The sequence below is a fragment of the Chiloscyllium punctatum genome, chromosome 2 (assembly GCF_047496795.1).
Source record: "Chiloscyllium punctatum isolate Juve2018m chromosome 2, sChiPun1.3, whole genome shotgun sequence".
In the NCBI taxonomy this organism is placed as follows: Eukaryota; Metazoa; Chordata; class Chondrichthyes; order Orectolobiformes; family Hemiscylliidae; genus Chiloscyllium; species Chiloscyllium punctatum.
The window spans coordinates 32758939-32831027 of record NC_092740.1 but is presented as its reverse complement, the minus strand read 5'-3'; the positions used below and the strand labels follow the sequence as shown (position 1 = coordinate 32831027).

The 72089-nt window shown below is 41.6% G+C and overlaps 1 protein-coding gene across 2 annotated transcripts; it reads left to right on the top strand.

Moving 5' to 3' along the window:
* The first annotated feature begins 23454 nt into the window (after positions 1 to 23454).
* Positions 23455 to 69374, top strand: enpp6 (ectonucleotide pyrophosphatase/phosphodiesterase 6). 2 transcript variants are annotated; one of them, XM_072594978.1, is made up of 8 exons: positions 23456 to 24044; positions 37708 to 37887; positions 39277 to 39388; positions 53835 to 53976; positions 55777 to 55956; positions 58939 to 59076; positions 63680 to 63803; positions 64703 to 69374. In XM_072594978.1, the coding sequence occupies exons 1-8, from the start codon at positions 23804 to 23806 to the stop codon at positions 64906 to 64908; spliced, it is 1323 nt and encodes a 440-aa protein (XP_072451079.1). In that variant the 5' UTR covers positions 23456 to 23803; the 3' UTR covers positions 64909 to 69374. The 2 variants fall into 2 exon arrangements, with proteins under 2 accessions (XP_072451088.1, XP_072451079.1); XM_072594987.1 differs by lacking the exon at positions 58939 to 59076 and having other exon boundaries at positions 23455 to 24044.
* Positions 69375 to 72089: the final 2715 nt, after the last annotated feature.

The following is a 72089-nucleotide window of genomic DNA, read 5'->3' as shown; positions in this document are numbered from 1 at the left end:
GAAGTATGTCTACTTCAACGCCAAGAGTATCCGGAATAAGGTCGGTGAGCTTGCAGCATGGATAGGTACCTGGGACTTCAATGTTGTGGCCAATTCGGAGACATGGATAGAGCAGGGTCGGGAATGGATGTTGCTGGTCCCAGGGTTTAGGTCTTTTATTAAGAATAGGCAAGGTGGTAAAAGAGGGGGAAGTGTGGCCTTGTTAGTCAAGGATAGTATAATGGTGGCTGAAATAACTCATCTACTGAGGTAGTATGGGCTGAGTTTCGAAATTGGAGAGGAGAGGTCATACTGCTGGGAGTTTTTTATAGGCCTCCGCAGAGTTCCAGGGATGTGGAGGAGAAGAAAAACAATTCTAGGTAGGAGTGAAAGGAATGGTGGGGGTGGCAGGGGTGGTCATTATGAGGGACTTTAACTTCCCCAACATTGACTGGAAATACTACTCTAGCACATCAGATGGATCAGTTGTCCAATGTACGCAGGAGGGTTTCCTGACACAGTATATTGAAGGGCCGACAAGAGGGGAGGCCACACGTGATCTGGTGCATCGTAATGAACCAGCCAAGGTTTGATGTAGTGGTAGGTGAGCACTTTGGAGAGAGTGACCTTAATTCAGTTATGTTTAGTTTAGCGATGGAAAGGGATAGGTACATGCCACAGGGCAAGAGTTATTGATGGGGCAAGGGTAACTATAATACGATCAGGCAAGATCTAGGATGCATAGAATGGGGAAGCAAAATGCAGAGGATGGGGATAACCAAAATGTGGAGCTGGTTTAAGGCACAGATATTGCGTGTCCTCCATAGGTATGTCCCTGTCAGGCAGGGAGGAAGTGATAAGGTAGGGGAACCTTGGTTTACTACAGAAATTGCATCTCGTGTTACGTGGAAGAAGGAGGCTTATGTGATGATGAGACGAGATGGTTTAGATGATGCGATGGAGTGTTACAGCTAGGAAGGAGTTAAGAAGAGAGTTAAGAAGAGCAAAGAGAGGACATGGGCAGTCTTTAGCAGGTAGAATAAAGGAGAAACCTAAAGCTTTCTACAGATATGTGGGGAATAAAAGGAAGGCTAGGATAGGAATAGGGCCAGTCAAAGACAGAAGTGGGAAGTTGTGTGTGGACCCTGTGGAGATCAGAGAGGTGCTAAACAAACATTTCTCATCGGTTTTCACTCAGGAAAAGGAGAATAGTGTAGAGGAGAAGAATGAGATACGAGATATTAGACTAGAAAGGATTGAGATTAGTAAGGAAGAGGTGTTATCAATTCTAGAAAGAGTGAAAGTAGTTACATCCCCTGGGCCGGATGGGATTTATCCAAGGATTCTCCGGGAAGCAAGGGAGGAGGTGTTGGAGCCTTTGGCTTTGATCTTTGAGTCGTCATTGTCTACAGGTTCAGTACCAGAGGACTGGAGGATTACAAATGTTGTGCCCTTGTTCGAGAAGGGCAGTAGAGATGACCCAGTCAATTATAGACCAGTGAGCCTTATGCCTGTTGTAGGAAAAGTTTTAGAAAGAATTATAAGAGATAAGATTTATAATAATCTAGGAAGCAACATTTTGATTGCAGATAGTCAACATGATTTCATCAAGGGCAAGTCATGCCCCACAAACCTCACTGAGTTTTTTGAGAAGGTGACAAAGCATCTAGATGAGGGTAGGGCAGTGGACATGGACTTCAGTAAAGCCTTTGATGAGGTTCCACATCGTAGGCTGTTGGAGAAAATGCAGAGGCATGGAATTGAGGGTTATTTGGTGGTTTGGATTAGAAACTGGCTTTCTGTAAGAAGGCAACGAGTGGTGGTTGATGGAAAATATTCAGCCTGGAGTCCAGTTATTAGTGGTGCGCCACCAGGATCTGTTTTGGGACTACTGATGTTTGTCATTTTTATAAATACCTTAGACGCAGGCATAGGTGGATCAGTTAGCAAGTTTGCAGATGACACTGAAATCGGTGGAGTAGTTGAGAGTGTGGATGAATGTTACAGGTTGCAGGGGGACTTGGATAAACTGCAGAATTGGGCTGAGCAGTGGCAAATGGAGTTCAATGCAGATAAATGTGAGGTGATTCACTTTGGGAAGAATAACAGGAAGGCAGAGTTCTGGGTCAATGGAAAGATTCTTGGTAGTGTGGATGTGCAGAGGGATCTTGGAATCCATGCACATAGATCCCTGAAAGTTGCCACCCAGGTGGATAGTACCATTTAGAAGGCATACAGTGTGTTAGGTTTCTATTGTAGACGGATTGAGTTCTGGAGCCGTGATGTCATGCTGCAACTGTACAAAACGCTAGTGCAGCCACACTTGGAATATTGTGTACAGTTCTGGTCACCCTATTACAGGAAGGATTGGAAAAGGTACAGAGGAGATTTACCAGGATGTTGCCTGGTCTGGAGGGAAGGTCTCATGAGGAAAGGCTGAGAGACTTGGGTCGGTTCTCATTGGAAAGAAGAAGGCTAAGAGAGCACTTGATAGAGACATAAAAGATGATCACAGCATTAGATAGGATAGATAGTGAAAATCGTTTTCCTAGGATGATGACATCAGCTTGTATAAGGAGGCATAGCTATAAATTGAGGGGTGGTAGGTTTAGGACAGATCTCAGAGGCAGGGTCTTTACTCAGAGAGTGGTAAGGGTATAGAATGCCCTGCCTGCTAATGTAGTTAACTCAACCACATTAGGGAGATTTAAACAATCCTTGGATAAGCACATGGATGATGATGGAATAGTGTAGGGGGATGGGCTTAGATTAATTCACAGGTCGGCGCAACATCCAGGGCCAAAGGGCCTGTTCTGCGCTGTATTGTTCTATGTTCTATAGTATACACTGCAGCTACTGAGTGTCAGTGGTGGAGGGAATGGAGGCTTGTAGATCTGCTCCCAGTCGAGCAGGCTGCTTTGCACTGGTTTCAGCTGGTCTGGGTGATTAATCCACGTTCAGACTTTCAGCTTCCCCAGCACCTTCTGCTCAATTATGACCACACACTCACCTCTGCCTCCGACTCTCTTGAAGTTTTGGTATGCCCTTGGTGCCTTCCATTGTGAAAACTGATGAAAAGTACCTATTCAGTTCCTCCACTATTTCTTTGTTCCCCATTACGACTTCCCCAGCCTCATTTTCCAGCTATTCAATGATGACTCTTGCCTCTCTCTCTCTCACCTTTCATATTAAAAAAAATTCTTGCAACATTCTTTTATGTTACTAGCTAGCTTACCCTCATATTTCATACTCTCCTACCTTATTACATTTGTAGTTATCCTCTGCTTGTTTTACAAGGCTTCCTTATCCATTGGCTTCCCACTAACCTTCACAGCATTGTATACTTAGACTTTTGCATTTGTGCTATCCCCAACTTCCCTTGTCAGACAGCGTTGCCTTATCCTCCCCTTAGCATGTTTCTTCTTCTTTGAGATACAGTTCAGCTGTGCCTCCTGAGTTACCCACAGAACCTCCTGCATTTGCTGCTCCACCACCTTCACTGTCAGGGTTCCCTTCTAATCAACTCTGGCCAGCTCCTCTCTCGTCTTTGTATTACTTTTACTCAACGGTAATATCATTACAGCCAATTGCAGCATCTCCCTCACAAATGTCAGGGTGAAATCGATCATGTAATTGTCACTGCCCTGCCCATCACTCCCCTCCCCCCACCACCTCCAAGGCTTCAGTTCACCTTAAGCTCCCTCATCAAGTCTCCCTCATTACAAATCACCAAATCCAGAATTGTCTGTTCCTCAGTGGGCCCTACCACAATCTGCTTCAAAAAACCATCTCGTAGACATTCCACAAATTCCTTTTGCCTATTGAAGTCCTTGCTTATTGCCCCCCATGAGTATTGTAATAGAGTCTTTATAACATGCCGTTTCCATCTCCTCATTTATTTTCTTCCCCACATGCTGACTACTGATAGGAGGCCTCTACACTTACTCCCATCAGGGTCTTTTTCACTTTGCAGTTTTTCAACTCTCGCCACACAGATTCAATACCTTCCGACCCTATATCACTTCTGGCTATTGATTTAATTTCATTTTTTACTAGCAAGGCGGCACTTGCCCCTGTCCATCTGCCTCTAATTTCGATAGGACGTGTGTCCTTAGACATTTAGTTCCCAGCCTTGATCCTCTTGTAGCCATGTCTCTGTGATGCACACAACATTCAGTCTGTGCTACAAACTCATTTACCTTTGTTCCGTATCCTGTGATTTAAGTACAACACCCTCAGTCTTGCATGGATTGCCTGACATACTCATAGTTGTTTCCCCAGTACTGTGTCTGGAGTTAGTTTCCTGAGGCTTTTCATGTTCTCTATCCTTTTACTTGCTTTAGAAACTTTAATAACCTTTGCTGAGCCCTCCTGGCTTTAACTGTTCTCATCATTTTCCATGCAACTGATCTACTCTCCCCCCACCCCCCACCAACTGTTTAGTTTAAAACCCTATCCACAGGCCTCGGTAGGTGATTCACCAGGCCTCTGGTCCCAGCATGATTCAGGTGGAACCTGTCCCATCAGAACACTGGGCGGCGCGGTGGCACAGTGGTTAGCACTGCTGCCTCACAGCGCCAGGGACCCGGGTTCAATTCCCGCCTCGGGCGACTGACTGTGTGAAGTTTGCACGTTCTCCCCGTGTCTGCGTGGGTTTGCTCCGGTTTCCTCCCACAGTCCAAAGATGTGCAGGTCAGGTGAATTGGCCGTGCTAAATTGCCCGTAGTGTTAGGTAAGGGGTAAATGTAGGGGTATGGGTGGGTTGTGCTTCGGCGGGGCGGTGTGGACTTATTGGGCCGAAGGGCCTGTTTCCACATTGTACGTAATCTAATTCTGGATTAGTGGTGCTGGAAGAGCGCAGCATCCAAGGAGCTTCGAAATCAACGTTTTTACCATCAGAACAATTCCCTCCTTCTCCGGAACTGGTGCCAATGTCCCATGAATTTGAAACCATTTCTTCCACACCAATTTTTGAACTATTTGTTTACCTCCTTAATCTTGTTGAGCCTATGCCGATTAGATTGCAGCTCAGGTAATAATCTCTGGATTATTACCTTTTGGGTTCTGCTTTCTAATTTAGTCCCTAGCTGATCATATTCCCTTAGCAGAACATCTTTTCTCTTTCTACATATATTGTTTGTACCTCGGTGGACCATGACAAATGGATCTTTCCCTTCTCACTCCAAGTTCCTCCATAGCCCAAATAAGATATTCTGAATCAAGGCATCAGGCAGACAGCACAGCCTTCAGGACTCAACTACATTTCTCTTTTCTCCCCCCGCTTGAATGGCTCCCATACTATGGTGCCTATCATCAGTTTAGTCACTCTCCCTACAGCCTCCCACTCCCATCCACACTGGGAGCAAGAATCTCAAACCTATTAGACAAACTCAAGGGCTGAGGCTTTTTCAGCACTACCTTGTAAATCCTTCTCGCTGCCTCATTCATAGTCACACCCTCCTGTTCCTCCTGAACAAATTTGAGGTGGCTAATCTAAGTGGTGTGACTGCGTCCTGAAATACAATGTCCGGATAATTCTCCCCCTCCCTGATGTGTCACAGTATTCGAAGCTCAGATGCCAGCTCATCAACTCTGAGCTGGGGCTCCTTGAACAATCAGCACTTGCTACAGATTTGGTCACCATGAACCGCAAGGGGAATTACCAGCTCCCACATCATGTAGTTACCACATTACCTAGCCAATTTACTTAGTTCGTAATTTGATCTTTAAAGACTTCCTTTTGGTCTTTTATTTGTAGCCTGTAAAAAGTATTTCCCCTATTTACCTTCAATCTGGACGTAGCCTATAATATATAGTCAAATGAATAGCTATTACCAAACAATGTATTTATGGTCTTCCAGAGATATCACTCTTTCTTTTGTGCAGGGCCTCCAACCATGGGCATCAATTTATCTCGGGCGGTGTCTCACTCTGGATGTGATCTCTCCTTCCTGCCTTTGCTTAATGTACTGGTCTAAGTCTATTCTCGTTGAAGGGTAGCCTAAGAATTAAGGCCAATCTATGCAGGAGGGATGTCAGAAAGTACATCTACACACAAGAAGTATACCAGAGGTTTGAAAATCTCTACCTCAAATGATGCTAATTCAATTGTTAAATTTATACCTGAGATAGACAATTCTTTTCAGCAAGGGTATCAAGGGATTATGGGTGCAAGGCATCCATTTGGAGTTAGACCACAGATCAGCCATGGTGTTATTGAATGGTGGAGTAGAGGCTAAATGACCTGTACCTGTTGCAGCACTTTCAAGTACAACATAAGGATCTTTAACTTAAACCAAGCCAATTGCATAAGTGTGCTGGGAGATCTAGTCAGATAAATAGATTAAAAGGTACAAATGTAAATAAATAACAGGAAAACCTTACTGAAATGTTTCAAATATTCAGTAGAAATATGCTTGAAAAGACAAAAGCTAAATGAGAAAGATCCATCCATGGTTAAAACAGGAAGTTAAGGGTAGTATTAGATTAAAAGGAGAGACTTAAGATGTTAAGAAACGAGTAACCGTGGGACTCTTGTGGTGCAGTGGTAGTGCCTCAACCAAAATAGCAGCACAGAGGCTGGTACCTCGTCACTAAACCATCCTTTATTTATACACGGAGAGTTCTTGACTTTGATCCAGCTCCCTCAGAGCCAGCTCTCAGAGTGAACAGAAACTCTGACTCTCCTGTTTATATCTGTCAGCCTGGGCTCCCTGATTGGCCCAGATTAACATCCCCAATCTGGGAACACATATTCTATGGGGGCCACCTGACTTACCTCATTATAATCATTATGTCCCTCCCCTTCTGAGTTTGAGGACTTAGGCTTTTTTTTGTAGCTCTTCCTGGGGTGCTTTAGCACGGGCTCAGATTCCTGCAACTCTGCCTCTGATAGGGGCAGCATATAGCTCATCTCCTGCGCTCAGCGCATCTCAAAAGAAATTCATTCTCTTCTTCAGGTGGCAAAGGTGTTGAGGCAGTGACATCCATCTTAGATTACAAGGTATCTTCAATGCTTGACGGACAGGGAAAACAGGGAAAAAGGCAGTTGAGGAGCTGGGCATGTTTTGCTTCTGCACCGTTTGTGAATTTGCAGCTTTCATATTGTCCACGTGCTTGTTCCAGACCATCGCCCATACTTTATATATCGTTGGACCTGACCTTATATCGACAATGCCTCTTACACATGCAGGGCCATTCCCATGTTTTCGGTGCCAAACCTTGTGTCCTGAAGGAAACTGTCTCTCTCACTTAGCAGAGTTTTATGCCCAGCACTGGCATTCTTGATATCACTTCAATTCCTACTCCCAGATCCAGGAAGATCAGATTTAAGCTGGTGTGGAGTCTTCCCCCCATTAGCAACTCTGCTGGAGCTATCCCTGTAGTTGAATGAAAGGTAGACCCTTAATTAAATAGGATCTGGGAGAGTTTGGTATCTAGTGAAGCTGTAGGCTGTTTCTTTAAGCCTGCTTTGAAAGTTTGGACTGCTCTCTCTGCCAGAAGGATGGATAGTATGGAGCTGTCCTTGTATGACAAATTACATTTGATTGAGAAATACTCAAACTCTCTGCTGGTAAATGATTGCTTGTTGTCTGTGACCAACACTTCCAGGAGTCCGTGTATTGCAAAAGATGTGCACAGTTTTTCTATCATCATCCCTATGTTTGACAAATGAACACTACGAACATCCAGCCACCTTGAGTGGGCATCCACAATGACCAAGAACATCGAGCCCATGAAAGGACCTACATAGTTGACATGTAGCCATGCCCAGCCTTTACCTGGCCATTCTTAACAATGTGAAGGAGCTGCTGGTGGCAATTTACATCCTTGTTGGCACTCTGGGTACTGCCCTACTGATGTGGCTATGCCTGCATCCAATCCTGGCCACCAGACATCACTTCTCACCAACATCTTCACTTTGGAGACCCCTGGATGACCTAGGTGGAATGCAGCCAGTATTTGGTGGTGACCTTTGCTCGGGACAATCACTCTTGCTCCCCTTAATAATATGCCATCCTGTACTGCGATCTGACTTCACTCAGACGAAAAAGGTTTCATTTCTGGTTATGATAGCCCTTTGGATTCTGCCATCACCATAAACTGTTTCAGTTTTGCCAGGATTGGATCTTTCTGTGTCCAAAATCTTGTATTGTCAGCTGTGACAAGAGGTGTGTCCAGAAAATTAAAAACTGTTATAGACTCTTTCAGTGATGGTACTACCAGCAGTGTATCTGGAAAAGGGAGACAGCTCAATGCATCCACATTTGCCTCTCGGCCTCCTGAACTGTGTTCCAACTTGTAATTACTCGCACAGCTACATTGACAAGATGCACTTTGGTATTTTTTTCATTGCTGAGTGCCAATCGGTCTTTGACATTCATCGTCCAGCCCAGTACTGGTGAATCTTTTGCTCCTGCTATGAGAACATCATTGTTCTATTGTTTTAGGCTACAGAACAAAAGTCTTGCTGCAAATTACTGAAGTAGGGTTCCTTGCATTCAAATGGTCCTATTACAAAATGCAACCAAGATATAATTAAGCCAAGCTGTTTTATTGTTTGTAAAGTAGTTATAAGGTTAAATGATGTTAAATGATGTTAAAAAGCCAATAATAAACTAGAATGTTAGATTACATTACAGTGTGGAAACAGGCCCTTCGGCCCAACAAGTCCACACCGACCTGCCACCCACCCATACCCCTAACCTAACACTACAGGCAATTTAGCATGGCCAACTCACCTGACCTACACATCTTTGGACCGTGGGAGGAAACCGGAGCAAACCCACGCAGACATGGGGAGAACATGCAAACTCCACACAGTCAGTCACCTGAGGCAGGAATTGAACCTGGGTCTCAGGTGCTGTGAGGCAGCAGTGCTGACTACTGTGCTACCATGCCACCCGTGTTCTTCTTGAAATCTGCACAATATCTCAGCTGATGTGTTGACCTGAATGATTTGCTGTTATGGAATGGCTCCTCTACAATAGCAGAATAGCACACCATAACTTTTTTAATAGCAGAAACAATTTCCATAGTTTAGCATTTTTGGCAAAGAAATATTTCTGAATTTCTTAACAGAAATGTAATCAACAAAATCAGCAAAGCTGCTTCTGTGGATCCTTGCCTTCTGTTACAGTGCCTTATAAGGATGTGTCTCACGAAATGGAAGATAGATGAGAAAGGTAATATTTCCAAGCTGAACACTGATGATTGGGTAATTCTCCCAGGAAGTCACTGTTATATTTTACAAGGATTGGTTTTATGCAATTAATTTGTCTGGAACTATCTTCCATTTTTTGCATTTTTCATGCTCTCTTCATTGAATGTGGGGTTTGCCGACTAAGCCAGCATTTGTTTCCCAGATTGCCCTCAAGGAGATGGTGGGGATTCGCCTTCTTGAACCTCTGCATGCTGTGTGGTCTTGGTGTACACACAGTGCGGTTAGAAAGGCTGCTCCAGGATATTGATTCAGCAGCAGTGAAGTAACAGAGATATAATTCCATTCAAGATGGTCTGCAGCTTGGTGGGGAATTTGCAGAGTTGTTCTCATGAATCTGCTGTCCTCGTTGTTCTTAGCAGTAGAGCATGTACATCTGAAAATGTTTTTGAAGAAGTCTTGATGGTTTGCTGCAGTAAACCATCAAGTACACACAGCTACCACTGTGCATCAGTGATGGAGGCAGTCAATATTGAATATGGGAGTAATGTACTAACAAAATGGGCTGGTTTGTCCAGATGCTGTTGAGATTCTTGGTCACAGTTTGAGCTGCACTCATTCAGGCAAGAGGGGTTACACTCCAGGCATGTGCCTTGGACAGGCATTGGTGAGTCATAATCATAGAGTCATACAGCATGGAAATAGACGCTTTGGTCCAAACAGTTCATGCCAAACATAATCCTAAACTAAGCTAGTTCCACCTGCCTGCTGCTGGCCCATGTCACTCCAAACCTTTCCTGGTCATGTACTTATCAAAGTGTCTTTTAAATGCTGTAACTCTGCCTGTATCCAGTACTTCCTCAGGAACCTCACTGCAGGATTGCTAACTCTGTTCTGTCCCTTTAGCCACTTTATTTATATTTCTGCTTAATGGTAACTCCCAGGATGTTGAAAGTGGGAGATTCAACAATGGCAATTCCATTGAATGTCAAACAGAGGTCAGTAAACTCTCGCTTCATGTCAGCTTCATCCTGGATACTATCCAGGTCTTGATGCACTTGGGCGGTATCAAAAGAGTCACAAATAGTACTGAACATTGCATAATAATCAGCAAATATCCTCACTTCTGACCTCTGCTGGAAAACTGATACTGCTTTAATCAGGGGCTGTATAAAATGACAGCGCTATTTCTGGAATGGAAACAAGTAAGTCCTTTACTTAGTCAGACATACTGCTCAGCAGCTAACATGTCGGTGTTAATAGGCAATCTGAACAATCATTAATCTTTGCTAAGGGTGTTCCAGTAAGTCAGAACCTAAATGTTTTGCGTGATCTGGATCTAACCATTTAAAACAAAAGAGTCCTAGATTTGACATCTGGCATGTGTTGAGTTTATAGATCTCATTTTTCTGTCCTCACTATACTAGATTTCAACTTAGCATTCCCAGGGCTGGGAAAGAAGCAAATGAATCACAATTTTGGTGGAATGCTAGCTGTATATCATTGCCCAAGAATAAGAATAGCTAATTCCACCCGATATAAGATTTTGCTGTTGTATTAAGTCACTCGCTCCTTTTAGCAAGTAGAGACAGAGCTAGAAATATTGAAGATGTGGAATGTGGAACAAAAAGATATAGTTGCTTTGTTTAATCACAGGCAGAAACATTAGGCAGCATTATATTCGTTTTGGGCACCAGGCAGCTGATTAAGTCTTCAAAGTGTTGCAAAGATTCCATATGTCATGGTGTGGCATTGCAGGAACTTGATTGGAAGGTTTCAGAGATGGAAAATATAGGCACAAATTTGGAAGGCAACAAGAAGTTATAGAGTCATAGAGTCATAGAGAGGTACAACATGGAAACAAACCTGTTGGTCCAACTTGTCCATGCCGACCAGATTCCAAAATAAGTCTATTTCCATTTGCCAACATTTGGCCCATATCCCTCTAAATCCTTCCTATTCAGATGCCTCTTAAATGTTGTAATTGTACCAGTGATGGAAGGTATAAACAGGAGGGGAAGTTGCATTAAGAAAGAAGGTATCAACGCAGACATGTCACAATTATTAGCCACATTAAACTTAAGGATAGAAATGGTCTTGTTCATATCTAATTGGACATTCTGGAGATTGAAACATATATGGTTCATGAAGCTGATCTGCTGGGATAGGCTAAGGATAAACACTTGAAGGTATGAATGAGTTAGAAAGAAAATCCTGTTCCTTGGATGCTGCCTGACCTGCTGAGCTTTTCCAGCAACACATTTTCAGCTCTGATCTCCAGCATCTGCAGTCCTCACTTTCTCCAGAAAGAAAATTGGGCCATTTGTTGTCAGTGTTCATTGAATCATAATTATTTGACCCAGGGACAGTTTGTGCTGACTATCTGCAAGAGCACTTCACCTAGTGCCAATTCCCTGTCTTTTCCTCAAAATCTTGCAAATACTTCATCTTCAGGGAATGATTCAATTTTATTTCTGAAACCTCAATTGACCTTTCTTTCACGACCCTGCCACAGAGTGTATTCCAGATCATAACCACCTACAAATATACGTACAAACATACAAATTAAAAACAGAGGGAGATCACTCAGCCCCATCAATGCACTCTATCATTCAATAAAATCATAGCTGACTGATTGCTCCACATTTCTGCCTACCTGTGGTAACCTTTCAGCCCCTTAACTAGATAGAATCTCTCTTTCTCTGCCCGAAAAATATTTAAAGACTGTGGTTCCACCACCTTATGCGGAAGAAAGTTTCAAAACCTCATGACCCTCAATGAGAAAAAAAACATTCTTATCTCTACCTTAAGTGGATTATTCCTTACTTTTAATCAGTGATTTGATTTGATTTATTGTTGTTACTTGTAAAAAGTGGTGTTCTGCGTGCTGTACAGGCAGATCGTACCATACAAAGTGCTTCGGATGGCAGGACAGAGTGCAAAATACAGGGTTACAACTGCACAGAAGGTGCAGAGAGAGAGAGAGAGAGAGAGATCAACATTAGCATTTGCGAGGTCCGTTTAAAATCTGATAACAGCGAGGAAGAAGCTGTTCTTGAATCTGTTCGTATGTGTGTGCAAACTTCCATATCTCCTGCGGGATTGAAGAGGGTGGAAGAGAGTGTAACCAAAGTGGGAGGGTTCTCCCAAAACAGGAAACATTCTTGCTGCATCCACCCATTAACACACTACAGGATAGGTTTGTCAAGTCTTCTCTCACTCTTCTAAAGCACAGCATATCCGACCTTTCCTTATAAGACAACATCCCCATACCAGATATTAGGTTAGGAAACTTTCTCTGATCTGCTTGCAAATCATTTTCAGCTTTCTGTAAATAAGGAGACCAACAAACTATACAATTTTCCACATGCAGTCTTACCAGTGTATTGTATAACTGAAACACAACCTCCCTACTTTGGTATTCAATTATAATAAAAGATAACAGAGTCATAGAGATGTACAGCATGAAAACAGAACCCTTCGGTCCAACCCGTCCATGCCGACCAGATATCCCAACCCAACCTAGTCCCACTGCCAGCACCTGGCCCATGTCCCTCCAAACCCTCCCTATACATATACCCATCCAAATGCCTTTTAAATGTTGCAATTGTACCAGCTCCACCACTTCCTCTGGCAGCTTATTCCACACACGTACCACCCTCTGTATGAAAAGTTGCCCCTTAGGTCCCTTTTATATCTTTCCCCTCTCACCCTAAACCTATGCCCTCTAGTTCTGGACTCCCCCATCCTAGGGAAAAGACTTTGTCTATTTGTCTTATTTATGCCCCTCATAATTTTGTAAACATCGATATGGTCACCCCTCAGCCTCCGACGCTCCAGGGAAAACAGCCCCAGCCTGTTCAGCCTCTCCCTGTAGCTCAAATCCTCCAACCCTGGCAACATCCTTGTAAATCTTTTCTGAACCCTTTCAAGTTTCACAACTTCTTTCCGATAGGAAGGAGACCAGAATTGCACACAACATTCCAACAGTGGCCTAACCAATGTCCTGTACAGCTGCAACATGACCTCCCAACTCCTGTACTCAATATTCTGACCAATAAAAAAAAGCATACCAAACGCATTCTTCACCATCCTATCTACCTGTGACTCCACTTTCAAGAAGCTATGAACCTGCACTCCAAGGTCTCTTTGTTTCAGCAACACTCTCGAGGACCTTACCATTAAGTGTATAAGTTCTGCTAAGATTTGCTTTCCCAAATTGCAGCACCACGCAATTATCCGAATTAAACTCCATCTGCCACTTCTCGGCCCATTGGCCCATCTGATCAAGATCCTGTTGTAATCTGAGGTAACCTTCTTCGCTGTCCACTACACCTCCAATTTTGGTGTCACCTGCAAATTTACTAACTATACCTCTTATGCTCGCATCCAAATCATTTATGTAAATGACAAAAAGTAGAAGACCCAGCACCGATCCTTGTGGCACTCCACTGGATTCAGGCTTCCAGTCTGAAAAACAACCTTCCACCACCACCTAGTTCTCCCTTCATTCTGTGAGATCTAACCTTGCTAACCAGTCTCCCATGGGGAACCTTGTCGAACACCTTACTGAAGTCCATATAGATCACATCTACCGCTCTGCCCTCATCAATCCTCTTTGTTAGTTATTCAAAAAACTCAATCAAGTTTGTAAGACATGATTTCCCATGCACAAAGCCATGTTGACTATCCCTAAACAGTCCTGGCCCTTCCAAATACATGTATATCCTGTCCCTCAGGATTCCCTCCAATAACTTGCCTACCACTGACCCCGATGTCAGGCTCACTGGTCTATAGTTCCCTGGTTTGTCCTTACTATCCTTCTTAAAGTGTGGCACCATGTTAGCCAACCTCCAGCTTTCCGGCACCTCACCTGTGACTATTGATGATACAAATATCTCAGCAAGAGGCCCAGTAATCACTTTCCTAGCTTCCAACAGTATTCTAGGGTACACCTGATCAGGTCCTGGGGATTTATCCACCTTTTATGCGTTTCAAGACATCCAGCACTTCCTCCTCTGAAATATGGACATTTTGCAAGGTGTCCCCTTCTATTTCACTACTTTCTATATCTTCCATATCCTTTTCCACAGTAATACTAAAAGCTTTTCCAATTGCTTTCAGCAACCTGCATTTGAACATTTGTGATGCATGTAGTAGGACACCCAGATCCCTTAGAATTTCAAAGCTCTGTAATCTCTTCTCATCTAGATATATTCTTCCTCCTAAAATGGACGGTTTCACTGGCTTTAGTTTCTGTTTTCTGCCTCTCTTTTTTTTAAATAAAAGAGTTACATCTGCTATTTTCAAATCTAATGGAACTTTTCCCAAGTCTTGGGAATTTTGGAAAATTAAAAGCTATCACATTGACAATGATAGTAAACATTTCTTTTAAGAAGTTGCCATTCCAACAATTTGCTAAGAAATTTTATATCATCTGTCTGATTTATACATATTTTTAATATGATTTAAGTTTGGACTTTTAAGTTTGATTAGTAATATATGAGCTTTCTGTTTTTGAAGTTAATTATTAACTTATAAGCATTTTTGTAGCCATGATGATTACTTTTAGACTGTTTGTGGGAGTGACTTTGGCAGCATTTGGGTTTTCTTTATCTAGGGATGTTTTTATGATTTCATGAGGTACATTGTGCTTTAAGACATAATAGAAATTTCTAGACTTAGTTTTTTTAAAAGCTCAACTAATTTTTAAACCCATAGATTAGAGGGAGAGATTTACTTTTCAATTTTACTTTGTTTCTGCGACAGTTCTATGAACATCTTGGATGGAGATGGTTGTGTGGACAGTAGTCCTGAGAAAGGAAGACTATGAGTACAACTAGATAACTAGAAAATGAGAGTAAGGAATTAATAATAGTGCAAAAGCATAAATGTTGTGATAAAGCCCTTAAATGGTTACTGAAGCTGAGTGCATTTAAACTCAGGTGTATAATAACTCCAGGAAGAAACTATCAGTGAGTTTTGAGAAGACTTGTAGCTCAGGTTGAGGTTTTGGATGTAGGTTTGCTCGCTGAGCTGAAAGGTTCATTTCCAGACATTTTATTTCCTTACTAGGTAACATCTTCAGTGGACCTCATGCGAAGTAATGCTGAAAATTCCTGCTTTCTATTTATATGTTTGGATTTCTTTAGGTTGGTGATGTCATTTCCTGTGGTGATGTTATTTCCTGTGGTGAAGTCATCATTGAGTTAGACTCCATCGACCACCCCCTGAGAAAAGGGACAGGAAGTGACTTCACCACAGGAAACAACATCACCACAGGAAATGACATCACCAACTCAAAGAAACCTAAACATATAAATAGAAAGCAGGAATTTTCAGCATTGCTTTGCGTGAGGTCCACTGAAGATGTTACCTAGTAAGGTAACGAAATGTCTAGAAATGAACCTTTCAGCTCAGTGAGCAAACCTACATCCAGAAACTTTCAGTGTTTCCAGTTTAGGAGATAAAGTCAAGGTTACCTTAAGCCTATTCAGATGTTAGGAAAGGATTTTTTCCCTAGGTGCTTGTAATGTATATAGAATTATTTTGGGTATTTGCAAGGGATCTTGTTTGTTTTTGGAATTTATAAAGAAGTATCTTGTGATTAATGGGATTACACTTTTACTGTTTATTTAATACTCTTTGAATTTGTTTTTTAATTAAACAGTTGGTTTATTCATTTTATGCTCATTTATTTTGGTCAATAAATTACAATTTTGTTGTTTAAAAAAACTGCATCTTAATGTGCTTTCACTGAGTGATTACTTCATTAATACAAACCCCAATAAAATATGATCTCTCAAGCCATATTTGAGTCTAGGATGTGATATATCCAGTAATAACATCAGCTGGGATCTCAACTGTATGACTTCCCATAGTGATTGTAACAATCTTGAATTCCCTCCTCTCTTCCATTTCCTGATGTACAGCTATACTTCCATCCTGACACAAAATACGAGTTCAACTTATCTGCCATTTCTCATGTTCCATTCTAAATTCTCAGACTCACTTTCTATAGGACAAATGCTGTCTTTGATAACATTTTATTCTTAAATATCTCAAGAAACTATCAGATTTTATAACATTTATAGTTAACATTTTCACGCAACATAATTTTTCCTCCAAGCTAATCTTTTAGTCATTCTTTGCTACATTTTATATTTTCACCCTGCCTTCTATATCACACAACCACCTGATGAAGGAGCAGTGCTCCAAAGGCTAGTACTTCCAAATAAACCCATTGCACCTTAACCTGGTGTTGTGTGATTTTTAACTTTGCACAATTATATGCTTTTCCTTAAGTTTGACACAATCTTTAACTTTTTAAATTAAGCACAGATGATGGGTCATTCCTTGGACAGTTTCTTTTTTGTTGGAATGTATTATTCTGTATGTTCTGAAATACCCCCTTAAAAGTGTATCACTTAATATCTATTGACTTACGTTTTAAAGTAATTTGCCAGTTCACTTTAGTTAGCTTTGCTTTCGTGACTCAGCAATTGTCCTTATTTGAGCTTGAAGTACTTGTCTTAGAACCACTTTTCTCTCTCTCAAACTAAATGTAAAATTCAATCATATTATGATCGCTGCTACATAGGGTCACCTTCACTATGAATTTATCAATTAAGCCTGTCTTGTGGCAGAAAGCTAAGTATTTTATAGCCACTCTCTGACTTCTTATCTAGGCTATCTTTTCCCGTCTACATACATGCAGATTAAAATCCTCCATGATCTTTGCTGTGTCTTGCTGTATTATTTCTGCCTGTATTCTCTACCCTACGATGTGGTTACAGTTAGGTGCCTATACACCACTCCCCGAAGTATCCTCTTTACTGTAGCATTTCTCATCTCTATCCAAGTATCTTGTAGATCCTGATTTCCTGAACTCTCCCTCTCCTTCTCTGTTTGTCAATAGCATCATCGATGAACAAAGCCTCTCCTCTACCTTTTCTTGTCGTTCCTAAATGCGTTGATTCCTTCAATATTTAAGTCCAATCTATGTCATCTTACAGCCATGTCTCTATGACAGCTATCATATCGTACTTATTTGTATTGGTGTTAGCTATCTGCAATCACATACAGTTTTGTTATCCTTAGTTTTGTTTTTCAAATTATTTTTAAGCTCTTACCTGATCTGTTGAATTACTCTATAATTTGTATTCTCTGTTATTTCCTATCACCATATTCCTATCACTTTCCAAGCAAGTATTCTTCTCTCTTGCCTTGTCTCTACTGTTTGATTGACTACATTTGTAGAAATTTGATCCTTTGCCCCTAGTATTTCCTTTAAAACCTACTTAATTTCCCTGGTTATGTGGCCCTCCAGAACATTGGCTACATCACAGTTCATGTTTAGACATTCCTAATGGTGCAGCTCTCATTTTACCCAGTACTGATGTCAGTGTCCCAAGAACAAGAACCCATTTCTCAAAAGCCAGACTTTAAGTTGTGCATTCACTTGTCTAATCTTATTTGCCCAATGCCAACTTTCATGTGGTTCTGGTAATCATGCACGGATTCTCCCTTAACAAATCCAAGTTGGCCTTCCCTAATTAACCTGTATTTGTCCAAGTGACTGTCAATTCTGTTCCACATTATTGTTTTGAAAAGCTTCCCCGGTATTGTGATTAAACCGGCAGGTCTATAGTTGCTGGCCTTGTCCTTACACAGTTTATTGAGCAAATGTAGAACTTTTGTAAATCTCCAATCCTTTGGCACTACCCTCATATATGAGAAGATTGTAAAATTATGGCCTCCCTACAGAAACATTACAGAATGTCATGCAGAAACCCCAGAGATCTTAAGAAAACCTGGAGCCTTGCTTGACAAGCAGGACTGTAATGTTGAACATTATTTCATATTTTTCTGCTTTTATATTTCTCTGTCAATTAAACAGAAGATGAAGCTCTACTGAAACAATTTCTTTCCATTCATTTTGTAATCCAAAATGGTGCCAGATTGTAGCGACAATACACTTTTCACTGTACTTTCCCAACTAAATGTCACCATAAAATTATTCATTGATTTCACCATTTTCAGCCTTAGTTTGGTCAGTATTGTCAGATGCATCAGATTCAGACCTAATGACTTATCAGTTTTAAATATAGCCAAGTTTTCCAACACGACTTCTTTATCAATTTTTAAGTACATTAAGACTCAATTTTCTCCTTTTCCGTCACAATTTTGCCAGTATCTTCTTCCTTGGTAAAGACAAATACAAGCTACTCATTTAGTACATCAACAATGTGCCCATACATGAATTTCTTTTGAAGTATTTGGATGATGAAGGAGATAGTGAGTACGATAAAACAGAAAACGAGTACATATGACAGATGTCAGGTAGATAATATCATTGAGAATCAGATTCAATATACTCAGGGAGAAGTTGAAAAGCTAGGTAGGAAAAGCAATGACAGCATTTGGCCCCACTCCTCCTTTTATCAACCTTCTGCTATTTATATGTTTATAGAAGATTTTTGCCTTTGTTTTTATGTTAGTTGTGAGTCTCTTCTCAAACACTCTTCCACTGTACCCAGCTGCCACCAATCTTACCCAAGTACCTAATACATCCTTGCCCCACGGGAGTGGGGATGGAGATACACAGGGTCCTGGCCTCCCATTGGAGGACATCAACTAAAGCCAGACAAAGTGAATGAGCTACCGAGCTGGAGGGACAACAATGAAGCCATGTGGATGCGGCTGGAGTGCTCAAGAGCCAAACACTCCTGTTTTTGCTGCCACCATCTTGGAGAGTAATTAAGACAGAGATAGGTAGGTTCTTGATTAGTAAGAACAAAGAAAATTACAGCACAGGAACAGGCCCTTCGGCCCTCCAAGCCTGTGCCGATCCAGATCCTCTATCTAAACCTACTGCCTATTTCTAAGGATCCGTATTCCTTTGCTCCCTGCCCGTTTATGTATCTGTCTGGATACATCTTAAATGACACTATTGTTCCTGCCTCTACCACCTCCGCTGGCAACGCGTTCCAGGCACCCACCACCCTCTGCAGAAAGAACTTTCCCACATTTCCCCCCTAAACCTTTCCCCTCTCACTTTGAATTCGTGACCCCTGGTAATTCAGTTCTACGCTCTTGCTATACCTCTCATGATTTTGTAGACCTATATAAGGTCCCCCTCTCAACCTCTGTCTTTCTAACGAAAATAATCCTAATCTATTCAACCTCTCTTCATAGCTAGTGCCCTCCATACTAGGCAACATCCTGGTGAACCTCCTCTGCACCCTCTCCAAAGCATCCACATCCTTTTGGTAATGTGGAGACCAGAACTATATGCAGTATTCCAAATCCGGCCAAACCAAAGTTGTATACAACTGTAACATGGCCTGCCAATTCTCGTACTCAATACCCCGTCCAACAAAGGAAAGCAAGCTGTATGTCTTCTTGACTACTTTACTAACCTGTGTTGCCACCTTTAGGGAACAATAGGCCTGTAGATCTCTCTGTACATCAGATTTCCCCAGGACTTTTCTAATTACTGTATAGTTTGCTCTTGAATTGGATCTTCCAAAATACATCATCTCACGTTTGCCAGGATTGAACACCATTTCTCTGCTCATCTCTCCAATCTATCTATATTCTTCTGTATCCTCTGACACCCCCCTTCACTATCTTAGTGCCATCTACAAGTTTGCTAATTAGGCAACTGATACCTTCCTCCAAATCATTTATATATATCGCAAATAACAGTCGTCCCAGAATGGATCCCTGTGGAACACCACTGGTTACAGGTCTCCATTTTGAGAAACTCCCTTCCACTACTACTCTCTGTCTCCTGTTGCCCAGCCAGTTCTCTATCCATCTAGCTAGTACATCCTGGACCATATACGACTTCATCTTCCCCTTCAGTCTACTATGGGGAACCATATCAAATGCCTTATTAAAGTCCATGTACATGACATCTACAGCCCTTCCCCCATCAATCAACTTTGTCACCTCCTCAAAGAATTCAATTAGGTTTGTAAGACATGACATTCCCTGCACAAAAATATGCTGCCCATTACTGATAAGCCCATTTTCTTCCAAATGGGAACAGATCTTATCCCTCACTATCTTCTCCAGCAGCTTCCCTACCACTGATGTCAGGCTCACTGAGAATGACCTGGAGTATCCCTGCTACCCTTCTTAAACAAGGGGCCACCATTAGCAATTCTGCAGTCCTCCGGGACCTCACCTGTATTCAAGGATTCTGCAAAGATATCTGTTAAGGCTCCAGCTATTTCCTCTCTCACTTCCCTTCGTAACCTGGGAAAGATCCCATCCGGACCTGGGAACTTGTCTACCTTAATGGCCTTTAGACTACCCAAAATGTCTTCCCTCCTTATGCCAACTTGACCTAGAGTACGCAAACATCTATCCCTAACCTCAACATCCGTCATGTCCCTCTCCTCAGTGAATACCGATGCAAAGTACTCATTAAGAATCGCATCCATTTTCTCTGACTCCACGCATAACTTCCCTCCTTTGTCCTTGAGTCGGCCAACACTTTCTCGAGTTACCCTCTTGCTCCTTATATATGAAAATAAGGCTTTGGGATTTTCCTTAATCCTGTTTGCTAAAGATATACCCCTATTAGCCCTCTTAATTTCTCATTTCAAATTGGTCCTACATTCCCGATATTCTTCCAAAGCTTTGTATGTCTTCAGTTGCCTGGACCTTATATATGCATTCTTTTTCCTCTTAGCTCCTCTCACAATTTCACCGATTATCCATGGTTTCCTTACCTTGCCATTTCGATCCCCATTTTCACAGGAACATACCTCTCCTGAACTCTAATCAACCTCTCTTCAAAAGCATCCCACATATCGAATGTGGATTTACCTTCAAGCAGCTGCTCCCAATCTGCATTCCCCACCTCCTGCCAAAGTTTGGTATAGTTGGCCTTCCTCCAGTTTAGCACTCTTCCTTTCAGATCATTTTTGTTTTTGTCCATGAATATTCTAAAACTTATGAAATTGTGATCACTATTCCCAAAGTAATCTCCTAGTGAAACATCAACCACCTGAGTGGGCTCATTTCCCAATACCAGGTTCAGTAAGGCCCCTTCCTCGGTTGGACTATTTACATACTGTTCTAGTCAACCCTCCTGGATGCTCCTCACAAATTCTGCTCCATCCAGACCTTTAACACACTGTGAATCCCAGTCAATGTTAGGAAACTTAAAATCTCCTGCCATCACCACCCTGTTGTTCAGATATCTTTCCATGATCTGTTTACATATTTATACCTCTGCCTGCTGTTCGCTATTGGGAGGCCTGTAGTACAGCCCCAACATTGTTACTGCACCTTTCCTATTTCTGAGCTCTGCCCTTATTGCCTCACTGCTCGAGTTCCTCCATAGTGCCCTCCTTCAGCACAGCTGTGATATCCTCTCTGACCAGTAATACTGACTTCATTATCTAGTTTCTTACAGGCTTTAGTTACTGCTTCCTTACTGTCCTTTAACCTCATTTGGTTCCCATCCCCCTGCCACACTAGTTTAAACCCTCCCCAACAGTGGTAGCAAAAGCGGCCTCAAGGACATTGGTTCCAGTTTGGCCCAGGTGGAGACCGTCCAATTTGTAATAGCCCCACTCTCCCCCAGAACTCGTCCCAATGTCCCAAAGATCTGAACCCCTCCCTCCTGCACCATCTCTGAAGCCACGCATTTATCCTGCCTATTCTATTATCCCTACTCTGACTAGTGTGTGGCACTGGTAACAATCCTGAGATTACTATCTCTGAAGTCCTACTTTTCAACTTGGCTCCTAACTTCCTAAATTCTGCTTGTAGGACCTCATTCCATGTTTTACCTGTATTGTTTGTGCCTATATGCATCACGACAATTGGCTGTTCACCCTCTCCCTTGAGAATGTTCCACAGCCAATCTGAGACATCCCTGACCCCTGCAACATACCATTCGTGAGTCTTGTTTTTGACCACAGAACAGCCTATCTACTGTCCTTGCAATAGAATCCCCAATGACTAACCCCTTCCACTCTGTTTCCTACCCTTCTGAACAGCAGAGCCAGCCATGGTACCATGAATCTGGCTACTGCTGCCTTCCCCTGGTGAGCCATTTCCCCCAACAGTATCCAAAACGGTAAACCTGTTTTGGAGGCAGATGGACAGCTGCACTGCCTTCCTGCTCTTTCTGTGCCTTTTGGTCAGCCATTCCCTTTCTCCCTGAGCAATCCTAATCTGCGGTGTGACCAATTCACTAAATGTTCTTTCCACAATCCCCTCAGCATAGCGTATGCTCCAAAGTGATTCCATCCGCAGCTCCAGAGTGTCATGTGTCAGGGGATCAAGAGTTTCAGGGAGAAGGCAGGAGGATGGGGTTGAGAAATACATCAGATGAGATTGAATGACACAGCAGTCTCGCTGAGCTGAATGATCTAATTGTGCCTCTATATCGTATAGTCTATTTTATGATGACAGGAGAGAGGCAGAACATGTTACTTATAATTTAAAGAGTGGCAAATGCAGAAGATCTGTAACAAAAAAACAGTAATTTCTGGAAAAGCTCAGCAGGTCTGGCAGCATCTGTGGTGAGAAATCAGAATTAACATTTCAAATCCAGTGATCCTTCATCAGAACTAAAATGTTAACTGCATGTTGATTGTGTTTCATTCTGCAGAGGTGGTGGGCACTTGTGGTGCAGTGGTAATGTTCCTATCTCTGAGTCAGGACACCTGGGTTCAAATCCCACCTACTCTAGTGTGTCATACCATCTCTGAACAGATTGATTAGAAAGTATCTATAAAGGATGGTGGACATTTAGTGTGGAGTGCACTTGAACTTCTGTAAGTTGTCACAGACTAAAGCTATGCTTGTGAAGATGAGGTGTATGCTTATCTATAAGGTGTAGAAATACGAGGCCATTTGGCCCATTAATCTACTCTGCCAGCCACTGAGATGATGGCCAATCTACTGATCCTCAACTCCATTTTCCTGCTTTGTCCCATTTCCCTTGATTCTCTCATTGATTGAAAAATCTGTCTATTTCAGTCATTCCTCTGCCATAAATAATTCTTGATGAAGGGCTCCAGCCTGAAACGTTAATTTTCCTGCTCCTGGGATGCTGCCTGACCTGCTGTGCTTTTCCAGCAACACACTCTCAACTCTGATTTCCAGCATCTGCAGACCTAATTTTCTCCTAATAAATAATTCCACAAAGTTGAGAGAAGAAATTCCTCCTCATGTCTGTATTGAATGGGTGACCCATTACTTTGAGATAATGCCCTCTGATCCTAAACTCTCACATGAGGGAAACAACCTCAATCCATCTCCCCTGTCACGTGCCTATATGGAATTGTGTAAAGAATGACCCCACTTGCATCCTTCACCAGCTAGGTGCCTGGCACAAGAAGTAAACAGAAACGGCGAGGGAGAAAGAGCATTAGAAAATTGGATTTGTCAAAATGCACACCTAAAACAATATACGTAGCAGCCCAAAATTCAAGTCAACAGCTCATCTGCGGTAAAGTTGATGTCGAGACAGATGGAGTCAACACACCGTTAGAAAGTGAGAAATTGTCCGGCTTTATCTCCGAAGCTTTTTAATGTTGTACTTTGACCTGGCCGCCTCTTTGCAGAGATTTCAGCTTTCACACCAGGAGCCAGCGTTAGCACTGCAGCAGCATTCAGTGCCTGGGATTCACAATGGCCAGGCACTCGGCTCTCTGTACCGCCACGCTGATTGCCTTTCTCTCAGTCCCATGCCTTGCAAACCGAAAACTGCTGGTTTTCCTCATCGATGGCTTCCGCTATGATTACATCAACGAACACGAACTGCAGAACTTGCCGGGTCTGAGCGAAATCGTGCAATCGGGCGTCAAAGCGGATTACCTGACACCGGAGTTCCCCAGTCTCTCCTTCCCCAATTATTACTCCCTGATGACCGGTAAGTCAAATCGGAAGGCGAGGGGTGAGAACAGATTTCTGAACAGTGGAAATCACAAATGGCTTTAAAATCAATAAAATATCTTTCATATCACATTAAACGGACTTTTGGATCCGGGCAGACCATTGTTTAATGCGTTGGGGCAAAATTCCAAACTCTTACAAATGCAGTTATAATCTCCCTAAAATAAATTACTGCTTTTAGAAAAGCAAATATCAAAATCATTTTTCGAATTCTTGCAGCATTGTTGCTAAAAATGTGACCAGGTAGACATTAGATTTTGTGAGCCTCGGAAGAGAGAGCTTTTTGTGCGTTCTGGCATCTAACGATGGGTTATTTGGTGTGAACATTCAACGTTTTTGACGCTAGCTCCCCTTTATAATGGGACACTCTGAAATGAAACGTGGCTCCTGTTAAGTTCCCCCCACAATGGAATCAGTGGCTGACTTGCAGCGCCATCACACCCTGTTTGAGTACAGCGCTGTGCGCAGAGGGCCCCCATTCTGGTGTGCAAGCAGCTCAGTGCAGTAAGGTCGAGTCTCTTTTTGGAGTTGGCGACTTTACAGACCTAATTCAAAAAAAGGTCCCGGGAAAGGAACTGCTGCGAAAAAGAAAGAGACAGCTGCTGGGACGTTACAGTTCATGGAGACACCTACAGTTCTTACAAAGTTATTTTTATTTCAAAAATATACTTTATTCATAAAAATCTCTCTATGTATACGTTGTCACAAATGCTGTTCGGTTCTGTGCAGTATCATATCAAGCAAACAAACAAAACTAGCTCAGAATATCAAGTTAAAAATCACACAACAACCAGGTTATCGTCCAACAGGTTTATTCATAAGTACAAGCTTTCAGAGTACTGCAAAGGCTTGTACTTACAAATAAACCTGTTGGACTATAACCTGGTGTTGTGTGATTTTTAACTTTGTCCACCCCAGTCCAACACCGGCATCTCCACATCAGGATATAAAGACATAGCAAAAGTTTCTATAAAAATATATAAAACGAAAGAGTGGCCAAAATAAACATTGGTCCTTTAGAGGATGAGAAGGGGGATTTAGTAATGGGGTCTGAAGAAATGGCTGAGGCATTGAACAGGTATTTTGTATTGGTCTTCACAGTAAAGACACGAATAGCATGCCAAAATTGACAAAGAGACAAAGGTAGGTGAGGACCTGGAAACAGTCGTTATCATGAAAGATGGAATGTTGGGCAAGCTAATGGACCTAAGGGTAGACAAATCTCCTGGCCCTGATGGAATGCAGCCCAGGGTACTAAACGAATTGGCAGGAGAAATAGCAGATGCACTTGTGGCAATTTTCCAAAATTCACTGAACTCTGGGACAGTTCCAGCAGATTGGAAAACAACAAAAGTAACACCACTGTTTAAGAAGGGAGGTCAGATGACAGATGGGGAATTATAGACCACTTAGCTTAACTTCTGTAGTGGGGAATGTGCTTGAATCTATTACGAAGGAAGAAATAGCAAGACATCTAGATAGAAATTTCCCCATTGGGCAGGTGCAGCATGGGTTCATGAAAGGCAGGTCATGCTTAACTATTCTTTTGGAATTCTATGAAGACATTAAATATATGGTGGACAATGGGGACCCAGTAGATGTGCTGTATCTAGATTTCCAAAAGGCATTCGACAAGGTGCGGCACAAATGGCTGCTGCTTAAGATAAGGATGCAAGGCATTACGAGCAATGGATTAACATGGATGGAGGATTGGTTAACCAAAAGGAAGCAAAGAATGGGAACAAATGAGTGCAATTCTGGTTGGCAATCATTCAGTCACTGGTGATGTGCCTCAGGGATCAGTGTTGGGACCGCAATTATTCACCATTGACAAGATGATTTGGAGTTGGGGACCGTATGCAGTGTACCAAAGTTTGCAGATGACACTAAGGTGAGTGATAGAGTAAAGTGTACAGAGGATTGAAATTTTGTAAAGGGACATAGATAGTTTAAGTGAATGGGCAAAGGCTGGCAGATGGAGGACAATGTTAATAAATGTGAAGTCATCAATTTCAGTAAGAACAACAGTAAAAAGGACTATTATTGGAAAGGTAAGAAATTGCAGCAAGCTGCTACACAGAGGGACCTGGGTGTCCTTGTGCATGAATCACAGAAGGTTGGTCTGCAGGTACAACAGTTAATTAAGAAGGCAAATGGAATTTCATCCTTCATTGCTAAAGGGATTGAGTTTAAAAGCAGAGAAGTTATGTTGCAGCTGTATAGAGTACTGGTGAGGTAACACATGGAGTACTGTATACAGTTTTGATCTCCTTACATGAGAAAGGATGTACCTAGCGCTAGAGGGGGTGCAGAGGAGGTTCACTGGGTTGATTCCGGAGTTGGGGGAGGGAGGTGGGGTTTGCTCATGAGGACAGACTGAGTAGACTGGGATTATATTCATTGGAATTTAGAAGAATGAGTGGGGATCTTATAGAAACATATAAAATTATGAAGAGAATAGACAAGATAGACGTAGAGAGGATGTCTCCACTGGCGGGTGGAAGTAGGACAAGAGGGCATAGCCTCAAAATTAGGGGGAGCAGATTTAGGACTGAATTGAGAAGGAATTCTTCACCCAGAGGGTTGTGAATCTATGGAATTCCCCTACCAGTGAAATGGTTGAGGCTTCCTCAGTAAATGTTTTTAAAGCTAAGATAGATAATTTTTTGAACAGTACAGGAACTAAGGGTTATGGTGAGAGGGTGGGTAAGTGGACCTGAGGTCTGGAAATGATCCGCCATGATTTTATTGAATGGTGGAGCGGACTCGAAGGGCCAGATGGCCTACTCCTGTTCCCAGTTCTTACGTTCTTATGTTTTTATATTTGAATTTGACCTATCCCAACAAAGCAAAGGCATCTCTTACACATACAAGATTATATTTACATGCATTGAGTTGGTATATTTTTCATTAAGATAAACATTCTAAAGTGCTTCACTGATGTCTCGGAAGGCCCAATCTTTTTAGTAAGACATGTGCCATTTCACATTTGAAGTGGCATCTTCTGGTGTTGGACTGCCAGGGGGTGCACTGGAAGTAGACACGATTGGCAAATTGCAGTGCCAGCAGTGGTATTGGGGAACGCAGCCATTCTGCCATCTCCTAACCTCCCACAGCTCATTTGGTATCCAACATGCATTCAGTTGCAGGGGAAGAATATTTGCAGCTAGTGCTATTTACTAACCACTCTCATGTGACTTGCTGATTGATGTTTCATGGCTGATCTTAAGTTAGTGGCTGGTAGTTTGTACCATTGTAACAGTGTTGTAATGCCCACACAGAATGGTGGGGAACATGGTGAAGGTCTTGCCTCTGACTTCCAAGATTTCTGCTCAGATGCTCTCCAGTCATGTGTTCCCATTCACACTGGTCTGGAACATTACTGGGAGAATGTATGGAGGTGACACAAAGAGGGGCAAGCTGCTCGAGGATGAAGGAGGGGGAGAGGAGTGAAGAAATGCTCTCAGTCATATCCACCCAGCATCCTCAGAGACCATCCTCAGAGAAGGGTTCCATAGGGAGATACGGTGTATGTGAGAGGCTGAGTAGCACAGGAAAGTTTAAAATGCTGGAAGATAGAATTAAACCTTTAGGTAAACCACCTAAAACCATAGAAATGCTCATGAATCCAATATTCTCATTTTAAAACAAATTCTTTTGTCGGACGTGGGTGTCGCTGACTGGTCAACATTTTATTGCCCACGTCTAGCTGCCCTGGAGAAGGTGGTGGTGAGCTCCCTTCTTGAACCGCTGCAGCCTACTGCTGTGGGTTGATCCATTTATGCCATTGGGAGGGAATTTCTGGGTTTTGACCCAGCGACATTGAAGGAACAGTGGTATATTTAGATGTCAGGACGGTGAGTGGCTTGGAGAGGAACTTACAGGTGATGGTGTTCCCATGTATCTGCTGCCTTTGTCCTTCTAGATGGTAGTGGTCATGAGTTTGGAAGCTGCTCTCTGAGGATCTTTGGTGAACTTCTCCAGTGCATCTTGTAGATAGTACACACTGTTGCCACTGAGTGTCAGTGGTGGACGGAGTGGCTACTCGTGGGTGTAGTGTGAAGTTTGGGTTTTTGTGGTTACTGATTTGCTTCAAGATTGAACAATAAGTTCGAAGCTGAACAGTCAACACATTACTCTAAAGTAACAGTAGCAGACAATATTGTCGCAAGACAGCTCGTTAATAAGACATCAGGAAAATTGAAATAGTTTTAAAAACCCTGAAAACTATTTCAATCTGAGGACCAATAAGATTCTGAAAAGGGGCAATTTCACTGTAAAAGGGCCCAGAAGCCAGGTGAAACCTTTCTAAAGAATAAAAGCAGAAATTGCTGGAGAAACTCAGCAGGTCTGGCAGTGGCTGTGAATAGAAACAGAGTTAACATATCAGTTCCAAGAAGACTCTCTTCTGGAACTTCAGATGTATTTATTAATGACTTTCAATGGCTGTTGCAGGATGAGGGAGTGGAGACCTAAAAGTAGAATTAACATGAGATCATACTGAAATAAAAATTGCTGAAGAACCCTATCAGACTTATTGCAATTTGAGGAAGATCTCATCTTGGAGAAAACAATGCAGTTGGTGAGACAAAAGTTTGTGAACAGACCAAAGCATTTCTGATAGGTGAAGAGATACCTTAGCTCAACAATGCTCCAGTGACCATACAGATCAAAAGAAACATAAGAGAATGCTTAGTGGGAGGGAATGTGTACAATGCCTAAACCCTGCCAGTCCTATGGGCTCAATAAATTCCACAGTTATAATCAGTGCCCTGCAAACATTGTAGAATGCTTACTTTAAAGAAAATTGGTCATTGCATGGAAATCAGCCAATGAAAAACTTACTCTTGCGGGTCCCAAAGAACAATCTTTGTATATAAGGATATTAATGAAGATGGAATATTCCCTTGGAGAGACGAATTATGCCAATCATGTGTTCTGGAATGCAGGAGTATATGTATTTAACATGATAGCGACACTTCATTGAAAACTGGAATGTAATGGTTTTATAAAACAAAGTACCATGGTTATTATTGCATTTCCTGCAGACAATGGAAATCCAGTTAATTAATAGTCCAGGTGAAATCAAACTAATAATCAAAGGAAAATTACAGGCAACACTTTAAAAAGTCGATATTGGAAACATTGCATGTTATGCTGGATCAGGTAAAAGAGAAGTGTTGACCTCAATCCTATTAGGGAAATGGGAAAGGTTCATTGGCAAAAATCCTAGTGTGACTTCAAAACTATTTTCTACAGTTATTTACCAGACTGGGATGACCTAAGATCACAAATTTCATCATTTTGTGAAGAGATGCTAAACCTGTGTGTCTTCTTCGACCTAGGAAGATGCCGCACTCACTGAAACAGATACCTGAAAAAAATCACAAAGATGGGATTCTTGTCTCCTATTACTGAACCTGTTTGTTATGGGCTGACACTGTCAGAAATGTTGAAGGGCAGAAAGCTCAGAATGCAGCCTCCTATTCTACCCAAGAACTTACTTTCTGGGCTAGCACTACAGGATTATCAAAATGAGATCTATCATTTTAAATGCAGAAAGCTTACAAATAATGTGTGAAATTGTGAGGTTATGCAATTTGACTTGAAGAATGGAGGAGCTGAATATTATTTAAAGATTGCAGAACATTACAGTGCATGAATCACAAAAAAAAAGGCATCCGAGTTCAACAGGTAATAGGGAAAGCAAACAAACTGTTGGCTTTTACTTTGAAGAGAATGGTGTACACAAATAGGGAAATCTTGCTAAACATTTGCAAGGCACTAGTTAGACCACATCTCGAATACTGTGAACACTTTGGTCCCCTTATCTCACAAAAGGTATACTGGTATTTGAGACAGGTGAAATTGAGGTCTGCAGATGCTGGAGAGTGTGGTGCTAGAAAAGCACAACAGGTCAAGCAGCATCAGAGGGGCAGGAAAATTGACATTTCGAGCACAAGCCCTTCATCAGGAATCAGGCTGGGAGCCTCGGGGGTGGAAAGATAAATGGGAGGGGGAAGATAAGGCATTCTTCCTCCAGGCGTCGGATGGTAAGGGAGTGGTGATGGAGGAGGTCCAGGACCTGTGAGTCCTCAGCGGAGTGGAAGGGGGAGTTGAAGTGTTCGGCCATGGGGTGTGGGGTTAGTTGGGGTGGGTGTTCCGGAGATGTTCTCTGAAGCACTCTGCGAGTCGGCGTCCTATCTCCTCAAGAGAAGACTACCCCAGGAGAAATGGATGGAGTAAATGATATTTGTGGAAGTGCAGGTGAAACTTTGATGGAAGTGGAAGGCTCCTTTGGGGCCTTAGAAGGAGCTGAGGAGGGAGGTGTGGGCGCAGGTTTTGCAATTCCTGTGGAGGCAGGGGAAGGTGCCGGGAGGGGAGGGTGGGTTGTTAGGATATGTGGACTTGACAAGATAGTCGCAGAGGGAACAGTCTTTATGAAATGTGAATGGGGTGGTGAGGGAAATATATCTCCGGTGCTGGGGTCCGTTTGTAGGCGGTGGAAATGACGTATACGGATGTTGGTGGGGTGGAAGGTGAGGACCGGGGCGTTCTATCCTTATTGCAATTGGAGGGGTGGGATTCGAGGGCGGAGGTGCGGGACATGGGTGAGATGTGCTGGAGGACATCATCAATCACATTGGAGGGGAAATTGCAATCTTTAAAGAAGGAGGCCAACTGTGTGTTCTGTGGTGGACCTGGTCCCCCTGGGAGCAGATATGGTGGAGGTGGAGGAATTGGGAATAAGGGATAGCATTTTTGCAGGAGGTAGGGTGTGAGGAGGTGTAATCCAGGTAGCTGTGGGAATCGGTGGGTTTGTAGAAAATGTCAGTGTTAAGTCGGTCACCATTGCTGGAGATGGAGAGGTCCAGGAATGGGAGAGAGGTGTCAGAGATAGTTCAGGGGAATTTAAGGTCAGGATGGAATGTGTTGGTGAAGTTGATGAACTGTTCAACCTCCTCGTGGGAGCATGAGGTGGTGCCAATGAAGTCATCAGTGTAACGGAGGAAGAGGTGGGTGTGGTGCCAATGTAACTACGGAAGATGGACTGTTCTATGTAGTTGACAAAGAGACAGGCATAGCTGAGGCCCGTGTGGGTGCCCATGGCTCCCCCTTTCGTTTGGAGGAAGTGGGCGGATTCGAAGGAGAAATTGTTGAGGGTGAGGACCAATTCAGCCAGACGAATAAGAGTGTTGGGGCATCGGGAGAGGAAGAAACGGAGGGTTTGAAGGCCCTGGAAATGGTGGATGGAGGTGTATAGGGACTGGGTGTCCATGGTGAAGATGAGGCATTGGGGCCAGGGAAACGGAAGTCTTAGAGGAGGTGGAGGGCATGGATGGCGTCCCGAACGTATGTGGTGAGTTTCTGGACTGGAGGGATAGGACAGTAGGTGGAAATGAATTTGGTGGGGCAGGAGCAGGCTGAGACGATAGGTCGGCCGAGGTAGTCAGGCTTGTGGATCTTGGGTAGGAGGTAGAATCAGGTGGTGCGGGGTTCCTGAACTATAGGGTTGGAAGTTGTGGTTGGAAGATCCTCTGAAGTGATGAGGTTGTGCACAGTCTGGGTGATGATGATCCCCAAGCCCTGGGGCAGCATGGTGGCTCAGTGGTTAACATTGCTGCCTCACAGCGCCAGGGACCCCGGTTCAATTCCAGCCTCAGGCAACTGTGTGGAGTTTGTACATTCTCCCCTGTGTCTGCGTGGGTTTCCTCTGGGTGCTCTGGTTTCGTCCCACAGTCCAAAGTTGTGCAGGTTAGGTGAATTGGCCATGCTAATTTGCCCATAGTGTTAGTCAGAGGGAAATGGATCTGTATGGGTTGCTCATCGGAGGGTCAGTGTGGACTTGTTGGGCCAAATGGCCTTTTTCCACACTGTAGGGGAATCTAATCAAAACACTTCAGATGGCCTCCTTCTTTAAAGACCGCAATTTCCCCTTCCACATCATTGATGATGCTGTCCAGTGCATTTCATCCATGTCCCACACCTCCGCCCTCGAACCGCACCCCTCCAACTGCAATAAGGACAGACCACCCCCCCCCACCAATCTTTGAATACATCATATCATTCTCTGCCATGTCCACCATCTACAAACGGACCCTACCACCAGAGATATATTTCTCTCCCCACCCCATCCGCTTTTCATAAAGACTGTTCCTCTGTGACTACCACATGCTCTAACAACCCACCCTTCCCTCTCGGCACCTTCCTCTGCCACGACAGGAATTGCAAAACCTGTGCCCACACCTCCCCCTCTCACCTTCATCCAAGGCCCCAAAGGAGCCTTCCACATCCATCAAAGTTTCACCTGCACTTCCACACATATCATTTACTGTCTCCATTGCTCCCGATGAAGTCTCCTGTACATTGGGGAGACAGGACGCCTACTCACACAGCACTTCAGAGAACATCTCCAGGACACCTGCACCAGCCAACCCCACTGCCCCGTGGCCAAGCACTTCAATTCCCCCTCCCACTCCACCGAGGTCATGCAGGTCCTGGGCATCTTCTATTGCCACACCCTTACCACCTGACACCTGGAGGAAGAATGCCTTATCTTCCGCCTCAGGACACTCCAACTCCATGGCATCAATGTGGACTTCAGCTGGATCAGTGTTAAGGGCTCTCCACTGTAAATAAAGGGTGACTTGGTAAAGGGATGCCACCCTCAGTGGAGTTATTTCTATGGCAACGAGAGTAAGATCATGATGTAACCATGAAAAAGCGCCCACCAGCTGAAGCCCAACTGGATTTCAAACAGGCACTACAGCTGACTTTATCATTGGAAAATGCAGCAAGGGGAGCACGTGGGTTTTAGGGGATTCCAACGGAAATGGAGAACCTCATTAATCTGACTAAGCCTGCGAAACACCACTTGAGTGAAGGCAATTGCCTAGCATCACTCATGACATATCCTGAACAGAGGAACTCTAGGCCAGCCCACAGCGAACCCTAAAACAAAGCCATGTCTTGGCCAAACAGTTAAAATTTTCTTCTGGATCCAGGTCGGTAAGCCATTGTAGCCATGGCCGGTATGAGGACTCGAGACAACAAGAGTCTCGCTCAACCTGAGTTGAATAAGGGAACTCATAGGCTGGCATCCAGAAGAGTGCACCCCCTGGAAAGCCCACCTACATTTGGTTTGGAACAGTTACATTGCTTAGCAACATCCAAATCAGAACCAATCAAAATAAACATCTAGTTAAATGGTCACCTGGTTCTTATGGAAGTCGATACCAGTATGGGCTGTTTCAGTGATCACAGAACCAGTCTTTAACAAAAATCTGGACTCTAGCCCTTAGGTTTGCGCAAGACCTTAGCTAGACTGAGAACCAATACCGGGGAATCTTTACAGATTAAGGGTACAACATCTTGTCTCTTATGAGAAGCTGCTGATTCTGTTATCAGTGGTTGTAGTAAAAGGGTTAGATCCAAACCTGATGGGGCAACATTATTTCAGAAAGATTCACCGAGATTGGCTCAACATATTTTGACTCGGAATGGCTGCTTGAGTCATGTTAAATACTCAGAGGTTTCTCAGTGAGACCTAGGGACTATCAACGAAACCAAGGCCGCCTCGCATTTTGAGCAGGAAGCAACTCCATGATTCTGCATGGCCCGCCCAGTGCCATTTGCCTGACGAGCTAAAGTAGAGACAGAAATTAGAAGGCCGATGGGTTGGTTATCCACTGTGGGGATTTTAAACAAACTTTTTGCAACTGAATAAATACCCAACCCCTTCCATAGAAGATTTATATGCAAAGCTCTCAGGGGGGCTGTCCTTCACAAAGCTGGACATCAGCCATGTGTACTTGCAATCGTGGTTAGATGAGGATTCCCAGAAGTATGTTACAATTAAATGCCATGTACTAATATAAGAGACTGCCATTTGGGGTATAGTCAGCCTGTGCAATTTTTCAGCAGCCATTGGAAAACATTTTACAAGGTTGCCATTTATCTAGATGACATATTAATAACAAGAAAGTTCAATAAGGAACACTTAGAGAACTTAGACATAGCCCTTAGATGTTTCTCACAGGTAGGCATACACCTTAGAAAAGAAAAGTGGATTCTCTGGGCATAACAGAGTGACCGAATTGGGCTACAGATTTGACAAGACCAGGTTACACCCATTGGAAGATAAAGTGAGGATGCTCCAGCTCCCACGTCTGTGCCGGAGCTTATATTTTTCCTATCGGCTGGTGAATTATTATGAAAGGTTCATGCATAACCTGGTCTTTATCCTGGCACATCTGCATCAACTCTTCAGAAATCTTCAGCCTTGGAAATGGTTTCATAGTCAAGCCATAGCTTTAAGGGAAATGAAGAAACAGCTATCTTTCCTCTAAGGTGCTGAAAGACTATGACCCCAGGTGACATCTAGTATTGACATACAATGCCTCTCCGTACATCATAGGAGCAGTTTAGCTCATAGGTAGCTCAATGGAGAGGAACGCCCAATAGTGTATGCATTCTGGACTTTGGTTAATACAGAGTGTAAATATGCCAAGATAGAGAAGGAAGGTTTGGCGTTCATATTTGGAGTCAGGAAGTTCCACCAATACCTTTACGGACATACATTCATAATAATAACTGACCACAAACCTCTGTTATGTTCACGTAAAGAGGACAAGGCAGTGACACCCATAGTTTCAGACTGAATTCGGTTCTGGGCTCTAATACTAAGTGCATATAATTAAAAGCTGGAACACCATCTGGGAGGCCAAGTAACAAATGCAGATGCATCGAGTCACCTCCCTCTGGTACTGCCGCTGGAAGAGTCCATAATAGTTTTACATTTTCTGGGCACACTTCCAGCCACAGCTGACAATATCAGACCTTGGATACAGAAGGATCCAAACCTGGCAAAACTGAAATATCTAGTAGTGATTGGGGAAACCACCAGCCATCACAACCAGAATAGAAACGTTTTTGGACCTGAAGAGACCAGATCTCAGTAGCGGATGGCATACTATTATGGGGAATAAGAGTTATTGTCCTAAGCAATGGTCACCGCCAGATGAACTGCACCAGGGTCATCCAGGGGTTTCCAAAATGAAGATGTTGACGAGAAGTGATGTCTGCTGGCCAGGATTGGATGCTGGCCACTTTGTTTGGATAGTGTCCAGATTGCCAGCAAGGACAAATGTTACTGCCAGCAGTTCCCCCACATTTGTGGGAATGGCCAGGTAAACTCTGGACTCAGTTACACATTGACTATGCAGGTTCTTTCTTGGATTCAATGTTCTTAGTCATTGTGCATGCCCAATCAAAGTAGCTGGATATGCATAGAGCTCATTCGTCAAACACCTGCAATGATGGTAGAAAACTTTCTTGCATCTTTTGCACTACATGGAGTCCTGAAAGTGTTGGTCATATCCAACTGGCCATCATTTACCAACAGTGAGTTTGACTATTCCCTAAAGTTGAATGGGATTTGACATATGAGGAAACTCCTTACCATCCATCATCCAATGGCCTGGCAGAAAAAGCAGTCCAGACTTTGAAGGCAGGCTTGAAAAAAAAGACTACAGCTTCACTAGATACCAAATTATTCTGGTTCCTATTGAATTATAGGACCACCCTTTGTGCAATGACAAGGATAGTTCCAGCAGAGTTGCCCCTGGGGTTAACCAGGTTAAATCTGATCTTCCGGGATGTGGGGTGGAAGGTGAAATGACATCAGCAATGGTAATTCTGAACACAAGACTGCTAAGCGAAAGAGATTGTTTATTTCAAGGGAGAAAGTTTGGTGAAAGAGCCACAGGAATGGCCCTGCAAGGGTAATGTGAGGTTAGGTCCAATGACATATAAAACTTGGGTAGTTGTGATGGCCCTGAACAAGCACATGGACCAGATGAAAGCTGCAAACTTGCAAATGATACGGCAGCAAAAACAGGCCCAGATCCTTGATAGCCTTTCCGACTGTTCCAGAACCCTCCCTTGTCAAGCATAGAAGATAACTCAGAATCTGAGTTGGACAAGGCAGATGTCACCTTGATGCTTACACTGCCTGACGAAGGGAATGAATTTCTTCCAATGCACTCCAGGTGCAAGAGGTGAGCTACTGTGTATTACACACCATCTGTACCAGAGGCAGAGTTAGAGGAATCTGGCCTGGCACCCTGGGAGGAGTTGCAAAAAAGAAACTGGGGTATATCCTCGGATTCAGAGGGGGACGGATGTAATGATTGTAATAAGGCCAGTCAGGTGGACCTCTGAGAGTATGAGTTCCCTGTTTGGGGCTGTTAATGTGGTCCAATCTGGGAGCCCTGACTGACAGATATAAACAGTGTCTAACACCCTGCTCACTGTGAGAGCTGGCTCTGAGGGAGCTGGGTCAGTGTCAAGGAGTTTCTATGTGTAAATAAAGGGCAACTCGGTGACGGGATACCAGCTTATGTCGAGTTACTTCAAAGGTGGTTAAATAAACACAGAGGCTACAAGAGCAAGGAGATGATGCTGGAACTGAATAAAATGCTGATCGGCCACAACTGAAGTACACAATGCAGCTGTGGTCACTACATTATAGGAAAGATGTGATTGCCCTGGACAGAGTGCAGATGAGACTTACCAGGATGCTGCTCGGGCTGTAAGGTGTGGGATATGAAAAAAAAATGGATAGAGTGGGGTTGCTTCCTTTGGAGCACAAAGGTAGAGAGAGAGACTTGTACAAGTGTATAAGATTATGAAGGTCATAGATAGGAAGGGTAGGAATGCACATTTTCCATTAGTAGAGGGGTCAATAATCTTGGGCATAGATTTAAGGTTAAGGTAGAATTTGAGGAGAAGATGATGGAGGTCTCAAACTCACTGCTTGAAAATGAGGTCAGTTCAGAGTCTCCTGTAACATTTGGTCAGTAATTAAATGTTCACTTACGTTGGCCAAGAACTAGTAAATGTCGATAGTGTGGTCAAATATGTGTTGAACGATGGGCCGAATGGCATTCTTCTGTGCTGTAAATGTCTATAGCTCAATAAAATTGCAGATATATTCTTTGTAATACTGTACATGAACACGATGAATTCTAGTCAAGATCAACATGTTAACTGATCCTGGATTTGAGTGGAAATGAGTAGAAACGTGTTAGAAAGAAAATAAAAGTGTTAGTAATGCAGAAGGCTCTTGGGACTAAATGATGAAATTAGTAATTCCTGGTTTGATGTTTTATCAGCTTTCCAACAGATTTCATTTTTGAACTCTGCTGAGTTAAGAGATATGTCAGGGCTGTGGTAAAGTTGTATAATGGACCTTAAAGTCCATGAGTTTAACAAATGTTTAATTTGCAAAGACTCTTCTGAATAATCTTTCTCAGTGTGCAAATCCTCAGAGACAGTGGATCAGATGACTTGACTGCATTACGTTAAGCTTAGTGCCAATGATTGGTCATACTAACTTGACAGAGTCCTTTATATTTTCATACATCATCAATTGAATTGACTAACTTAAAGGTTAGCTTTACTTTCAGAGAAAATAAAAGGTATAGGCTAAAATAGTTAGAAATGCAAATTTAAAATCAATAAATCTTGTCCATAATGAGTAATTATTATGCAATACAAAACATCAGAATGACTGGCAGACTGATGAAATGATTGTGAAGACAAGTCTCATGTTTATTTTGATCTCTCCATTCTTACAGGACACTATTGCAATGTGCACCAGATGATCGGAAATTATATGTGGGATGAGAAATCAAACAAGTCATTTCTAATTGGTGAGAATGAGGATAGTCAGCTCCCAATGTGGTGGGAAGCATCAGAGCCAATCTGGGTTACCATGATGAAGAATAAGCGACAAGTTTATATGTATTACTGGCCAGGTTAGTATTTGGCATTGTGTGAACATTTATATTCACATCTTTATACTTACCAGGATGTGACTACTTCACATTGAATTGTTTCAACAATTGACAGCAGCAGCACCATCAACGAATGAGTACAGTTGGGGTATAAGTAGACAACTCAATCTGACTTCCTTTAATCTTCCATGCTCCGCAGTTCCCATTCTTTGCTCCTGCTTTTTGTATCTTGCATGAAACATTTAAACTATGTGTAATATTTTTCAAGATAACAAACTTTGTTTCCTCAACAAAATGCAAATAGAATCAGAGTGATAGTCAATGTATCCATATTTTCTGTCCGCCTCTTACACTTCACAACCTTCTGACGTATTTATGCTCCTCTGCTTCTGGCTCTTGACCATCCCTAGTTTGATTCACTTTAGTAGCTATGCCTTAAGTGCCTTGGACCCTGAGCTCGAGAATCCTTTCCATACACTCTCCACCTCTCACTTGCTTTTCTCCTTTAATGCCTCTGTTATCGAGCTTCTGGTCATATGATGTGGCTCGACGTTGTATTTTGTATTAGACTACACTTGATGAAGTGCTGGTTAGTGCTATTGTGAATCATAGAATCCCTACAGTGTGGATGCAGGCCATTCAGACCATCAAGTCCATTCCGATCCTCTGAAGAGCATCCTACCCAGACCCACTCCATCCCTGTAACCCTGCATTTCCCATAGCTAATCCATCTAGCCTGGACATCTCTGAACACTTTGGGCAATTTAGCATAGTCAATCTGCCTAACCTGCACTTCTTTGGACTGTGGGAGGAAACTGGAGCACTCAGGGGAAACCCTGCAAGACACAAGGAGAATATGCAGACTCTACACAGACAGTCAACCAAGGGTAGAATCGAAGCTAGGACCCTGGCACTAACCACAGAGCCACCATGTCACCCGTGCCAAAACTGTTGTACAGTGATACAAAAAAAGTACTGGGAACTTGGGCAAGTGTAATTTACTTTTTTTCAATCTTTAAAATAGTGTGATTTCCTGGTCACAATCGCATGTAATTTTGTGCAAGGATGTATGGCTCTAGTGTTATTAAGCAACATGTAAAGGCTTCTGATACGTGGCAGGCAATGAGCGTGAGAGTGGGAGATTGTTCCTGGTCAGCTGAACTGTGTGATTGCTGCAGTGCAATAACCTACCTCCTGTTAAAAGATTCCATAGCAGGATCTTTCTGTTAGCATTCCTAGGGAATACCACATATGTTATATGTAATTTTGGGTCTGTAATGTTGAAAATTTGAGTGTTTCAGAATGAGAGCCAATGGAGGTAAGTGAATATGGGGATGATGAGTGAACTGGAGCCTCTCTGTTTAAAACAAAAGAGCCTACTACATCAATTTATTTTTTTGTTTGAATCAGGTTGTGAAGTTGAGATTCAGAGCACCAGGCCTACGTACTGTCAGCAATACTATTACTATCCATCAGACAAAAATTTTTCGACTGCTGTTTCAGATGCCATTGATGTTTTGTGGTAGGTCATAACGAAAAGCTATTTTGGGTGTCTACTATTTGTTTGCTGTTGAATCATGTCCCATAGAATTGTTAGAGCACAGAAGGAGATCATTCAGTCTTGTAGGAGCAATCAATCTAATTTCACTTTCCTCTTCTTCCCTGCGGCCCTGCAATTTATTTCCCTTAATCCAATTTTCTGAAGCTCTTGGGAAGAAATAGTAAGAACTTAGCAATAACATTCCGAATCAGACTGTGCTTGCTGGTATATCCTGGAGTCTCATTTATTTCAATCTCGAGTCTCACGGTGCATATTTGTACGTTAGCTTTAAATGGAAAGAAGCGTGCAATGCAAATTTTCACTGCGCAACATCCTTCCTCTTCTTAGTAGATGAGAAGTGTATCATTTAATCATTTGGTTCTAATTATGTAAACTATTAATTTAAGCATGATTTGAGTATTCAACTTCTCCAGTAACACTATTATATATGTAAACTTTTGTATTAATTTAACAATGCTCTCATGTATGATGTATGTCACATGTGGTAAGATGAAAGATCTGTTGGCCAATAAAAGTGATGCACCTTGGATCAAAGTCACTTAAGATTGGTGTAAGTTTTCTCTCATGAGTAAGCTATCATTGAACATCAGGTGAGGCCTCATTTAACTCAAGTCCTTCATCTGAGATAGCGATCAATGTTTCCAAATAGTGTTTATAGAGCTTTAAAAATATATTTATTAATTCATGGTTCATGGGCATTGCTGGCTGACCAGTGTTTATTGCCTATTCCTCATTGCCATTGAGAATGTGGTGATGAATTGCATTCTTGAGCTGTTGTAGTCCATGTTCTATAAGTAGACCCACAATGCCTTTAGGAAGGGAATCCCAGGATTTTGACCCAATGTTGGTGAAGGAACGGCGATATATTTCTGGGTCAGGTTGGTGACTGGCTTGGAGGGGAAGTTGCAGGTGGCAGTATTCCTTTGTAACTGGTGTCTTTGTCCTTCTAGATTGTGGGTTTAGAAGGTGAAGTCTAGGGATCCTTGATGAACTTCGGCAGTGTTGGTATTGGAGGTGATGAATGTTTATGGATGTGGTTACAATCAAGCAGGCTCCTGTACACTATCAAGCTTCTTGAATGTCATTGGAGCTGTATTCATGCAGGCAAATGGAGAGTATTCTATCACACTCCTGACTTTGAATCTTGAGGTTTGGAGTACTAAGTCTACATACTGTGGAGAATACAGATGATATTGATGTTTTGAGATAGGTCATTGTGAAATACCATTTTGGGTGACCATTATTTATTTGCTTTGAGATGATATATCATAGAATTGTTAGAGCAGAGAAGGTGACCATTCAGCCCATCAGCTGTCTTATAAGAATAATCCATCTGGATGTTGGACAGGCTTTGGGAGTCAGGAGGTAATTTACTAGTTCCAGGATTCTGAGCCTCTGAGCTGTTCTTGTAACCACAGTATTTATGTGGTTAGTCTAGTTCAGTTTCAGGCCAATGGTAATCTCCAGAATATACATATGGTGGGATTTGGCAATGACAATAGATTAGATTAGATTAGATTACTTACAGTGTGGAAACAGGCCCTTCGGCCCAACAAGTCCACACCGCCCCGCCGAAGCGCAACCCACCCATACCCCTACATCTACCCCTTACCTAACACTACGGGCAATTTAGTATGGTCAATTCACCTGACCTGCACATCTTTGGACTGTGGGAGGAAACCGGAGCACCTGGAGGAAACCCACGCAGACACGGGGAGAATGTGCAAACTCCACACAGAGAGTCGTCTGAGGCAGGAATTGAACCCGGGTCTCTGGCGCTGTGAGGCAGCAGTGCTAACCACTGTGCCACCGTGCCGCCCATATAACATTGCATATCAAGAGTCAGTGGTTAGAATCTTTCTTGTCGGAGATGGTCTTTGCCTGGCAGTTGTGTGGCATGAATGGTATTTGCTGTATGTAAACCCCAAGCCTAGATATTACCAGGTTTTGCTGAATTTGAAGGAGTCATGAATGGTGCTGAACATTGTGCAATCATTGGTGAACATCCCCACCTCTGACCTTATGATGGAGGGAAGGTCATTGATGAGGCAGTTTGGACCTTGGACACTATCCTGAGGAACAGCGTTAGGGTTACATCCTGGAGGTGTCCTGGAGCTGAGATGGCTGACTTCCAATAGCCGTCATTCCCTCTCATCCCATTGAGTTCAATTTTGCTAGGGCTCCTTGATGCCAAACTCAGTCAAATGCAAGCTTGACTTCAAGAGCAGCCACTCTTCCCTCGTCTCTGGAATTTCTCTCTCTTGTACATGTTTGAACCAAGGCTGTAATGAGATCAGGAGCTGAATGACCCTGGCAGAACCCCAACTGGGCATCATTGAGCAGGTTATTGCTGAGCAGGTGCTGCTTGATAGCATTGTTGGTGACACCTTCCATCACTTTACTGACGATTGAGAGTAGATTGATGGGGTGGTAATTGACCAAGTTGGATTTGTCCTGCCTTTTGTGCACAGGACATGCCTGGACAATTTTCCAAATTGTCGGCCAGGTGTTAGTGTTAAAGCTGTACTGGAACAGTTTGGAGCATTGCAAGTTCTGGAACACAAGTCTTCAGTACTATTGCTGGACTGTTGGCAGGGCCCATAGCCTTTTCAGTATGCGATGCCTTCAATAGTTTCTTCATATCATGTGGAGTGAATCAAATCAGCTGAAGATCAATATCTGTGATGCTGGGGACCTTTGGAGAAGGCTGAGATGGCTGAATTCTCATTCCACCATCTGCCATGGTGTGGTTTGAACCCTGTTCTTCAGAACATTCCACAATTAATAGATTTAGACTGCAGTTCCAGAGACAATGCCACTAGGTCACTGCCACCACCTGAATGACCTGGACTGTGATGATTTGTCAGATACATTTTGGCAAAGCAAAGTACCATCGTTACTTTCTTTCCAAAAAGAACATCACATTTGAAAACATTACCTTCCTGACTTTAGCAGTGTAACTCTGAATATCCTGTTTTTTTCCTGGATGTCCTTAATAATGAGTCAGTAAAGCTAAACTGAAGGTGCAGCAATTAATTAGAATTGCAAATGGTTTGTCAGCTTCACTGCCAAGTACTTGAGTACACAAATAACTAGTACTTGCTGTAATTAATCTAACTCATTTAAGCAGTTTTTAGGGATTCATCTGTATTGCCATAGCCTCCAGGGCTATGGGCCAAGAGCTGGGAAAATGGAATTCGTATTGTTGTATCTTTGTTTAATTGTATGGACATGATGGGTGAATGGCATCCTGTGCTCTAAGTGTTTCTCAGTTGATGAGTAATTGTATTGAGCCTTGGTGTGACTGAACCTGGTGCATTGTACAGTGTTGGTCTCCCTGCCTAAGGAGCCAAAAGCTTGCCATAGAGTGAGTGCTCCAGACTAATCTTTGGAATGGCAGGATAGTCGTATCAGGAGAGATTGAGAAAACTGATACTGCTTTCTCTAGAGTTTAGAAGATTGAGAGGTGATGTTCCTCACTGGAACTTACACGATGTGACAGGCTGGATGTTGTCAGGATGCTTCCCCTGGCAAGAAACATCATCCCAGATAAAGGTGTAGGTCATTCCAGACTGAGATGTGGAATTTCTTTGTTCAGAGGATGATGAACCTTTGGAATTCTCTACTCCCGAGATGGCTGTGAAAGTTCAGTCATTGAGGTTTCCAATAGTTGAGTGAGGGATTATCCTATAATTGTGTGGAGAGAGAAAGAGAGAGAGAGAGAGAGAGAGATACAATTCTTGCTTCCAAGACCTGCTGTGTATGCCTAAATCTTTTGACTTCTCAAGAGATGGTGACATTATTAGGGTGTACTATAAGCCCCAAATACTGAATGGGAATTAGAGAAACAAATGTGCAGAGAAATTGGGGAGAGTTGCAGGAGCAATAGGGTTGTCATAGTAGGGGATTTTAATTTTCCTAACATAGGCTGGAACTGCCAAAATGTTAAAGGCTTAGATGAGGTAGAATTTGTGGAGTATGTTCAGGAAAGTTTCCTCAACTAGTATAGAGCAGTCCCTACTCAGGAAGGAGCAAAACTTGATCTTCTCTTGGGAAATAGGGTCAGACAGGTGACTGAGGTGACAGTGGGAGAGCACTTTGGGACTAGTGACCATAGTCCTATTAATTTTAAAATAGTTATAGAGAGGGACACAGGTTCAAGTTCTAAACTGGGGCAAGGTGAATTTTGATGGAATTTGTCAGGAGCTTGCAGGGGTTGATTAGAGTGGTTTGTTTGCAGGAAAAGGGACCTCCAGTTAGTGGGAGGCCTTTAAAAGTGAGATAGCTAGAGTTCAAGGTTTATATGTTGCAGTGAGGATGAAGTGCAAGGTTGGCGGGATGAGGGAACCCAAGATGATAAGAGATATTGAGACTCTGACCAGAAAATAAAAGGAGGCATGGCTCAGGTACAGATAGCTGGGATCAAGGGAATCCCTGGAGATATATAGGGGATGCAGGAGTTTACTGAAGAAGGAAATCAGGAGGGTGAAAAGGGGGCACAAGGTATCCTTGACTGAGAAGATTAGGGTGAATCTGAAGAGGTTCTTTTAGTATATTAAAGGAAAAAGAATAACTAAAGAGTGAATATGGCCCCTAAAGGACCAAAGTGGACATGTATGTGTGGAATTGCAGGAGATGGCCGAAGTCCTCAATGAATATTTCTCCTTTGTGTTTACCATGAAGAAAGATATGAAAACTTTGGAACTTGGAGAAGGTAGGGGTGATATCTTTGGGATAGTCCATATTGCAGTCGAGGCGGTGTTGGATGTATTAGAATGTATGAAGGTGGAAAAATCTCCTGGTCCTGACCAGATATATTCAAGAACCCCACAAGAGGCGAGAGAAGAAATTGCAGGGGCCCTGGCTGATATATTTGCATCATTGTTAGCCACAGGTGAGGTCCTAGAAGACTGGAGGGTAGCAAATGTTGTGCCCTTATTCAAGAATGGCTGTACAGAGAAACCTATAGACCAGTAAGCTAAAATAGGTGGTATTGTGGCCAGTGAGGAAAGTTTCAGAAATTGCAGCAGGATCTTGAACAGTGGGGAAGTGGGCCAAGAAATGGCAAATGGACTTTGATATAGATAGGTGTGAAGTATTGCATTTTGTAAAGTCAAATCAAGGTAGAAGTTTCATGATGAATGGTAGGGACTTAAGGAGTGTAGTGGAACTGAGGTACCTTGGAGTTCAGGTGTGTGGTACTCTGAAAGTGGAGTCCCAGGTAGACAGGGCAGTGAAGAAGGCTTTGGCACACTGGCCTTCATCAATCAGGGCATTGAGTACAGAAGTTGGGAAGTTATGTTGCAGTTGTACAGGACAGTGCTGAGGCCACAGTTGGAGTTTTAGTTTTGGTCACCTTGCTATAGGAAGGATGTTATTAAACTGGAAAGAGTGCAGATGAAATTTAAAAAGGATGCTGCCAGGACTCAAGAGTCTGAGTTATAGGGAGAGGTTGGATAAGCTAGGACATTTTTCTTTAGCACATAGGAGAATGAGGGGGTCTCTTTGGAAGTTTATGAGATCATGAGAGATATGAATAGAGTGAATGCACTCAGTCTTTTCCCCAGGATTGGGAATCAAGGACTAGAGGGTATCAGTTTCAGGTTAGAGGGGAAGCAATAAAAGGGCAACTTTTTTACACAAAGGGTTGCACGCATATAGAGTCATAGAGTCATAGAGATGTACAGCATGGAAACAGACCCTTCAGTCCAACTTGTCCATGCCGACCAGATATCCCAACCCAATCTAGTCCCACCTGCCAGCACCTGACCCATATCCCTCCAAACCCTTCCTATTCATATACCCATCCAGATGCCTTTTAAATGTTGCAATTGTACCAGCCTCCACCACTTCCTCTTGCAGCTCATTCCATACACGTGCCACCCTCTGCATGAAAAAGTTGCCCCTTAGATCTCTTTTATATCTTTCCCCTCTCGCCCTAAACCTGTGCCCTTTAGTTCTTGACTCCGCCATCCCAGGGAAAAGACTTTGTCTATTTATCCTATCCATGCACCTCATGATTTTATAACCCTCTATGAAATAAGCTGCCAGCGGAAGTGGTTGAGGCAGGTACATTAACAACATTTAAAAGGCATTTGGACAATTACATGGATAGGAAAGATTTAGAAGGACATGGGAAAATGGGGTTAGCATGGATGGATATTTTGGTTGGTATGTACCACTTCAGGTCGAAAGGGTGTCTCCTTCCTGTAGGACTCTATAACTCTATGACTTCTCCAAAGCTGTTGGCTAATGGGTGCACGTTTTTGTTGAGTTAGCAAATTCACTGACCGCATTGGTATTGATTGTCCATTCATTGTCTCATGTCACCATTTGAGGAAACACAAACAAGGTTAAAACTCATCAAGGTCAGGGATGACTGCTTTTATGAGAATCAACATCACTATTTCATGATGAAGGGCTTTTGCCCGAAACATCGATTTCACTGCTCGTTGGATGCTGCCTGAACTGCTGTGCTCTTCCAGCACCACTAATCCAGTATTTGGTTTTCAGCATCTGCAGTCATTGTTTTTACCCTCACTATTTCACAAACTGGGAACCTGCTGAAATCAATTCAAAGACAAGAAGCAGGTGTTCAGCATCATGAAAACCAGCAAAATCAAGTCTCTTCAATCCATGATCCTGGAGGCAGTACAAACATCTTGAAGAGATTTCCAACTGTGATTGCCTGACATGATAAATACAGATCAATTTTTCACTCTGTAGTGTCTGGAAATAATACTTTTTTCTTAAGGAATTGATTGGTTTTGACAATTCCTTGGTGACCTTGATGTGGACACTCCCTCAGCGAATGCAGAACGACAATACAATTGCTGCATAATTCAAGATTAGCTAGGATTGTGACAGTAAATTCATTTTGAACTTGGTGAAAGCCTTGCAGCGTGAGCAATTTCATTCTCTTGATCATGGGTTTCCAGTTTTGCAGTCTAATACCTAATTGAATACCTTGCATTGTTCTGAGATCAGCTATTTTTACCAATTTTGGTACCCTATTTAAACTGACATAGTTAAGGTATCACCTGGCAACCTTTTCCTCATATCTAATGGGATGGGCTGTCAGGAATGGATGTTAAAAAAGTTAGCTATCACTTGTATAAGCAACCTACATAAATATCCTTTCCCTTTATCATCTTAATCTCTTTCTCTTGTGTTATAAAGGAAGTTCTGGCTTCGTATGTATTGCATATCTCCATCAGCAGTAAATTCCTCAACTTACTTCAGCAAACTTTTTAAAGGCAATTCATGACTCAATTATGGTTTTGCAAGCTAATCTTCAGTTAGATTTTACCTGGACAGGTTCCCTTTCCACCCCATTGAAATTGGCCTACGCTCCAATAATCTATTTGACCTTTCAATAGCCAACCTAACGAAACCTTATTATACTATGATCACATTAGCCTAAATGTTCTTTGATTGATACTAGATCCATCTTATTACCTAGGACCAGATCCAAAATACCTTGGTCCTCATTGGGCTGGAAACATAATGGTAATGACAATTCTATAATTTCCAATCTAATTTGTTCCTTTAAGTCTTTCCAACTATTTAGAGACATATAGAATGTTTTCTATAAAATAATGCTACCCATATTGTTTCATTACTGCAGCCAAATTGATTCTGGTTTATTTATTTCGTTCATGGATGTGGGTGCACATTGCTGTATATTGATGAACAGTCAAAATTCCAGTTGAAAGGTAAATATGTCAAACAGTAAGATTGCTTCTGAGTAGGGATTCAAATTGAATTTGTGCAAGTTGCAGGAAACAAATTTCTGATGATCTAATGACTTTAATGAACACATAAGATTTGAAGATAAAAGGGAGAGGAGGAGGAGGAGGACAAACATTGTCATCTTCTTGTGAAGTTGAAACCACTTACACTTTACACTGTGAGTTACATAAAAACAAGTTGGACATATTTGCAAACCTGCAAAGTGCTTGCCCGATGAAAGCAATTAAATCACAGATGGCATCAAATCTTTATTATCATATATATGAAAAAGCTGTGCAAATCAGTCACTGTAACTATAAGATATAAATAGTAATTAGAAGAAGCCATCAGGGAAATTACATAACATCTTGGAAACATCTGTACGTTGTGCAGATGATTAATTTAGCGTTGTGTGATGACCCAGTTTGGGACTTAACATTCTTCGGGACTTGAGTAACTCAGCTGAAAAAACTGAGATTGAATTTTGTTTGAATACAATCTAAAACAGCTGTAGAAATAGGGATTATTTTCCAAAGAAAGAAGGGAAATTGGGCTATATTTCACATCTACATACTGGAACTTAACCTTCTGAATTCATACTGCCTTTCATATTAAATTCAGAAACCACAATTTTCTTTGGTATTTAGCTTCAACTTCAGAAAGGCAAAGCACTACAGATGCTAGAATTTGGAAATAAAAACAGAAGTTGCTAGTGACATTCAGCCAGTCAGGCAGCATCTGTGGAGAGAGAGAAAGAGAGAGAGAGAGTGTGTGGATGTTTCAAGAACTCTTCTGGTGCAGAGGCTGCCAATTTACTTTCTTCTGGATGGAGTTGAATTTCTTGAGTTTTGTTGTGTCAGTATTCTTTGAGCTATCACATCTCATTGTATTCCTGAACTGGGCATTGTTGATGGTAGAGAGGTTGTCAAAAGGTTTCTTCACTTCAAACTACATAACCTCTGACCTACCATAGTAACCAGAAGAAGCAGTTCCACTCATTCCTGAGTTAATCATTTTTCATAGATTTTCCACATCTTTTTAGTTGAATGTAACACTTTCTATGGCACCAAAGGTCTCAGATTAATGTTGGTTAAAGACAAATATGGCAGAATATAACAGCATTTTGCACTTTTGCTAGATAATTCAAATTTCAACAATCTTCAATAAAAAAATGAGTGTCAAGTGAGAACAGAGTCACTATCCAATTGCAAATGTGAAGAATGGACAACTGATTAAAATGCTAGAGTTGCCGTTGCCCTTGTATGGGTAATTGACATTGTGTGTGTCCTTGTCATCTGAAGAACATGCATAAAGAAAGATTGTCTTATATCACTAAATCCTATTTGAATTGCTAACACTTGTTTCTGAGACAAATGCTTGATGCTTTTCATGTCAAACTGATCAGTTTATGCTATGTCCTATTTTGGTGGAAAGCAAAGTCCTTCTAAAATGTGCACCATAGCTTGCTGATGGCTTTGACCTGATCACTGAATGAAATTTGTAAATGACAGTTCAGCTGAAATTGATTGTCTACTCATCAGCAGTATCCAGATGGTAGATTAGATTACCTACAGTGTGGAAACAGGCCCTTCGGCCCAACAAGTCCACACCGACCCTCCAAAGAGTAACCCACCCCCCTATATTTACCCTGACTAATCCACCTAACACTACAGGCAACTTAGCATGGCCAATTCACCTAACCTGCACATTCTTGGACAGTAGGAGGAAACCGGAGCACCCAGAGAAAACCCACGCAGACACAAGGTGAATGTGCAAACTCCACACAGACAGTTGCCTGAGGCGGGAATTGAATCCGGGTCCCTGGTGCTGTGAGGCAGCAGGGCTAACCACTGAGCCACCATGCCGCCCCCAATATTGCTTTTAAAAAGATTGTTTTGGCCTTGATCTTGCTTCACACATATGAAAAGCTTTCAGTTTGAGCCAAGTATATTCCATTGTAAGACTCCAAAACCCAACAATTATGTCTCTGCTAGTAACACATTTTGTATGATTCTTTTCTCAGCGGGCATATTATTTCTTTGTTTACATGCAAGGTTGCTGTTTCAATTTTGTTTTGTAGAATGTCACAAGAAATTTCTTCATTATAAATTATACCACAGGGAACAAGGAAATGGGAAGGCTAGTGGTGTGGTGGTAATGTCATTAGCTAGCATTTCAGAATGCAAAATGCTCTGGGGTCTTGGGTTTGAATCTCATATTTCAGGTGGTGAAATTTAAATTCAATAAAATCTAGAAAAAAGTGCTGACCTAATGGAGACGAGGTAACCATTGACATGAAAACCCATCTGGTTCACTATCCTCCTTTAGGGAAGGAAATCTGCTGCCCCTTACCTCATCTTAACTGGCCTCTGGGCAATAAGTGCTGGCTGAGCTAGCAATACCAATGAGCAAATTAAAGATAATGCTGCTCAGCTCATTGCGGATGCTACAAGTAGGAATAAAATTAAATTTTTTAAAAGAATCAGAATGAGAACCACAGTTGTATAACGGAACAAAGCATTTCAATGAGAACTATGGCACTTTGCCTCCTCGGGAACTTTGTCACATTTCTGCTGTAAATCATCATATTGTCAAATCTCATGGATGCAACCTGAGCACATCATCTGCTACTTTTAGTGCTGTTGGAACAGCCAACCGTCTGGGTGGACTGGGGAGGAAGACTATTATTGGGATACATTGCTATAGTGTGATTTCCCAATGGAAAACAATCACTCACTATGTAAACCTGCATTTAGGTTCTTCACTTTTGCCAATATCAGGTTTTTATATTCTATCTGACCTGTAACACAGGGAGGATGAGAGACATGGTCAGTGAGATTTCCAATGGATTATGTCCATCCACATTAATGCTTCCTGTGAGGTTCACATGGAGGGGTGAATGTGAGAGATTCATTCACAAGTTCATTCACAATGTTTAAAAATTTCACACTAATTTCTTGTGAAATTGAAATCCTGCTGAGTTGCTGTAAAATAACTATGCAAGTGAGTCAATGCTCAGCTCACTTGTTGGAAATTAAATTCACTGATAGTTACAAGCTGTTAACTATATTAGTTCTAAAATTGCACAGGATAATAATATAGTACAATCCCTATGAAAAGTAACAGGAATATGACAGAACCAGAAAGAGATTTTGGATGACTGTCTCCGTGATGGCTGTGAGATCAATTCCATTTACTTTGATTTGCCCTGTCAGTTCATCTACCTTATACAATACTTAGTGCATTAAGATACAAAGCCTTTCAGCTTGCCTTTTTGCCATTTTTAATCATCCCAACTTTTCTTTAAACTATGACTCTATTTACTTCTCACCCTTGATTACCCTATCTTTTGTTTTTGCATTTTACTGTCTTTCCTGTGATTATTGTCCTTAATTTTCTTTCACTTGTCACCCTGCTTAGGCCTCCATAGTCCCTCCAGTACCCGCAGGGGAATATGTTCCAAGACCTATCGCGGAAACCTGAAACCGCGGATAGGAGCGAACCCATTTATTTAAATGGGACATTTAGCTTCCCAGCAGCCCCCTGGTCCCTGGTTCTGGAAGGCTCCATATCATATGTTCAGGCTGCGGTAAACCGCGGGTAACTGAAACCGCGGGAAATGATTCTGCAGATATGGGGGTCATCCTGTATACATCCAAGGCTGTCTACTCCTGTAGGCACTTTAGGATAGTAACCTGTATTTTATACTATCTGTTCTGAACTTCTGAACTTCATTTGCCACTTATTCTCCCATTCCACCAAAGTATCAATGTCCTTTTGAAGTTCTACACTGTTCTCCTCACAGTTTACAGTTCTCCCCAGCTTTCCTTAACAAATCCTTGCTGACTCTGAAAAAATTAGCTAAACTCTTACTTACCTCACAAAAGGTTAATTCATAAAATAAGAGCCCACGGCGTTGGACATAGTGTATTGACATGGTAGAGATTTAGCTCATGGGCAGGAAATGGAGAGTGGGTGTAAGGGGTTATTTTTCAGGTTGGCAACCGATGACCAGTGTGGTTCCACAGAGATCAGTGGTGAGACCACAACTGTTTACAATTAATGACTTAGAGGAAGGAAGTGAATATACAGTAGGCAAAGTTGCAGACAGTACAACAATAGGTGGAAGGAGAGGTTGTGAGAGGAATATAAAGCATTTACAGAGAAATGTTGATAAGTTAATTAAATGGGCAAAAAGTTAGCAAGTGGAGGAAAATGTGAAATTCTTCATTTTGGAAGGGAGAACAAAAGAAGACAACATTATTTAAATGGAGAAAAACTGAAGAAAGCTACATCACAAAGGGACTTGGAGATACTTTACGGGAAACATAGAAAGTTAGCACAGAGGTGCAGCAGATAATCAGGAAAAATAATGGAAGGTTGGCCCTCCTTTCGAATGGGTTGGAGTATAAAAATAGGGAAGTCTTAATGCAGTTGTACAAGGTACAGTGAGACCACATCTGGAGTACGGTGAGCAGTTTTGATCCTTTTATTTATGGAAAAATATTCAGAGAAGACTCACGAGAATGATCTGGTATGGAGTTATTGTATTATGAACAAAGGGTAAACAGATTGGGACTCTATTCACTTGAGTTTTGAAGATTGAAAGGTGATATAATTGAATCGTATTGGATTCTTAGGTGGCTTAACATCATAAATGCTGAGGACGTTTCCCCTCATGGGAACATCTAGGACCAAAAGACAGTCTAAGAATGATGGGGTGCTAATTTCAGACTGTGATGAGGAGGAGTTACTTCTCTCAGAGGTTGTGAGTGTTTGGAACTCCTTGCCACAGAGAGCTGTGGGAGCAAGTCCTTGTATATATTTAAGGCCGAGATAGATAAATTCTTGTTCAGTCGGGGAATGAAGTGTTAAGGGGTAAAGGCAGGAAAGTGAATATGGGGAAATATCAGATCAGCCACAATTCTGTTGAATGGCAGGGCAGGCTTGAAGATCCAAATGGTCTATTCTACTCCTCTTTCCATTTCTTATGGTCTTATGGACTTAATTCTATCCCAAATAACGGTTTTTCAAAGTTTCTGCTTCTCTGACCACTCTGTATTTGCTAAGCCAATGTTTGCAACTTCCTTTGAACAAGGGCACAATGTTTGCAATTGTTTAAACCCCAGCCAGCAGCATGTATGTAGGTCAAATGCATACTGAATAAGTATGTTTTTTCAAAAACTGGAACAAGAATCTCTCTTTCATTGTTGGGTCAGTTAGTCTGAGCTGTGACTAGGACATTGGAAACAAACAGGCTTGCAATGGACATTTGGGGTGTATCTACTTTCAACATGGTCACCTTTGAGAGATCATCATGTAGAGGTGCTGGTGTTGTACTGGGCTGGACAAAATCAGAAGTCATACGAAACCAGATTATCTTTCAATGGGTTTATTTGAAATCACAAGGTTTTGGAGCACTGCTCCTTTGTCAGATGAAGTAACCATCTCACCCAATGAAGGAGCATGCTCTGAAAACTTCCGATTTCAAATAAACCTGTTGGACTATAACCTGGTGTCGTGTGACTTCTGACTTTGAGAGATCATAATATTGTTTGATGATAAAACAAGAGATTAAAAAGCGATAAGAGATTAAAAATATGTTGGTGACTACCTGCCATATGTGTGGTGTGATTTGTGGAGGAAATCTTAAAGAGGAGGTCCTGATCTCAATGTCTGAAACATATTCAGATAAAATGTTTTAAAAAATCCACCAGCGTAGGAATATTCTAAACATCTTGCATTTTGGTTAGGTCTAATTCTGGTTGACAAGTAGATTCTACTGAAGAAATTGATTTAGCTCATGTTGATTTGATGTATTTTATGCTTGAAAACAAAACCATGGTTCATTGCTGCTGCCGTAACCTGATGGAACTTTGTCCAAACTGTGATATAGAGATGTCCTGGTAGATTCTTGATGACATGATTCATATGTTGTTGGAATATGTTCTGGCTGACAGATAATCCAAATGGTAATGAGAGGAAACAGTATCTATCAAAAATTGTCATTTCCTGTGACTCCAGAGAAAGATGTATCTGGAATCTATGCTATGGTACTAGATCCCTTATAGAACACCATCACTTGGTTATGTCAGAAAAGGAATATGGTCACACCAGGTTTGTGAATTTTTTGATGCATTGTGAAACTACTATGATTGTTGCACAGCTACAAATTGTGAAGTATTTCCAATGAAGGAGGCAGTGGTGTAATGATAATGTCAGTTAATCCCAGGCTAATGTTCTGGGTCATGGATTAGAATACCACCTACAGATGGTGACATTTGAATTCAATAGAAATGGGGAGTTAGCAGTTTGTCAAATGACCATTGTTGATTATCAGAGGAACTCATCTGGTTCACTAATACTCTTTAGGGAGGGAAATCTGGTATCCTTATTGGTTCTGGTCTACATGTGACTCCAAAAACTCAGGAATGTTGTTACCTCTCAACTGCCCTCTAAAATGGCCTAGAACACCAGTCAGTTCAAAGGCAATTAGCAATGGGAAATTATTGTTGGACGTGACAGCAAAATCCACATCTGTACAAAAAAAGGTAAATTTAAGCCATTTGAAATATTTCAGTGGTCCCAAAAATATCATAATGTCATGAAGGAGAAGTTGATTTATATGTGTTAAAGAAAGGACTGCCTTTAATTAACTGTCTTGCTTTTTGGTTAGGCAGGGGAAAGCAGACATGGCCGCAGTGTACTATGAGCGCAATGATGTTGAAGGTCATCATTTTGGTCCTTGGTCAGAGCAGAGGAAGGAAGCCACCAAAAGTTTGGATGAAACTTTAAGAAGCATGAATATGAAAATTAAGGTCAGAAAAATGACAAATGTCAATCTATACACTGATTGCTTCATCAACAAAATTATACTTCTGAGGAGATCTAGTTTTTACTTCAATCAGTGGATGCTTGAACACACCTTTAGAGTCCTACAAAATTATGTTGACTTTGTTGACTATGTGCGATAGTGCAAAATGTGAAATAGTGATTGGCAGTCTGTTTTACATCCTGCTACATTTCATTTCCATTGAAGTTAATGTTCCTTTCTAGATGGCCCTTATAAACTATCAGACAAAATCACAATACCCAATGCGTGTACACTTAAGCCTTGCTTAACAAATCTGTTTTGACCAGGACTCAACAAATCAGATTCACTCATATGAATCAGAATGTTGTAGGTTCAAATCCCACAAAGTTGCTACATAAATGCAAGATTTTAGTTTCTTATAATTCCTCAAGGTAAAATATGTCAACCTACTAAATGCAGATATACTAATAATTAGTTAGCAAATTATATTTTTATGCCAGAAAAGAAATGAAATGGAACTGTTTAAATTGGCTTTGTATCATCTGCAATTGTATTGAAGCGGGGTGAGATTGATCCTTTAATGTGAATTCAAATTGCTTCTCATGAAACATTGTGCAGACAGTTTGAAGATATCATTCTGATTGTTCAATGTGAACCATAGTATTGTGAACATTGTTACAAAATCTGTAAATACTCACAATGTTTAAAATTTGAATTTCCCATTGAATAGCGGGGAGATTAATGTAAGATTTGATGTTCAGAAATTTCTACTGTAAAATTATGACTGACTACACAGTTTTGTGTATACAACTCATATCTTAAACTACAGAGAGGAACGTTTCCTTCTATGCTTATTCTTCATTGCTGTCTGCCTGTGATATTCACTGATTTATATAGAAGCCGCTATCCTGATCTCAAAAAGGCTTCCTTTGCCTTCTTCCTTGTGTTAACATAAAACACATTAGCCTTGAATCTGGGAAAAAGTGCTATTTTTGACCTTAATTCCCTTTTACCTTGGAAATGATGTGAAATTTGCAGCTCTATGATATGCAACCCAACACCTGTACCCCACATTCTGGGATTTTGGAAGACTTATAGTCTATTCATGTTAAACTCAAAGAGGGTTGACATTGTCACTCAGTGTAACTACCTTGCAGGGTCTTCTCAATACACCATGTATCATCTCAGTTTACCCTGCAACATTTTCACAGCAAATCCTTAGAAGTCTTTCTTTCATCTGTAATAATCATACCAGCCAGGCTTATCCAAATGAGGCATGTGACTGCAGGATATGTCACATCTTTTACCCTAAGTTGACTGTATCAAAATATGATTCTATAAACCTCTAATGTATCAACATGCTGTTTTGTTTGGTAGCATTATTTATGAATTAATAGGATGACAACATTACGAAAGGAGGTCATTCAGCTCATCATTGTCTGACCTGGCTCTGTGCTTGAGGAATTTACCTAGGCAACTGAAATGCTAGATTGGCAGGTTGTAGGTCAGGGTCCAGAGTAAAGCTGCTGCAGTGGCACATGGTTTGCATTTGGGCACACATTTCCTAAGTTTACAGAGCAGCTAGCAAACTCCTTCATCTCCAGCACATACCAGGGACACCTATTGCTGATGTACTTCAGAAATACATGGGGAAAAGAAACCTAAATCCAATTATTGCTCTAAAGTATTAGATGTAGTTTCACCTGAGGCAGTAAAATTACTTTAAATTGTTTGTATCTTCTTCTTGTAATATATGGAAAGGGAAGAAACAAACTCAGGACTTATTCTTTTGCACATTTTGCAGGAACTGGGTCTCCAGAATGAATTGAATGTTATTCTGTTTTCGGACCATGGAATGACCGACATTTTCTGGACCGAGAAGGTCATTGAACTTGATAAGTACATAAAAATGTCAGATGTACTGAACATGATGGATCGAGGGCCTATAGTCAGTTTGTGGCCTCAAGAAGGAAAACTGAATGAGGTAGGCAACAAACTCATTGCAATGTATCTGAGTGGGACAAGGGATCTGAGGATAGATTTCAAGATTAGTCAATTTGATTTGCACTGAGAAAAATTGCTAATGTCATGCTGTCAGCAGGAAAACATCCTATAAGAATGTCAGGATTATGTATAAGAATAGAAATCATAGGAGCAGAATTAGGCCGTTTGGCCCACTAATTCTGCTCCGTTATTCAATCATGGCTGGCAGGTTTCTCAACCCCATTCTCCTACCTGGTCCCCATAACCTTTTATCCCCAAGGATCTATCTATCTTTATCTTAATGCACTCAATGACTTGGCCTCCACAGGCCCCTGCAGCAAAGAGTTCCATAGATTAGCCACCCTCTGGCTGAAGAAATTCCTCCTCATCTCAATTCTAAAGGTCACCCCTTCACTGTGAACTTTGTCCTCAGGTCCTAGTCTCTCTTGCTGGTGGAACCGTCCTCTCAATGTCCATTCTATCCAGGCCTTTCAGTATCCTTTAAGTTTCAATCAGATTTCACCTCGTCCTTCTAAACTCTGTCACGTACAGACCCAGAGTGCTTAATTAATTCTCATATGACTAGCCTTGCATCCCCACAATCATTATTGTAAATCTCCTCAGGATCCCCTCCAATGCCAGCACATCCCGCTTTAGATATGCCGCCCAACACTGCTCACAGTATTCCAAATGTGGTCCAACCAGAACCTTATACAGCCTCAGCAGTACATCTGTGCTGTTGTATTCTGTCTTGAAATGAAAGTTAGCACTGCATTCACCTTTCTAACTGCCAACTGAACCTGCACGTTAACCTTAGGAAAATTCTGAACTAGGACACCCAAGTCACTTTGTCCTTCTGATTTTCAAAGCCTGTCCACATTTAGAAAATATTATGTGCTTCTATTCTTCCTACTGAAGTGCATAACCTCACACCTTCATAAATTGTATTCCATCAGCTGCTTCCTTGCCCACTCTCATAGCCTGTCCCAAGCTCTTCTGCAGCCTCACGACTACCTTAACTACTCGTTCCTCCAACAAACTTTGTGTCACCTGCAAACTTTGCAATACTGCCCTCAGTTTCTTCATTCAGGCCATTAATATACCATGTAAATAGTTGTGGTCCTAACACTGATCCCTATGGAATGCCACTAGACACCAACTGGCTTTGTGAAAAAGATGCCATTCTCCTTACTCTCTGCCTTCCGCCCGTCAGCCAATCCCCTATTTATGTCAGTATCTTTCCTCGAACACCATGGGCTGTTGTCTTAATTAGCAGCCTCCTATGTGGCACCTCATCAAAGGCCTCTGGAAATCCAAATAGATCATGTCCACTCACTCTCCTTTGTCTAACTTGCTCATTACCTTGTCAAAGAATTCTAAAGATTTGTCGGGTATGACCTCCCCTTGATGAAGCCGTGCTGACTCAGCCCTATTTTACCATGCATTTCCAAGTACTTGGCAACCTCATCCTTAATTATGGACTCTAAAATCTTATCAACGACTGAAGTCAGGCTAACTGGCCTATAGTTTGCTGTCGTCTACCATCCACCCTACTTAAATAAGGGTGGTCCATTAGCCATTTTCCAGTCCTCTGTGACCCTCCCTGACTTCAGTTATTCCTGAAAGATCACCACCAAAGCATCTACAATCATCTTAGCTATCTCCTTCAGAATTCTGGGGGGTAGTCCATCTGGTCTGAGCGATTTATCGACCTTCAAATCTTTCAGCTTCCCCAGCTGTTTAATGATGGCCGCGACACTCATGGAATCATACAGCATGGAACCAGATCTTTCGGTCCAACTTGTCCCCATGCCGACAAACTTTCCCAAACTAAACTAGTCCCATTTGCCTATGTTTGGCCCATATACCTTTAAATCTTTCCAACTGGCTTTTGAATGTTGTAACTATATCTGCATCTACCACTTCCTTTGGCAGTTCATTCCACTTATGAACCACCCTCTGTATGAGAAAGTTGCCTGTCAGATCCCTTTTAAATCTTTCTCCTCTCACCTTAAAAAATGCTGCCTAGTTTTGAATTCTCTGACTCTCTTGAAATTCTGGTATGCTGCAGGCAACTTCCTCTAATGCAAAGTATTCAGTACATTTGTGATTTCCTTGTTCCCTATTACTACATATCCAGCCCCATTTTCCCATGTCTAATGTCTACTCTTGCCTCTCTCTTACCTTTTAGATACCTGACAACTCTTTGCCATCTTCTTTTATATTACTAGCCAGCTTACTCTCACATTTCATCTTTCATCTGTTGCTCTCTTTAAGTACAGAATTCATGACAAATGGTTTGAAAAACCTATTGGCACTCACTGTACTTTTAATAACTCTACCTTGTAGTCCTCTGAACTACCACATTGGCTATAATCAGTTAATTCATGACAAACTAATCATTAAATTTGGACAATCTGTGATCTGTATGAACTGGTATTACACCATAGAGCGCTTTGAACGGGGCAGGTCAAACCTGTGTGAATATTTTAATGTGATCTTCTTCTCAGAAGGAAGACATTTTTATCAGGTGAGCACAAATATTATGGGCTAGAGAGGTCAGATCAACATCGTGCTGCAAGTCTTTACCCTTAATGGTCCATTTTTTTGTCCAAATTAGCCTGTAACATGCTTTCAATGCAATAAATAAAATGCCAGCAAAGACTAAATAACACTTTAAATCTAGTTAAGGGCAGCTCCTCACTTCTAGAATAAACAACAACTGATCGAAATATCCTGTGGACATTTCATGCCACACAATGTAACTGTTTCTCTCTTGTTAACTGTTCATCCCTAGTTTGTCTTGGTAGACATAGAAAAATGCAAGAGCCAGTTATCTTGCAACTGTTCTGAAGTGAAATCATTCATTTCATAAACTATTCAAACACTGCTTTTTAATAATAGGAGTTTCAGTTTGATTAAGGTATTTTGAATGAGGTAACTAAACTCTACGTGACCAATTTAATTTCTTTGAAATTACCAGCTGTACAGCAACCTTAAGAAAGTTAAAGAGATGAACGTGTACAAGAAAGATGAAATTCCAGATAAATATCATTATAAAGGTGGCAAATTTGTAGCACCACTTACTCTGCTCGCTCAAGAAGGATGGTTTATCTCTGAGGTATGGTGGAATAAAATAACTTTCTAAGTCAGAAAGTCTTTATGTTTGCATTGTGAAGTGACAAATTTGTATTCAGTTTGTGCATTCTGAACACCCACGTCTCTTAGAAGTCATGTAGTGTTGCTTTCCTTGAATTAGCTGGCTTGTTGTCAGAACTAGCATTTGAAATTAAGATAAAGAGTTCAATAACTTATCATCTTGTATGAAGTATTTGGCTTACTTGTGAAATCGTCACAGCAGGCCATTCGGCCCCATCGAATCCACACCAACCCTCCAAAGAACATCCTACCCAGATCCACCCCTCTTTCCTATCCCTGTAACCCTACATTCCCCATGGTTAATCCATCTAGCCTGCACATCCAATCAACACTATGGGCAATTTAACACGGTCAATCCACATAACCTGCACATTTTGGATTGTGGGAGGAAACCAGAGTACCTGGAGGAAACCCATGCTGCACATGAGAAGGATGTGCAAACTCTGCACAGACAGTTGCCCAAGGCTGGAATTGGACCCAGGTTCCTGGCGCTGTGAGGCAGCAGTGCTAACCACTGAGCCACTGTGCTGCAATGTCGCAAATTCCTTCAGTTGGTAATAGCATTGTCATGTGAAACTGTAAATATTAGCAGGAGTGAAAATGTAACCAAACCAAAAAGAGATTTATTTTCGCTGATATTGGAGGCTGGTGACATTGTACAGTCAAATGCTTTAAGTGTAATTATCTACAATAGCATGGAACCCTACTAACATTTATATTCAGATTTGAATATACATAAGAGAGGAATTTGTTCCAATTTCATTGGATTCTTAACAATTTCTTAGATAGCATAACTGAAATGTGAAGCCAAATCAGAAACATAAGCAGATGACTTTTGACTTTGGTATGCTTTTTATAGTAACAGTTTAATTATACCAGCTAATCATATTTATGATTGAATACTGCTAATTCCAAGTACAAAGGACAAATAGTACACAGAAATGGAAATCATAGAGCACAGATAAATAGATAACTGCACCATGTAAAAGATAGTCATAAAATGTCAGCAATATCTGATATATATGACAATACTAATTACCTGACAAAGGGACAGTGCTTTGAAAGTTAGTACTTCCGAGTAAACCTGTTGGACTATAACCTGGTGTTGTGTGATTTTTATCTTTGTCCACCCCAGTTCAACACCAGCACCTCCACATCACAGCAATTACCTTGGACTGTCAAGTATTAATCTAGCGAATTGTTGGCTTTATAACGACTTGTGTCAGATCACTAAACCAAACAACAGATTGTTTATCATTTCTAAACACAGTTTAAAATGTGCCACTAATTTATTGATCTGGTCTAACAACCTGTGGATCTATTTTTAAAAATGTTTGTTGTCATATAGATTCAAAGGAGATGTGAGGGGCAAGGTCTTTACACAGAGTGTGATTTGTGTCTGGAATGTGATACCGGGTGATGGTGGTGGAGGAGGCAAAAATGATACGGTCATTATAGATAAGCACATGAATATGCACGGAATGGAGGGATGCAGACCAAGGACAGGCAGAAGGGATTAGTTTAATGCATGTTCAGCACAACATCATGGCATAAAGGGCCTGTTACTGTGCTGTACTGTTCAATTCAATGTGGATTGTAGAATTATGCTGCATGGAAAGGGAACAGTCTTGCTGCATAGCTTCCAGAAATCCCTTAAATTACAACTGACACCAAATGACTATGATTCTGCTCATGGAGTTAAATACAATTAAAATAAAGGGTTGTTTGGATCTCAACAAGCAAGTAAAAGTAGCTCTTCGTTATGTCCCATGATTTTCAGATTAATTCCTGAGTTGACATTGGTCAGCATTTTCCGACAGCCAGATAATTATTTCTGCGGTTATGGATGGGAAGTGTGTGCGGGGAGCTTGTGGAATCCTTGGCTTTCGTTCCAATCCTTTGCGGGATGAGAGCATTGCTGCCTGCCCAGTATGTATTACCTGTCCCTAGTTGGCCTCAAGAAGGTGGTGGTGAGCTGCCTTGGTAAACCGTTGCAGTCCAAAAAAGAAGGCATGGCTGACTCCAGAGGAATAATCTGGGAAATTGAAGACGCTGCTGGGCAATTCCCTAAGCATGGAACTTTCCGAAGGAGCCTGTTAAATTGAGGAACTTGGAGAATTTAACCGCTGTTAATAAATAGTTATGCAGGGGAAGTTAGACTGTTAAGTTTCGAGATTAACTCCCGAGTAACTATTTAATTGAACCCGAACTAAACTTCCACCAGACCCTGACCAGATATACCTCTTACACCCCTGAACCCTACACTCCCATGGCCACTCCCCCAGAATCTGGCACACCCCTCCTTTCTCCCCGTGAGCAAACACTCTAACTTCTTCAGGACTGGATCTGAGGCCACCTTGTACCCATAGACTTTGATGCTTCCCCTCTCACCAGCTGCCTGAAGTACACCTCTCTCCCCAAACCTAACCCTTGAGACTTGATAAACCCTTGTCCCTTCCACTGGACCTGACTTTACCCCTCCTCTGGCTACCAGACACAACACCCTTCCCCCAACCCCATCCACTCCTGCAAGTGACAAACATGACAAACATAAGAAAATGTTGGTAGTTGACACCCCGGCTCCATTATTTCCCGCTTCAGGACCCATCCACTCCTGCCCTGCAGCCACACCTGATATTATCCCCATCATGTAACTGACATCCCCCTCACCCTCAGGACCTAAGGGTTTGCTGTCACAGCTGACCCTTTGGGGTCCAACTTCTACAGCCAGACCCAACACTAACCTTATCACACCCCCAGGAGCCAACACCATCCACCACCACCTCTTACTTATATTCCTTGCCACCCTGGCAACCTACCCACCTGACACACTACTCATTGACACTCTGCCCACTTGGCACCCTACCAATTTTGCACTCTACCTCTGGCACCCTACATGTCCAGCACCTGACCCACATGGCACTCTGACCATTACCCACCCAGCACCTACCTCTGGGAACCTGCATTAGCTTAGCTACTTGTCCTTTCAAAGCAGCTGTCAAGGTGACTGTCTGTGATGCGGGGGGTTTGCATTTCAGAATACAGCAGCTGCCAGACGCATAAAAGGGGATGTTGTTTGCTTTCTGTACTGTTCTATGCTAAAATGGACTGGTCATAATGGAAGTATGCATCTGCATCTTTGACTGAAATCTGCATGTTAAATCCATCTCATTCTGTTTACTAAAGCCCTTATGGTTTCCTGTTCCATCATTTGGGCAGAAGAAATGAAGGAAAATTGGGTGAGTATAGAAGTGGACGTAATTTTAATTCCACTTATTTAAACTGAGGGAATTGGATAATGTAGGGCAGAAACGTCAGTACAGACCTGTTCACCCACACGGATCATAAATTCTATGTGATTCCCCTTGCTGATTCCCCTCTGTGAGCTGATAAATATAAGTGCAGGAACAGATAAATCTGTCTCAGATTTATCTTTTTCTGGCAGAAGATTCTAAGTCACCACAATTCATACCTAATCATGACAATAAATTTTGATTAGTGTCATATAACTCTGTTCCAAAAAGGTCATTTTTACAGCTCCAGCTGATTGCACTTATTGAGATGCGAAATCAGAATTTATCGCAATGTGGAACTAGAGGGAGCATAATCTGTTAACTCAGTCTGGGATATTAAAACAGAGCACAATAAACCACTGTGGAAATGTTTGCTTCAAGAACAGATTTTTGTTGTTTATTGCCCATAGGACCATTGATATTCAGACTTATTCAGAATCTGGATGGATCTGTTCAAAGTAATTCAGTCATTCTCTTTGACATTCCTATCAATGTATTCTCTTTCTCAGTTGGCTTTCCTGAAGCCACTTCCATTATTCCTAATTACCACTGAAAATAATTGATGTTCGAAAGGTATGCCCAAGGTCTGGAAATAGAGCTTCCTTGGGGAAGACTAAACTTCAGAGGTTAGAAACCTGCTGAAATAAGCAGGGTATGCATTGTACAAACTGAAAATACTTGAAACTCTCACAGGTCATGCAGCGTCTGCGAGGAGAAGAAAATATGCATCATGTCAACGCACTTTCATAGGAACTATAAAACGTAGTGATTTTAAACAGAGGCGGGAAAATGGGTAGAGGTGTGCAAAGAAGAAAAAGGAAAATTTTTGTAAAGGGAAAAGCAGCACGGGTTAATTAATTGATGGTGCAAGGCAAAAAGGATGATAAAGGAACAAGTAAGGAAATGAATGGTGGAGGTGAAGTCACCATAGTTTAACCAGACTGTAAGGCTGCTGTCTTCATTAGAGAGAGACAACTGGTGAAGGTTTAATCTGAGGGTCACCACACCTCAGGCAAGGAGAGAGGTTGAATCCTTTCAGGTAAACTCAGCCACTACAGGAATTGAACACACATTGTTGATGTCACTCAGCTTCACAATCTAACTGATCCCCTTGATTGGGTTAAAGGCGGTGTAAATGGCAAAAGGAGATTCGGAGCTTCAGTTATGTTTTCCAGTGTGTAGTGGTACAATGAGAATTGCTAAAAGATCTGGTTCATTTTTTGACTATTCTCTAGCAATGTACAGTTATATTTTTGGCTGTATTTCTTTCAGAATATACAGAAGTTGCCTTATTGGGCTAATGGAACAGATGGCAAGAAGGGTTGGCAGCATGGATGGCATGGCTATGACAATGATTTGATGGTTATGAAAGGATTCTTTCTGGCCTATGGACCAGGTAATCATTTGATACTGTTCTCAAATTTGTAAGTTGACTTTCTGAAGAGAATTTTAAGTATAACAAATACAACTTAAATTTATGTACTTTCTTACATAATAAATCGTGCAGGGAAACATATTTTATGGTTTTTGCATGTCCTCCACTGCATTCCAAACCACTGGCAGTTGCTGTTCAGAAATCAAGGCTGTATGTTCTGGAATTTCACCAGTAAACATCTTTGCAACTCATCAGCTAACCACCATACTTCCAATTTGTTCCCATTTCCAGGTTTATTTTGGACCTCAAACCAAATTGAGGGCCCCTTTTGAAAGTGGCATTGTTCCATCATTCCATTTTAACAAAAACAGAAACATTGAATGAAATGTGTGTACTTAAATTGAAGCAACGTTTCTGGGTGTGATGATATACTCTGCTGTTCCTGCTAATAGGGGCACCATTGAATTCTCAGTGAATTCCAACACTTCTCTATAGAATTAAGCACAATTAACATAGGGATGCAATAAAGCACTCTAAGAGGCTTACTTCTTTAATTTTCTCCCATGAGGATGAATGAACAAAGTTCTACGGGAATGGCATAATTTCTAAGTTCTCTTCCAATTCATACATTATTCTGATTTTTAAATACATCACCAAATTCTTTAGCACTGACTGGTTCAATATGAAAGCAAATTTACAATTAATGTGAAAGCAAACTAAATAACAGATTTGGAAGGAACACACATCAAAGTCTGCCAAAGTGCGTCCCCGCATGGGTTTAAGGACTGTTTTTCACCAGTGCAAATCTTAAATTGGATTGCTATAAGATGATTTTTTTTAAGTGTCCAATTTTGACAGTAGCCAAAACGCTAAATTTTTTAAAACAATTTCATGACTAATTCAGTTTTTATGTTGTTCAGATTTCAGATCAAATTACAAGGCACCTCCAATAAGAGTGGTTGATGTATACAACATCATGTGTCATGTTGCTGGAATAAACCCATTGCCAAACAATGGTACATGGTCCCGAGTGAAGTTGATGTTGAATAACGGCGTGAATTTGTCTTGCACTGCAAAAGCTAGTGTAACTGTGTTGACACTAATGTTGGGCTGGGTCTTTTTCTGATTTGATTTCACTTAATCTTTTAAAACATTTGAATTGAACTCTGTGATTTTTACTAAGATTGTTCTAATTAATTGTCTTTGGATATTCAAATAATGTTTAATCATACTGTCAAAGCATTGGACCCTAATAGCTTCCTACTGAATGCTGTAAAGTGATCCTTTTTTGAGTAAAATGTCAATGTTTTATAGTCTATAATGCACAACTAGTTGAACACCTCCCATGCATACCCAGAAGTAACAATCCTACCGCTATCCTGACTCTAACACTTTGTATATCCCTTCCTCGCTTTGGCAGGCGTGCATTCAGCCATCTTGGCCCCATGCTGTGAAGTTTCTTCATACATCCTAATGCCTCATTCCCCCCCTCTCCTCCTCAGAAATCCTCACAGCGCCTGAGACCCGGGTTCAATTCCCGCCTCAGGCGACTGACTGTGTGGAGTTTGCACGTTCTCCCCGTGTCTGCGTGGGTTTCCTCCGGGTGCTCCGGTTTCCTCCCACAGTCCAAAGATGTGCAGGCCAGGTGAATTGGCCATGTTAAATTGCCCGTAGTGTTAGGTAAGGGGTAAATGTAGATGTAGGGGTATGGGTGGGTTACGCTTCGGCGGGGCGGTGTGGACTTGTTGGGCCGAAGGGCCTGTTTCCACACTGTAAGTAATCTAATCTAATCTAATCTAATCTAACAGTTCTTTTAACAAGCTCTCGCTTAGACTTCCTGATTTCTTCTTTAACTTTATTTCATCTTTGTCTGATGAGGTTCCTGTGATATTTTTCGTTAAAAATGAAAGTTGTTGATATGATGCAAGTTGTGTTGCTAAAGAGTTGATGTCCTTCCCGGACGTGATAGTTCCTAAGATAGTTCACTCAGAACAGTCCAGATGACAGCATCAAGTGGAAATTTAATGAGTTCCAATATTATGGTAGCACCAGAACACTGTTCTTCTTGCAAGATCAAGGAGACATTTGGTTGGACTTTACTTCTTCCTTTATTTGATAGAATGCTATTTTTAGCAAGAGATTCAGAAACTACATCATGATCCTTTACTCAAACTACATTTCACAATGCAGTCTAATTATTGTGGAGGAGCTCCTTAAGGGTAGATAACGTCCTATTGGTGTTATTGTGAGACTATTAATCCGCAGATTTAGATAACATTCTGGGGACCTGGGTTTGAAACCGGCCATGGCAGATGGTGGAATTTGAATTCAATAATAATCTAGAAATAAGAGTCTAATGGTTAACATGAAACCATTTCCGATTATCAGGAGAAAACTCATCTGGCGAACTAATATCCTTTAGGGATGGAAACTGCCATCCTTAACTGGTCTGGCCTACATGTGACTCCAGACAACTGCAAAGTGGTTGACTCTTAAAATGCCGTCTGTCCAATGAAGGATGGGTAATAAATGCTGGCCCAGTCAGTGATGCCCATGTCCAATCAATGAATGTACAAAAAGAAACTCTTCTACATTCTCTCACTAATGAGTGAACAGACAGGAATGCTCATGTTCCAATTAGATTTTTTTTTCCCCAGTAGAACCATTGCCAACATAAGAAAGCATTAAGTTTGGCATTAGCCCTGGTTGGATTAAATATAGAATAATTCTGCACCTTGATGATATATTGTTTTATATAATACACCCATTTCACTGCTTGCCATAAATCACATCAAAATGCTTGGTCAGCTTTCAGGTCACTAATTATGACAAGATGGAGAGCATGCATTTAGCAAGTTGTATCGTACTAGGCTCCAGATTGTCTGCTCCTTTGGTTAAGGAATTAGGTGATGGGTGAGCCCAGTGAGGGAAGTGACATGTACCCAACAGCCATTTTGATGTTCAATGAGCTGTTTATAGACTCAAGTTGGAATTGTTGGCCTTTTGGTTGAGGAAATCTTTCCTTAGGGAGCTGCCAGCCAATAGAGACTAGTTAGCTTAGAATCAGGGTTTTGGTATATGTTTGGGCATCTCAGCAGGTGCCATGCTGACATACCCCGATGTGAGGTGGGGTGCATGGTGACAGGATTTAAGGTGCTGGGGGAAGGGGGAGTTGGGGCAGCCTGGGGAGGGTGAACAGTTGGCAGGGTGAGTTTAAACTTCCCTCTCCTGCACTGGAAGTGGCAAGAGCTAGAGTGCTTCAGGCAGGCTGACTGCCTACAGTTTCAATCCAAGAAACAAGGATAGGGCTGGAAATCCCAGAGATGATCCATCTGGAACATCTGGAAGTCATCCAACCCCAGTGAAATTCCAGGCCCTTTAGTCACACAGTAAGCCCTGACAACTGCAACCTTGAATAACCTAATGTATGCTCCTCTCCCTGCACTGTAACAATCATATTCACAAATACAAGGAGCGATTTTACCAAAGTAAAATTCTCTGATGCGCAAGAATATGAAAGATGAATGTGTTGTTTCAGTTCATCTATTGTTCCAGAAACCCAGCAACAATCCTGGGTTGTCTACATTCAAATAAGGATGAGCCCATCAAACTATAACTGCTCAGCTCTTGCTGTTGTTGCCTGGAATGAAAACCTCATCACAGAATTGTCACACAGTATACTCCCAGTCCCATCAAATTTAACTTGCATACCATACAGTGTCCATAGCTGTCAATCTAAAAGGTTAAAAATCACACAACACCAGGTTATAATCCAACAGGTTTAATTAGAAGCACACTAAGCACACAAATCAATTTGAAAGCTAGCCTACTTGCAACTCAGACCAGTTGGTCTCTCCTCAGTAACAAAGAACTAGGTGTTGGGAGACCAGGCTCTTTGCAAAATTTAGTAATGGCATAACACACTTACTCAGATGTATTCCTATACCTCCAGGAGCCAGTGAGAATCTTTTAACTGCAATGTGAGCAATCCAGCTACTAGTTTCAAGATCACAAACCCCAGTGAATCAATGTAAACCCGTTTATAATGCATTCATCCCCAGTTTATAACACCCACTGTCCTTCTGAAGGAAGCTTGATAATGATTCAAATATCATGAAATAACAAAAGAAAAATGGCTCATAACTGCCACTTACATGAAATGCAAGAGAAGTTCACCTTCAAACCCATACCCCAGCATCCACAAATATCATTGATTTTGCCCATTCTCTGTCAGAAGAATGCTGGGAAGAATGTGGCCAAAAGAAAACCTCACTTTTAATCCTGCATTCAAATCCAACCATTTGCCAGTACATTCATAGACTTCTTATGAGATCCACTCATCTAGATGCAAGTCTGTCCCAGAGTTGCCTCATGGATCTGTAGTGTGGACTAGCAAAACTTCCATTTCAAAGAGGTCTGTTCTTTTGCTTTATTGAAATTCAAACCTTTCTGGCACAAACAGGGATTGTGAGACAGGTGTGAATCAGAATGAGCCAACATTTGCAGTGATGATAGTGACAAGACTGACCTCAATCTTTGCCTTTACTGTGTAAAATTGCTAGCAACATTTCTGGCAGTCATACATGCATTAAAGTTGCAAATCTGGAATAGTTGCTCGCAGGTACATCTTACTCCACCACATGCTGCACTCTTGCAATATTAACAGATTCGAACAACACATCTTCAGGTGAATTGAAGTGAACTTTGCTTTCTTCCACATTGGCCTCACGGTAAACATTATTCAAAATGTTAAGTGTGATGCATAACTGGGTGTTTGATGATGTACTAGCTCCAAATTACTGCAGAAAAACTGTCCAACCCTGAAAACTAAACTGGTATTGACGATCAGTCCCTCATGATAGAATTTAAAAATTCTATGAGTTGTGAAGAATAAAAGCAATGTTTGTGTTTTGTAGAAGTCTGTTTCTCATGTTTCTAATTTTAAGTGTTAAGTTTTAAATTTCAACCCATTTGTATGTCTCAAGCTATATTTCACTTCTTGCAAAACAATTAAAGACTGAATTAAAATCCATGATTTTTAATTCCTGGTTTGTTGTCTGAAAGAAATGATTTAAGCTAATTCGCTGATCAGCTTCCTTGGTGACTTCACTTCAATGGAGATCACAGATCCTCTCCGGAAAGATCCAGTTTCAAAGTCATCTTGGAATTGGGAGAATTGCTGTTCTAATACCTGCTTCATCATGTGGATAGCTTCCATTGACGGCAGTGGGGAGAGCCATCCTTTCATTGTTGACTTCAAAAACCAGTCCTATGAAGCACTAAGATTAAAAATGCGATGGAACTGAGAAAACTTGCCCAGCTGGGCCATTCCTGTGCATGCTGGACCTGAAGTAGAGTTAAGCTGCTGTTCAAACATATATAGTTATAATCAATGACATTTTTATGAGAAGAATATGTCCTTGGTATACGTAGGTGGAAAATGGAAAGAAATAATTAAATGAAATTTATATCTGAATTGTTAATTGCTGAATGCTTGTTAATTTTACTGTTTAAACTTACAAGCTCCTGGTTGTAAAGTTAAGCTCTTGAAAAAGAATGTTTTCCTTAATTAAAATATGTCACTGAAATGAATGGATCACTTGCCATGAAATTATTGCAAATCTGTTTCTTTCGTTGTACAACTAGAAGTAATTGCATTTGGTTACATTTGTAGCAACAAATTTAAAGAGTCACTCAATTTTACTTTTACCCAGTGCTTGTTAATTCTTATCAATTTGTGAGAGAATTGTGCTGTGTCCTGATATTCCTAGAAGTCTGACATAATCATATCACTTAACACAGAAACTGAAGCGTGTGTGTAAAGTATATTTTTATATCTTCACACGTGTGTGGCAAAAGGATACCATGTTGGTTTGTTACATACTGTAGTGCAGGTAAGACAGATGTTTGCATTCTGGATAAACAAGAATACATGCATGTAGTCATAAAGTTCATGAATAATTTTGGAATAATGACTTCCCCATTGTAACTATGTTATAATTTTTTCACCTCTCTGCAATTTCCATACAAATCTGTTTCTACTTGATAACCCATAGAACTACACTGATCATCTTTTATATTCTTCATAATGTAGCCAAATAGATACTTGGTCCTTGATCCTTCTGTGACATCTGCTGTCTTCAGCATTGCCATTTCCTTAATCAATACTGCTGCCCCTCCTCCCTTCCTTCATTTTCTAACTTCCCTGAATACTGCATATCCAGTAATATTTAGTAATCAGTTCTGACATGGGAAGTAGGTGTTGCTGCATGAGATGGGTATAAAAGTGGATTGCCCTGTTTAGCACTCAGACATACAGATATACTTTATCGATTTTTTAAGCATTGGGAATCAAAAGTCATTTTGGGTTGACCACATAATGGGCATAATTTTCCTGCACCTCCAAACACCTCATTGACTGTGTACGTTGCTCTCGATGTGGCCTCCTCTACATTGGAGAGACATGACACCAACCTGTGGAATGTTTCAGAGAACATCTCTGGGAGACACACCCGAAACAACCCGACTGCCCTGCGGCCTATCACTTCAACTCCCCCTCCCACTCCACCAAGGCCATGCATGTCCTGGGCCCTTTCCACTGCAAAATCCTAGCCACCCGACAACTGGAGGAAGAACTCCTCACCTTCCGCCTTGGGTCCCTCCAACCACATGGAATCAATGTTGATTTCACCAGTTTCCTCATCTCCCCTCCCCGCACCATATCCAACCCTCCAACTCAGCACCGCCCTTTTGAACTGTCCTATCTTACCATTTTCCTTTCCATCTATCTACTCCACCTCTTGCCTATCACCATTACCCCCCCACCTTCATCCACCCATCACAATCCTTGCTGCCTCCCCACCAGGCCCACCCCCCTCCCATTTATCACTCAGCCCCCTTGGGGCCCCTCCACATTCCTGATGAAGGGTTTATGCTCAAAACATATATTCTCCTGCTCCTCGGATGCTGCCTGACCTGCTGTGCTTTTCCAGCGCCACACATTTTGATTCTGATCTCCGGCATCTGCAGTACTCATTTTCTCCCACATATTGGATAGTATTACTTTAGTGCTCCATATCATATAAACATCAGTTTTATTGCCTGTTTTGAGCATTTGCCCACGTTATTTCTAAGACACATATTCAGCTCCAATGGCTGCACTGTAAGAAATTCAATCAGAAATGCTCGGGTAAGAAATTCAACTGTGTATCCTTGGTGCTGATGGTCTAATGTGGACCTCCTGGATTTGCTGGGGACTGGCAGCAATATGGCTGTCAAATGTGTGGTCAAACCAATGATCTACATTGATATTGAACAAAGACAGATATGGACACTTCTGCCTCCAGGGAAACCAATGGCAATATGTGAACAAATTTCCTCCACTGTCTTGCAAATTTTTAAATGTTTTCTGCTCAGCATATAGAAAAGTGATATCGAGAACCAGGGAGTAGAACAGAAAACTTACACCAATTACTTGAAGTTTCATATGTCGTTGCATAGTAGTTTTTGACAAAAATATGTGTTGGATTGCCACTGTTATTAAAATGTGACATTAACTTGGAACCAACAAATAGTTTTATTTAAACAAAAGATTTGATTGAATAGTATATAATTGATAGCAGTGAATGAAACCATTGCTATCATCCATGCTTCAAACTGGATGTGAGGCAGTACGATTTGAAGAGGAGCATCTGCACAGCAAACTGAAACCAAAAGAAATGTTTGTGTTTTCTAGATTTCAATACGTACAATAATGCAGACTGCGCTGGTTCTTTATACACAGTGGGAGAAATCTAACATGCAATGGCAAGATGGGTCAAGTTGGAGGAGTGATTGCTGAATGCATTGACCTGTGCCAACCTGAGGCCTGAGACAGTTTCAGTACCCATTCGGCTACAGGTCCAAAGTAGGCCCCAAATGTAGTGTTACAACATGGGGTAAACCCCCCTGCTTAATTTAAACCAGCAACACAGAAAAGATTTATCCTGTGCAGTAATCTGTGAAAATTTGACAGGCCAAGAACTATTTAAAGTAACCATTAACAACTTTACTTCTTAAGGTGTAACAGTGATTAATTAACTAACAACTCTTTCCAATTCCTTTCTCTAACCTTTCTTTTACCTTTAAACTGGACAAAGCTATATACATTCTCAAAAATTCTAGAAGCAGATAAGGTCAAATATTTGTCAATAGCAGTTGCTAGGAATTTTATGTTATCAAGAGCAATGTTCCAGCTCCTTCTGGCCTCTCAAAAATCTTTATTTTTAAAAATTCCTTTCCTGGAAGTAAGCGTAATTGGTTAGACTA

What these genes read in the sequence shown, in the direction of transcription:
- enpp6 (XM_072594978.1), top strand. Translation starts at nt 23,804, where the DNA reads ATGGCCAGGCACTCGGCTCTCTGTACCGCCACGCTGATTGCCTTTCTC. An exon ending in GCATGAATATGAAAATTAAG is followed by an intron (nt 53,977 to 55,776) that starts GTCAGAAAAATG and finishes CACATTTTGCAG; the next exon opens with GAACTGGGTCTCCAGAATGA. An exon ending in CTTTCTGGCCTATGGACCAG is followed by an intron (nt 63,804 to 64,702) that starts GTAATCATTTGA and finishes TATGTTGTTCAG; the next exon opens with ATTTCAGATCAAATTACAAG.